The 72,089-nt window shown below is 39.2% G+C and overlaps 2 long non-coding RNA genes across 2 annotated transcripts; both read left to right on the top strand.

Annotated features, from left to right (window-relative positions):
• The first annotated feature begins 42,563 nt into the window (after nucleotides 1-42,563).
• LOC124254569 lies at nucleotides 42,564-45,812 on the top strand. Its single transcript, XR_006892488.1, has 3 exons — nucleotides 42,564-42,638; nucleotides 42,812-42,911; nucleotides 45,652-45,812. It is a non-coding gene; the product is annotated as an uncharacterized LOC124254569 (long non-coding RNA).
• A 4,292-nt stretch (nucleotides 45,813-50,104) lies between these two features.
• Nucleotides 50,105-52,763, top strand: LOC124254577. The gene is made up of 3 exons (XR_006892490.1): nucleotides 50,105-50,234; nucleotides 51,265-51,343; nucleotides 52,603-52,763. It is a non-coding gene; the product is annotated as an uncharacterized LOC124254577 (long non-coding RNA).
• Nucleotides 52,764-72,089: the final 19,326 nt, after the last annotated feature.

The following is a 72,089-nucleotide window of genomic DNA, read 5'->3' as shown; positions in this document are numbered from 1 at the left end:
AACGATGCATACAACCTCATTCGGTAAAAAAGTACAGAGAAGACTGATGAGTATTCGTATAAATGTAACTTTAATAAATCGTTCTGGTAAGGTTAAACCAAAATATACCAAATTTAAATAAATGAAGCCAAATCCAAAAGCTTAATGAAGCGCACACTGGTAGGTGGTACTGAAGCTCCTCAATCTGGTCAGTCATCGCGAAGACGTCTTAAATATTTCAATTATGGACTACTTATTAAAGCATACTGAGATTGGTTAGACATTAGAAAGTTGAAAGGATTTTCTGCATGATGTCTGATTTCCAATTATAATTACGATTCCATGCCGTCCAATTTCAACCCTTGCATCTAGAAATAGTATCTAATTCCTCCATTACACAGGAATGTAAATATATCCAGCAACTATTGACGACAACAAAGAAGTTAATATTTCGGTCATTTCTACATCTGATGGTGGCGTCATGTCTATTTCTTCTTAATAAACCGTATGACGTTATACTGACTGAGTTTGGTTTTACGCCGCTTTTAGCAATATTCCAGCAACATCACGGCAGGGGACACCAGAAATGGGCTTCACACATTGTGCCCATGTGGGGATTCGAACCCGGGCCTTCGGCGTGACGAGCCAACGCTTTAACCATTAGGCTACCCCACCGCCCCGTATGACGTTATAATAGTAACGTGAAACGGTGCAGGACTAAACTTTGGGAATCTGGCTTCATTACCGTCACAGTTGCCCTCTTCAGAAAGGCTTACGAAGAAGGTATGTTCACTTGTTCACTGTCTGTGAAAAGGGAGAGATGTATTTTTGAACAGGTCATACTCTGATCAAAGGATAGTTTGGGTGTTTCCACAATTACGTTCACAACCCACCCAAGCAATGTTAATTACAGGGGTGGAAATAACTTTAAAATTGCTAGTGTACTCCGGTACAGTGGCACATGTAAAATCACTTGCCCAGATAATTTTCCCACTATACCAACCGTTTTCTTGTTGATTTTTTAAATAAACAACATAATTAACATTGGAATATCAACTGGACACCGGTACAGTGTGATACACAAATTTGCTTGCCCGACAGAAAAAAACACTGGACTTGGGCGTCGGGCGTTGGGTTAATTCCCCAATAGCGAGAATACCAAGTTTATGCCAAAGCTCTCGTTTATCCCATGACATGAACACGCTGTTCTGCAAATCAGTGAACTCGTAGACTGAATATATTTGGACTGTGCTACGGGAATTCCATTGTATATAATCCACTGTGAAACACACTAGTTGGTTGGTTTGTATGTTTGTTTTTAACGCCACACTCAGCAATATTCCAGCAATATAGAGGCGGTCTGTAAATGATCGAGTCTGGACCAGGCAATCGAGTGACCGACATCCTGAGCATCGATCTACGTAATTGTTATGTGGAAACCATGTCAGTGACCCCTTTAGTCGCCTCTTACGTCAGGCATGGGTTACTGAAGACCAATTCTAATCCGGATCTTCACGGGTCAGGTCGCGTGTACAAAGGTACGTAGGTATATAGGTGCAATACAAGTCGTCACTGTCAGTCCGGAACTTCACAGTGCAAAATCATTTGCAGCACAACTGAAATAACACTCAAAGAGATGTAGAGAATCCAGTATTCCATAAATCTGGTTCAGTCAGATACATCAATATGTATCTTTCGCAAGAACACTTTCATTCTAATTGTGACTGCAGCTCTCTCATACATTATACATTGTTGGTAGTCTTTTCTGTAATTGCTCATATGTGTTCTTATTAGAACTTGAGATGGTACGTAAGTCCCAGAACTTCCAAAGGAAATTTAAATTTACCAGCTGTTTTAAATGTAGCATTTCTATTATTTAAATTTTAGCTAAATTTGACTTCAATCGCCAGCGGCTGATGGGATGATATAAATCCAGCTAGGGTCCATGCAGGTAGCAAAAGTACTGTAAGTCCCCATGGTCCCTAGTATGGTGATCTACCTTCAGTTGTTGGCGATATATAGCCAGTTTTTATATTGTTTTGTCCAGATAGTGCTATTTTTTTTACTTTCTATACTAGCTTTAATTCAAATTGTGTCATTCTAGTTGTTTTACTGTCCTTCGATGACAGGTTTTTATAATATACATATATTCCATTTCAATGTCAAATATGTTCTCGTCACGATATGGCTGAAATATTGCCGATGTGACGTTAAATATTAACTCACTCACTCTTATAAGAAATACAAGTTTCAATACTGATTGCATTTTGGAGTAGTATATTGACCTATGAGAACACTAGACTTAATGAAGGCTTCAGAAGCAACAAGATAATGTATACCTTGGCAGAAAAAAAGTATAGCAATCTTTTGTTGCGGTAAAACAATTTCTTAATATTCTCGTACAAGGATTTATGACGAAAAGAGCAACATCCCTACTTTGATTTCTACCATGTTCTGCAGGTGAACATATTACGTGCCCTTGCATGTGTTTGTGACGTGTGCCACCAATGGAGCAGGATACACTCACTCACTCACCGTTCTGAGAACGCATAGTGTCATCGGTATTGACACTGATCCATAAACACATTCTTATGATATAGTCGAGTCGAATGGTATAACAGTAATTTAACCACCTCTGGCTATATATACATTTTGTATCGGACATGTGTGCAGATTCTTTGATGTATTTATACCTGTATTAACAAATATCTTCCAAATACAGAGTCCACTTGACGATTCCGTCCATAGCATGCTCCCAGGACTCACCACGAAACGGTATCGACACCAGGTGCTCGGAAACGTCGAGCTTACATGCGGCTGCAGCTGTCACAATCACATGTAAACTAAAGGGCGTCAACTGTTCACCTAGTCTTTTTTAGCGTCGGACACAATTGGCTCTGTTACTTGAAAAGGCTGATTACCTTGTTCATTGTAATTATGCTTTGGGTTGAATTATATGATAAATAAGACCAGTGTATAGCATACAAATGCATAAAGGGCCTTTTTGATCACCATTTACCCAGCAGTACTTCATTTGGCGATTAAGAACAGTTTTGTCTTGCAATCCTGGCAATCACGACATCCATGACTATTATTTATCAGTGATCATAAAATTGTGTGGCTTACTTAGATTTTCACAATCATAGTCTACACATAAACAACCCCGTTTCTATGTTATAATACTACCTTACCAGAAATCCTGTCAGATTGTGCCAACGCTGGTGTCCGTCTTCGGACATATATAGCTGAGGGGCAAAGAAAGTATGCAAGATTTTTTCTTTGTTTCGTAATTGAAAACTTAAAGAACTGTTGTTAACTTTGATTATTTCCAAGTAACCATCACTCATTCAGTCCTCTACAGTTTGTAAAAAATAATCTGTTGCTGGGCACCTTTGTGTAAATATAAATTGGTTCAACGAAGACGGGTATAGGATATGAATTTGTATCCACGTGACTTTCTACTGAAAAAGCAAATTTATTGATTATCAAAGATAAAAAGCCTAAAAGATCCCTTATGCGATTACTATTCACCAGTTTTTAGAAGTTTGTTTAACAAACAATATAGTTTATAATACAGTACAATGTGTGTTGAGTGCTTATATTAAGCGGTGGAATAGTTCATTTTCGGAACATAATATCGCTAGATATTTTCAGTTAAATATAACATGTTTAAAAACAAACAAAGTTCAGTTATGATAAGATCAGATCAGATAGGATAAAATATTTATTGCATAGCATTCCATGAAGAAACAGTGGCAATATTCTATAAACTACAAATACACAGTAGGTACAATAAATATAGATACATTTCACACATAAATGATGAATCCATTATAACAATTATTTAGAAATCATGTGTTATAATGACATTGAAATAATATGTGAGGAGACTATGGTAATATACAGAATTCATTTAAAGTTGTAAAGATGGTGACATATTTGGGGAATTGTTTCAGGAAATTATTAGGAATTGTTGTTTTTTAGAGAGTGTAGCAAATTCATGGTCACAATAAAGCATTGTTTGTAGAAGTGATTCCCTTTCTTAGCTATACTTGGTACATTATATTATATGGTGTTGCTCATCGTCTAAGACATTGCATATTTCACAGAGACGTTGTTCTAGTGGGGTTGCAGGTTTTGTATATCTTCCAGTTTCAATTTTGAGTTTATGATTACTTAACCGTAGTTTTGAAAATGTTGGGTTCGAAACTGAGAGTGTGGGTTTGAATCCAGGATGGGACTCAGCTTAACAAAAGTACTAGAATCTGTACTTCACTTAGAAAGTGTGAACCCAAATGTAACATATAGGTAACATTGTCTGACAAATGACTTGGACAACATTGTCTGATGATGTCAAACAAATAGCATTTTCCTTTCAGTGATCATATTCGAATCCAAAGTGCGAGTCTACCCTCTCCAACTCCCCTGGTTATCCTACACGTTCACAACCAGCTGTGCCCTTACCGTAGCAGCCACAACGATGTCTGATGCTGCTGTTGATCTGCGAGGAAATATGACTGTCACTGGCCACGGTAATGAGCAATCCTCCTTACGTTGCATAACAACACCATCTGTTGGTTAACGCTGGGCATTTAGCCCCAGATACAGCCGCGGTTACTCTTCTTGCCACATATTTTCTCCACATCTTCATAATTTCACATTAGGTGATCTCGACAAAAGCCTTCCATCTGCGTCCGTTTTGAGTTAATATAAGTAGATCACATACCTCTGACTGTTTCGTTCATTAGTTACTTACCCGTGATGGTCAGGGTTAGAATTGGTCTTCAGCAAACCATGCTGGTCGAAGGAGGCGATTAACGGGATCGGGTGATGAGGCTCGCTGACTTCGTTGACACATGCCATCGTATCCCATTTGCGTAGAGAAATGCTCATGATGTCGATCACTGGATTGCCTGGTCCAGACTCGATTATTTACACACCGCAGCCATACATCTGGAACATTGCTGAGTGCGGCGTTAAACAACAAACAAACAGACATTAGTAACTTATTTTCAAGAGCGTTGTCACAGATAGTCTATGGAATGTGAGGCCAGAAAAGAATCCTGGAGTGTTCATCATCAGGGTCATTCACAAGATTCTCGTCACAATATGGCTGAAATGTTGCCGATGTGACGATAAATATTAACTCACTCACTCATTCATAAGATCAGTCATGACACGTTTAGTTTCATCAGTGGCGTTCTTCCAAGAGACACTATTTAAGTCACAGCGTATCACCTCAATGTGGGAGGAACACAGCGTAAACACACATATAGTGCTGAACACAGCGTAAACACACATATACTGCTGAACACGGCGTAAACACACATGTAGTGCTGAATACAGCGTAAACACACATATAGTGCTGAACACAGCATAAACACACATATACTGCTGAACACAGCGTAAACACACATATAGTGCTGAACACAGCGTAAGCACACATATAGTGCTGAACACGGCGTAAAACACGGCGCATAAACACACTGAACACGGCATAAACACACATATAGTGCTGAACACAACACGGCGTAAACACACATATAGTGCTGAATACAGCGTAAACACACATATAGTGCTGAACACAGCGTAAACACACATATAGTGCTGAACACAGCGTAAACACACATATAGTGCTGAACACAGCGTAAACACACATGTAGTGCTGAACACAGCGTAAACACACATATAGTGCTGAACACAGCATAAACACACATATAGTGCTGAACACAGCGTAAACACACATATAGTGCTGAATGACAGCGTAAACACACATAGAGTGCTGAACACGGCATAAACACATATACAGTGCTGAACACAGCGTAAACACACATATACCGCTAGTGCTGAACACAGCGTAAACACACATATAGTGCTGAACACAGCGTAAACACACATATAGTGCTGAACACGGCGCACACATTGCTGACTGAAACACACACATATAGTGCTGAACACAGCATAAACACACATATAGTGCTGAACACGACGTAAACACACATATACTGCTGAACACAGCGTAAACACACATATAGTGCTGAATACAGCTGTAAACACACATATAGTGCTGAACACCGCGTAAACACACATATATACTGCTGAACACAGCATAAACACACATATACCGCTGAATACACAGGCGTAAACACACATATACTGCTGAACACAGCATAAACACACATATAGTGCTGAACACAGCGTAAACACACATATACTGCTGAACACGGCATAAACACACAGGTAGTGCTGAATACAGCGTAAACACACATATAGTGCTGAACACAGCGTAAACACACATATACTGCTGAACACAGCGTAAACACACATATACTGCTGAACACAGCGTAAACACACATATAGTGCTGAACACAGCGTAAACACACATATACTGCTGAACACGGCGTAAACACACAGGTAGTGCTGAATACAGCGTAAACACACATAGAGTGCTGACAAATTAGGACACATGATGCGACACATGATTCGAACTCGGCTGATACTATTATGGCTAACTGCGGTCCCCTGTCAAATTGAAAACTAAATGTAACTGTGTCTGCAATCGACCGTTGCAACAGGCAGGCTAAAGTTTACAAATATGAACAGTCAAATATGTAACCAGACATTACTTAGCTTGGGAGATATATCCGATTGCTTAGTGCATAAAGTATAGTCCAGATTGGATGGATGCTTGAGATGGCCGAGCTCTGAATGACTGAGCTGCGCCACGCCTCCACGGATTTTCTCAAAATGATCTTGAAAACGATTTTGAAAACGAACGTTATTGATATTCCAAGACGCTTCTCGTGTCGTGAAAGTAACTGTCCAAGAAAATCCATGAGAGCAATTTTAAAAAAATAAGTCAGAAATAAAACTATCGTCGTGCAGATGACACAGGTTGCTCGCGACAGAGGTCAGCATGCCGTGATCTACCGGAATCACCAGTCGGGCTTCAAGATAAAAATAACTCTCCTGGAGCATTTTTTAGGGCAAGAGCTCAATAAATGGCAAGGTGCTAATGCCTTCAGATTCGTTCACGTTTTTGACTCTCTGCCATTAAATGCAACCTTTAAGCCTTCAGCAGTCACAAGATGGACACACTCCTGACTATGCTGGACGCATTCTCCTGCATATCCATTATTTCCAAAGGTGAAAGTCCTTACGGTCGACCATTCAGTTATTTATCAGGTTGTACACTGGAGCTTCGTGTTTTGTGACTGGCTTAAAAGTTGAAACTGGAAACGAGTCGCACTTCTTTGCCATGGTAATGAATTAATCATTAAGTCTCATCACACTAACACAGCTCGAAAATGCATGAACGTGGGTCGGGACATGCTCACAAAGCTGCGCACTCATTGTCAGTTGCATATTTGTAGCTTGCATGTATTTCAAAGCAAAATTGGACTTGTGATGACATTACAAAGAAGTTTCAAACTTGGACATATTGTTGGGTTACATTTTGTTATGCGTAAAGGGAAATGTATTTCCACAAACCATAGGAACATAGACGTACGCGTCCCTCTGAAACCACCACTTTGAAGTTAAGTCACTGACAGTCTTTAGCAACCCATGCTTGTCGTAGAAGACCACCAACGGGGCCGAGTGTTCCGTCACGCTAACTTGTTTGAGGCATTTTATTCTAGTTCGATGCCAATGATGTAAATCACAGGAATGTGTGATCCAAACTCGATTATTTACAGACGGTCATCATATAACTACAACAGTGCGGCGTTGAGCAGCAACACACAAACAAATATAATCTTGCACACATATATACTGTGTCTCTGTTATGTGATACTGACGTCTGTAAATTGGGAACACAGTAAACATTGTCATTTTCACTAACTTCTCTCACGTGTTTCGAAAGATCATGCAATAACAGAATAAAAATCTTTTGATATGCCTTATAAAATATGCAAACAGGAACTCCGTAATGAACTCTGCGGATAGCATATATAAAATGCATTTTACGTGTACACCTCACGCATATTTCAAACTTTTCTTGCAATGCTTACATTCCTTGTAACTTTTGGCATCAAATTACCAATCAGTAACAAACCAATTACGAATTACACTTGTTGGCGATTTTGGCTTCTTATATGAATTGGGCGTTGGGGTAGCCTTGTGGTTAAAGCGTTGGCTCGTCACGCCGATGACCCGGGTTCGATTCCCCACATGGGCACAATGTGTGAAGCTCATTTCTGGTATCCCCCGCCGTGATGTTGCTGGAATATTGCTAAAAGCGGCGTAAAACTAAACTCAGTCAGTCATCCTTATATGAATTTGTTCTCCTGATCCATTGCAAATTTTCGACAGTGGAGTAAAGAGGCCTAGGGTCAAGCACGGCGGAGTGACACACAGTTCTCAGAAGAGGAAATCCGATTTTTGACCCGGTATTCGAATGGAGAACGTTATACATATTAAGCATCAAAGTCCATTCTGTGTATCATGTGACATTCGTATAAAAGGCAGTATGCCCGTTGCACTGTCTGCCTGAAGTCGCTGTTATAAAAGAACACAACTTTATATGTGCAGTAAAACAGTGGCGAAATATGTTGTATTTTTTTGCACATAACTAAAACACTTCACACGACGTGTTTTTCAAAACAGTCTGTGACTCCAATTACCGTTACACCTTCAAATTGAATAATTGAATTCTTTGTATCCCTGTGTCATTTTATGCTGCATTAAGTGCCGCAACCTTACTTCTCATACAAACTTCACTTTTTATCTTTAGAATAAAATGAAACAAGAAAATAGCTCGGCATCCAGAAAGTTAAACCAGACCGGCAATTTAGAACAAGGTTTTTAAATATAATGAAACATAAAACCATGAAAGTATTTGAGCCTCTCTTTCATTACATTCCAAAAGTCACATCAATATCAGAAAGAAAATGGATCAAACACCAGTTGATCTGGTCAATCCAATCCACCATGAACACTTTGCTCACAAATGCACAGAACAGAAGAGGATAGAGATTGTGAACAATACTTGTATATCGCACATTTGCAAAACAGTAGTCCTACACTACAAAACATATCCACAATCATATGCAACATATATCATCTGTGGTCATGAAATTTGTAGTCATTAGTTAATTGTTATTGCCAGAATAAAAACATATACAGTCGAAGACAAATATAAACATAAGCTACAAAACACATTTCCAGTAATAAAGGACAAATGTTCAAAAACAGATTGTGTCATATGCATGTGGTTATGAAAAGCTATCAAAAGGAGAAAGTTCAGTTTTCAAGCCTGGTAACGTTTCTCACTCTCCTGCCATTCGACATCTCGCACACGAACACACACTCCCTCCCTCCCTCCTCTCTCTGTGTGTTTCTCTCTCCTGTGATCTAGAGATACATGTATGTCTGACACATACACACATAGGTTGCATATAATTTCATCTATTGTTGGCCTTCGTTGTCAGACAGAAAGATTAACTGATTAAGATGCTTGTTACGACTGTGTCCTTCTATGCATTGGTCTGTTTTCAGTAGCCATCGTACAATGGCCTCTCTAGTCTTTAACACAGATATAGACCTGATTTCCGAGACAAGCTTTAGCCATCGGATCAAACCGTCAAAATAATTAGTATTCAGTGTCAATGTCCTCATTTGTTTGCATCTAATGTATGAGAAGAGTTAACATATCAAATGGATTCGACCTGATCACTACCGCAGCAAGTGTCGATACAAGCTCTTCAGAACGGTAAAAGATTTTCCTTGTCACGTATCGGCACAAAGTAGAAAAAATCCTTTTCGTTCAGCTTGGAAATCGAGTTTTCTGTTGAGACTCTGTCGAAGCGAGGTTGACCATAAACCGTAGGACATGCGTTTCTCTCCGGAACGAGGTATAACATACGGCTTGCTCGTGTTGGCAAATATTGAAAGAAGTGGTGTATGGTTAGACTAAATGTGTTATATTTGACACGACGTTGAATGGACTTGCGGGGCATGTGAACTTTACAGAATCATGTCATTTGCGGGGATACATTGCTGTGGGATTTACAGGATTACTTGGTGAAATGAAGAGTTGTGTGTCGACACCTTCAAATACAAGACTTTTTCTAATATCAATATGGAGATGATATTTTCTTTTCTAGAGCAGTTGCTACCCAAATGGCAGTGCATCAGCTGGATACAATAATAGTTTTGATATTGCAGTTGGTAGTACTCAGGTCCCTACCGATTGACTGCCCACCTCGGCCAGCAGAATGGTGGCATTACATAATTTCACATTACTCCTTGAACCATCAGAGCCTGACACAAATTCTTATAACCTGACAGTCAATTTGAAAAAAAATTGTATTGTATTCCTTAACAAAAATAGGTATGCACTGCAACGCGGATATATAAAGCAAATAAAACACTTTGAATGTAACCAACAGGGCTAAAAGTGCTTGAAGACGCTTGAGTTATTATATATAGGGAAGTTGAAATGGAACTCCATTGACGAGGCTTAATATCTTTCAGCTAACACTGGTAGGAGAAATGTTAACAGGGGTCGTCGCTAGAACTACGTACGTACGTAATCACCTCTCCATAAATTGATGAATTGGATTCGTCTTCGTCTAGGACTTAATTGTAATATGTCAAAATCATCCTTAAGAGCCCCGAAGTTGCAATAACCACTGATACTTAACCTTACCCTTCATCACTGGCTAGTAGATATTCAAAAAGCCTTTGGTCAGCTGTAGCAGCCGTGGGCATTTAAGTACATGGATCTCCTGTCAGAACCGTCTGACCACTTGACGTCATGATAATTGAGTGTCTTCCTTGATGAGCCACTCATTGAGGTAATAGGGGTCCTTAGTAGTTAACTGGTTGACTACTGTATTTATATACGGTCATACTGTCAACAGTTGCTTGAATTTGGGCAGATCAGATCAAGGGGGTTGTGCATTCCAGAACACTATTTACAGTGGCTTTTGATTAATCCTTTCACGGAGAAACGGTTGTGACGCCATGGAATTTAAACTAAAGCGATATTTATTAGATTACCTGTTCCTAGAGGAATGACTTAAATAATAAGCCCTGTCTGTTGAATAAAACCTCATGTATGATACGAAATAAGGATACGTTTTTCTTTAATATTTACAACCGTTGGTGAACGGACAGCTCCCTGGGGCATTGGTTGTGTAAGCTACACATCCAGCTTACGTCAGTTTTCACTCTAACAAGACAACGAACATTTCTTCTGAGACCTACTTCCTGATTGAAAGACACTGGCAGGAGTGCAAATAGTGTCAGGCGTTTCCTACTAAATGACTATCCATTTCAAGTTTGACAACATAATTTAGTTCTTTATCACAACTAAGTATAACGTGTAAAAGGGTTTTATCGTACAAAACCGATCATCCATAATCTCAGCTGCTTTATTCCATGGGGGAAGATTTATGTCACTGCTGTATTGGTTTGACTTCCACGTTATTGTGATTATCATAAAGTACTATTTTTCTGTTATTGCCCCCAGAACAGGAGATAAAGTTCTAAGATACTAAGGACTGTGAGGTAGCTTAATGGTTAAAGCGTCCGCTCGTTACGCTGAAGATCCAGCTTTGATTCCCCACATGGATACAACCATGGGTACGCCGTAATATTGCTGGAATATTGCTAAAAGCGGAGTAAAAGCTTACGTTCTCACTCTAAGATACTAAACGTTAGATACATATCTCGACTCATGACAGTGGTATCGGGGAACAAAAATAGGAATTGATTTTATAAACACAATGTTACAAGAACCCAACAACTTTATGAAATTTAAGGAAACATTTTTTTTTATACCGATGACACCGGAAAAGATAGTCATATACACGGTATCGTGCATTCAAATACCAGTCCGGGAAAAAGTTTGCTTGTACATAGATAGTAAGCTGCGTGATTGAGTTTAGCTTTACGTCGCACTCAGCAATATTCTAGCTATATGGCGGCGGTCTGTATATAATCGAGTCTGGACCAGACAATCCAGTGATCAACAACATGAGCATCGATCTGCGCAATTGGGAACCGATGACATATGTCAACCAAACCAGCGAGCCTGACCACCCGATCCCGTTAGTCGCCTCTTACGACAAGCATGGGTTACTGAAGGTTCATTCTAACCCGGACTTTCATGGGTGATAGTAAGCTGAAAGTTGATGAGATGTTATCAACATAGATTAAGTTTTGAGATGACACACGGCCTCAACACATCTATCAAGAACAAAACATAAATTTCACTTTCCATGAAGTCTTTAAATGTATTGTATAATATTATCTTTACCATGTGATAAGAAGTCAAAACTGTTGATTACGTTCAGAACTAAAAAAGTACAAATACTATAAGAGTAAATGTATACAAAAAGTGCATTCTGCAAAGCAATAGTGAAAGCAAGCTAGATCAATGAAACCAGAAACAAGGGAACTTCAATGGTACAATCAAAATGTGTAAATAAGGAACAAACATCTTTCTGAACACAGTTTTTCACTTAGAAAACCATAACGATCCATCAACGCCAGAGATTAACCCGTCCCGATTTTCCATCGAAACAGATTTCAATGGGTCTGAAACTCAACATGACATGAATAGGTCACTCACACCAATTTTTTTCGAAAAAGGTCAGCATCACTGCATCAATTTGTATTAAAAAATATGTAAACATATTGGTGAAACACAACACTATCTTGGTATCAACACCATGCCGCTTAGGTTTCACCAATGTGGTCAACGTATAATATACTACACTCCTTCGGGCGTTCCTACCACAATAAGCTGACGCCAGTGACATAACTGGAGTACTGGGACGTTAGAACTCATTAAAACAACATTCACTCTCCAAAAGGACAATATGTTCAGTAATATTGTTCGTCGATACTGTTCTACTCGTATATGCAGTTTTGCTTCCAAATAGACCAGGAACAATTCATTTCCGCTCATGCAGAGCAGAAAGTTATATTAGATTCTCCATGTCTTTTTACAGACGAACGTAATTCAATTTGTTCTATGTTGTGCGTACAGTCAGAATCGATAAAAGAGGAAAAGGCAGATCTGTTTGATCACCAGATGAACAATTTACTGTCCAATCCATCATGAAATGTGTTTTCGTCAGACTAGGTCACTTTTACCATCTGTTGATGTATTTCTTGTAATTTAATTGTCGGACGTTGTTTTGTAAAATGAAAAATCTAAAATTGTTCTGTTCTTAATTATGGCAAGCAGATATGATCAATTTTATAAGCTCTCTGGATCCAGTGTTGTTTAATGTTTATTTTTATCTGAGACTATCGTGGGTTTTTGGAGATATTGATACAGTTGGTAATTAGGGTTTGCTTAAAGCCAATATTTCATTTATTTGAAATGTGTCGCTCAATGTGCAAGGGAAGCCAAAGCCATGGTTTAGTAGGATTTACCACATTGGTGGAACTGACGACCCTTAATCTTAAGCTGCCAGAACATCGGGCACATGTGAAATGGAAACAGTGCATCGTTTTGCGAATTGATCGAAGCTCTAGCACTGTCGTGACGCCTAAAAGTTAGCATAGACAATCGTAGCGTTACGATCTTCGCCTAGCTTATTAGCTTTGAGAAAAGATGCAAAGCAACTGTTTAGTCGAAACTGAATTTCCTTCTAGGGTATTGGTGAGACGGCACACAACTAAGAGCTAGTTTTGTTTTTAAGTAAACGTATCATTTATCGTGTAACAACATGTCTGATTTGTTTCCTTCTTGCCAAAACGCATATAAGTCTGTCTGCCCATCCGATCTCTCTGTTCTCTGTGCTTATGAACACGTTATAAAACTCACGGTACATGTGCCACCGGGTGTATGTTCTGGGCTGTGCGGGCTGAATGGGCTTGTACACCACGAGACAAATAAAGGGCTGATACGAATTCCTTTTCACGCACAGCTCACTGTGTACTCTTTTGGTATACCTGGAAAACACGGTTCTGTAAACAAATTCAGTATTAATATATTTTAAGGGAGGGACTAGTCGCGAGTGTTATCGGCAGGGTGACTCTTGCATGCAAAAACCCAGTGTCAGCATATTTTCAGTGATCCTTTCATAATCTTATCATTGCCTCTTCGCATTTCATGCCTGATTATCGAGACTGCCCATTCTCTGGCGTTGACATTGTATATATGTGCGACAATGGCTAATGAAGGGGTTAAATCTATTTGTCACATCGATGTCGTGCAAGACACGGCATTGGGTCACAAAGCGTTTAGAGTTTGTCGATCAAAGCGGACTTTACAAAAATTGTCATTCACCGGTTGTAGTCAGTGCTGTTTAGCAAAGTCCATTTGGTTCCTTTTTATAAGAACAATTATTGTAATTCACGGATGAATGGTAATCAACTTGTGTCAATGAGAGTAACAGTGATTAATTGGTGTGGGTTAAAGTCATTCTGTCTATATGTGTTTGTGTTTTGTGTCTCGATGTCGAGAATCTGTCACCTCTTCACCTCTTCGTCAGGTCAGTATATATAACCCGTCTCTTAGATATTGGTAGACATTGGAGGAATTACCGGCCTTAAAACGAAGCGTGAGTGCAATGTACGCTTTCAATACGAAATAGAAGTTATATATACTATGCCAAAAAGAAACGCATATGCGTATTGTATTTTTCAACATGTATTAATTACCTATTGTGTTAAAATACGTCACAAAAGTGTTTAAACATTATTTTACTTTTACACAAGTAAAAAATCGACTTTACCTGAAAATGTTGATTATGATGAGATTTCTTACAAGGATTAAAAAGACATCGCCACAACGCAACAGAAATCACCTTCAAGTTGAAATTGTGTAGCAAAGAGCATGCACTGTCTGGCTATAAAAATCCAGATTACTTTCGGAAATCTGCATTCGTTTTGAAGGAGTTTCAAGGTCAAGTCACAACGCCACGTGATTGAAAGAATGCACGCTGGAGATTATCAATCTTGTGTTGCCAGGCGTCTGAAGGTAAGGGGTGTTCCTCTTTTGCCAGTCGGACAAGCTGTTTATTTTAAGGAGTAAGAGGATCACCAGACAATGTTAATTAGCAAGACGATGGTGGGGAGAGGTGGGGGAGGAGATAACCAAGCCAAGAAAGACACAAGTGGACATATCATTTCTGCTTAAAGATGGTCTCACATGCAAATTTTGTAACAGTAACTGTGTCGAGGACTAGGTTCATTTTCTTGAATGTAATTTTATAATGAAATTGGACATGAGCTCTTAAATAAACTAGGCATAAATGATAGGTCCTTCAATCCCTTATCCTCAGTTGATAAAGCTATTTGCATATTATCTAACGAGTGCCATATAAAATCCATAGCCGCAACAGGGTTTTTTCCATGTTTTCCTATAGGAAAGTCCACAAATGAGCCACTTAATATCATCTTACTGGGTTGTACTGTATTGTATGTATCTTTTACCTTTTATGATATTTTACAATATTATCCTTTTAATATATTACTTTTATATACAACATGTCTCTTATGTATTTAGTGTCTCGTAGGTCAGTGTTGGACGGACACTTTAATGAAGTGTGTGACACTCTAATAAAATATTTTTCTTCTTTCTTCTTCTTCTGTAATGTAATAACTGAACTCGAAACAACTTGCCCGACTGGCAAAAGAATATGAAGGCCGCGTGGGATTAGTTAAACAAATAAACCCAGTCGACCATGCCTCATAATCCTCGTACTCCTTAAATAAACAACTTGCCCGACTGGCAAAAGAGGATACCATCATCGTACTGCCACGGGTGTGAGCACAGGAGCCAGGGTGCCTGGACTTCGGGCGATATCCGGTCAAACTGTACGGAACAGGTTGAGAGAGATTGGACTGAGAGCCAGGAGACCCGACGTCGGGACCGTGAAACGTCGTCACCATCGCGCTCAACGTCTCCGTTATCTAAAATGATCCACTTGGTTGTATAGACATTTCCTCTTCTGAACTGATGTGAAAACCATGTATTTAAAGTCTATTTGTGGTCGAGTTATACATGTTTGAAAATACAGCATTTTTGCAACAGATTTCTGGGTTATGCGTTTCTTTTTTAATAGTATATATCATTTATAGTGGTGAATATGTGGGTGAAATACTCTTAACTCACTCTGTTACAGTCTGTAATGAAAAACGTATATATTTGCAGTTGAATATTTCTTAACACATCCATGCTTTAGCAGTCAACAAATTGTTTTATGTCTCCATTTTTGGGTCAATCATCTAGAGGTTAAAATACCTCCTTTCGTATATAATACATTACTTGACTACATGTTTTTCTGTGAATCTGACATTGTTTGCGGGAGGGTAAGACCTCAATAAACTATTCTCAACAGTCCCATGAGCTGTCTGTTGAGTAATAATAATGGGTATCAGGCTAACGGCCCCGCGACAACTGCCCCCTGGCTATCTGCCCCCTGTCCATTGTGCCGGGGGGCAGTTGTCCGGGGGGCAGTTAGCCTAGACCCATAATAATGAATGCATCCTTAAACTCAGGTATTCTGTTTCGAGCACGTGTTAACAGTTACAAAGATGTTTTTGCCTCGCATTCATATTTCTCATTCATTTGTATTTATGTAAGGCTAGTATAAGGTAATTGGCTTTTCCTGGCGGCATTAAAATGAGAGTACAGTTTCAATTAAGTAGGTGGTTCTGTTCAAAGATATACCAATTGATTGATTTCCAGTTTGAAACACCCCGCATAATTTCATTTTGGCATTGCGAATGAGTGAGTTGGGTTTAATGCCGATGTTAACAGAATGTCAGTTATATTACGGTGTGTCCGTTTGAAATTGAAATAAAGCCTGCAGACTCAGACCCTTACCACTTTGGCTCCGACAAACATAGAGGAACCAAATCAGGGTGAAGTGGGCTTCGAACCAACATTATTAGGTTTCTGATGTGCCAAAGGGACGCAACTCTGCACAGCGTTTTGCGACGCCTATAGTGACTGGACCGCCATTGCTCCTACAGATACTATCAAGATAATTATACATCTGATCAAATATGCGTACAATCTTGGAAAAGCTGGTATGACTTCACTTGTAATTAAAATAAATGCTTGACAAAAGACAGCGTGCTCTTATGCTTGATGGTTAAACATATTTGAAATGCAAAATGTCAACAGGTTGACATTCAAAACTTATTTCTATGAGAGGCTTTTCAGTTTATGACATTTTGGTATACTGCAGTGACGACATATATTAGTTCCGTAGTCCCCGTGACAATCTCCCGAAGGCGTCACATTCAATCGGCTCCAACACGTCTGTAAATGCATGATGAAAATATCTGATTATTCTTTCATCTTCCAGTAACAGAAATTATATTTGATGATGGATTGTTGTGGTGAGGTCAAGCCAAGTTACGTAAATAAGTATGGCGAGTTTGCACTATCGTCATATCTACTTTCTTCAGTCTGGTCAGACATTGTGAAGGTTGCTTAGTATTTCGATAATTGACTGTACTTGTTATAACTGGAAATATTGGAAATGTATACCGAAAGTGGCTAGACATGAGAATTGATGTTCAGGGTTCAGCACGGTGACGGCCAATTTCCAATTGTACTTAAGATTCCTTTTAGGCAGTATTGTGTTTAATCAAAACCACTGAGGATTTTGGGACATAGATTTAACTTGACATTAACTCCAGTAAGAATTCGATTAAGGTTATAAGAAGAGAATGCATGGTGTTTTACGTTTCAGCGAATTGACACCTATAGCACGGTGAAGACGATTAACTAAAACTTAGAAGATAAGGATTAGTTTGGAGCAAACAATATCGGTACTGTATGATATTATTATAGTGACTAATTCAGCCAAATATTCGTAAAGACCAAAAAACTAAGTAGCCAAGCCACGTGTGACTTAATTGTAATTCTTCTGCAATCCTAATCCTTATCACTACCGCAGTGTACATTGTCACGTCATCGCCTGTCCATTGTTGTCAAAAACTGTATATATATATGCTCACATCTATATTGTCAGGGGAGTCCGGTATTCCGACTGTCTGTTTAGGGACGACCACGAGCAGGATAATGTCGCTCGTAGGAAACGCCCTGGGGTTGAGCTCGAACTCCGCTCACCTCATTCATGTATACTTGTTTGTCATGTCTTGTGTAAGTAACTAAAGAAGTTTGAACTCAAGTATGCCTTCGTCTTCGTCAACGTACACTTCATCTTAATTATGAGCTAGATCCCCAGTCGACCATAGGTACGCGTTGACAATATTGTAATCCATGTGTCCATTCTACATAGAACCGTAATATTTCAAATTCAGTAGTAAAGCAATTTGATGTCTCCTTGTTGCGTCTGTCTTTTCGTAGACAAGAAATACTTCATCCTACTTTACTTTTAAACAGAATACTCCAAACAGACATTCATTCGCACGTCACAGTCGTTATATCACACAACGACGAGAAAGAGGTACAATAATTTTTTATAATAAATAATACAATAACATTTATGCAATCATTAGAAATATCTGCCCAACGCAGGGTTCGTGGTACGATTCCGACTATATCATAAGCATGTGTATTTTGCTTTTTTGCACCCAATCAAATATGTTTCAGTGGATAATCAAGACTAGTTATTCTCTTGTGTTGACGTATTATATTAATGATTCACTGTCAATTTGGGATCATCGGCATGATCGAAGTAATGGGTGTTGGGTGTCCGAGTCTGCAATCAGAAAACTCAAAGACGCCATTGATATGAAAGGACGTCAACCACCATTTAAAAGAAATCAAGCTTAATTCTCCCGACCAGACTTCCAGGAACTAATTAGATTATTAATTAGACGCCTTTGTCCTTAATGGTACCAATCCCACTTCACGCATGTGCAGTCAGCTTCAGTCCCCTTAACTTCCTTAAGTGGCATTTAGAAGCTGGTATGATGAAGAGGAACATTTTAAATGGATAGACAACTTCTTTTTTGCAGTGGATGCGACTCTTCGGTGTAGATCTTAACACCGTTATCAAGCCAATCATACATAACATATGCACAAGGAGAGAGAGTGAGTTAAAATTTATCTTCTTTGAGTGGCATTTTAGAAGTTGGGAAGTACAATATAGAACAAACTTTATGGATAACAATAAAAAGAATAAAAAGAAGTTGTTATCCATAAAGTTTGTTCTATATTAAAATTTGTCGTCACATCGGCAATATTTCAGCCATATCGTGACGAGAGAACCTTGTACAGCAATAAAAAAGTTTGAATATATCTAAAGGTTATAAAATCTTGTCGCCAAAGGACAGCACAACAACTAGTACATCACGTTTTATTTAAAACTAGTTAGGGAGCATATAAAATAGTAAACTGTTAAGTGACAACGTACTATAAAAATGGGCTAGAGATCGCCAACAACTGAAGGGAGGTCACCATACTAGGGACCATGGGGACTTACAGTGCCCTTCAGGAGCAATATATACATGGCGGGTATTTGAGTTTATGTATACAATTGAAAAGGTTGATATATAGTGTTCACATGAGGCTTGTTACAGAAATGATTAAAGCCAGATAGACAAAGGGTGGGTTATTCTTGATTAGGCTTGATTAGTTGATCGTAAGCTGCGGGGATGTAATAACCTTGATCTCTGTTGATTGTCGGGTGAATCGTTTGATGTTGATTGCCTCTAAGAGTGTTCTTATCTTGTAATCTGACCGGTTGGCTGCTAAGATGCTGATGGAATCCTCTTCATTCAATCACCTAATTCACGTCAAATGAATACTCTGTGCATACTCTAGATTTGTTGTCGTATTCTGTGACCAGTTTCATTACTTACTGCGTATATCATAACTGTTAATGATACCGGGGTCAGGTACGTTAACCATATGAAATGAGCAATAAAAGCAGAAAATGACAGGTAAATACAGCTCCTGTATTTCCAATTTACATGCATATGGCATATAAGCGCCACACATATTTATTACAGAATGTGGGGTGAGGTAGCCCAAATCCTGGCTTCGAGCAACCACATTGGTACAATATGCAAGGAAAAATTACTATTATCCCCGCATTCAATTTGTGGGAATATTGCAAAAAGAATGTAGAAAAGGCATTGCTGAATAAACCACTCCCAAATTAAAATAGAGAATGATATTGCGGGAAAAGGCTAGATTAGCATGTTTACAGGACAAAATATTTCTAGTGGCAATATATATCCCTATCAAACCAACTTGGTTGCAATGACGAGATACTGCATAGTTGTAATGTTGTATTATTTTGTATAAATGGACATTGTCATATTCTAAGTAAATAGGTTAGATATATAACATTAATACCGGAGTATATTTAGTCTCGATTATCTGCTGAAACAGAATTCAATTGCCAAAATAGCGGTGAAAATCAGTAGAATGGATCACTGAAGATCAGTCATGACACCGGTATTGGTGACGGAAGCTTTGTATAATGTGAACGAGGCCTTGTTTATGAGGATCAGAGGCGGCTTGTTAACGCATTTCATCCCAAAATATCATAAGGTATTATCCATCTGTCATTGTCACTTTTGTCGAATTCTAAAACTGCAGTATGTGTTCTAATCGTAACAGACCAGATATACGACTAATTGCATTTTGAGACCATGTATTATTAGGTTTCTTGATATCGTTAATTAGTCGCAGGTTCCAGGCCTGTTAAATGTATAGATGTATTATGTTTTAAATACGTCAAAAACATACAGCTAAAACTACTGTAATTCAGAACGGCACTATCCTTGACTCCACTGGTCAGTAACCTCCATTGTGGTGACTTCCTCTTTAATCTCTAACACAGACACAGCCGGATTCAGCCGCCAGATCGAACCCACCGTCAATAGTCATCAGTATTCAACGCCAATGCACATATTTGTTTGCAGTTTAAATATGCGGGAGGGAACACGGCAAATAAATCGGATCAATTGACTATCGTAACAAGTGCGACTGTGGTCTTTTCACTTGGGTAAAAGATTTTCCGTGTCCTTAGTCGGCTGAAAGTAGAAAAAAAGTCTAAATGTTTCAGAGCAAATCGAGTTTTCTGTGAGTACCGTGTCGGAGCGAGGTTGAACACAAACGTAACGACATGTATTTTCTGCTTCTTGATTGAAATAGAACTGCTGTCCATATAGACAGATATAATAGAACATGATGTGTTATAAGACTAATTGTGTTTGTGGATCCATGTCTTCCCCATGAACAAACATGTGTCTCACTGGACAACATTTTCGAAAGCTAAACGTGGAATTATTGTGACTGGTGCCATCGGTGGGGCAGGATGTTCTCAACGTTTCGCAAACACCTGGCATAGTCACTATATGACAATGACTTACTTATGTCTGATAAATCAACTTTTGAAGTCTTTTGTTTGACTTGTACAACGCGCTCCAGTACAACATTCCCATCTTGCACAGAACTGCTGCCATTCATACTAGTGATACTGACCCATGAATAGCTTCGCTGTGTATATATTGACCAATACATGGTAATAGAGACCAAACGGTACCATTTCTATCTCACATCCACCTCCGCAAATTTCTTTTATCATATTCCATCACAGAAGCTCATATGTCATATTTCCACCATCGAGCAAATTTCATAGCAAATTTCTTTTCAGAATCATATTCCAGATTAACAACGCAATTCCTATTTGAGGTATTTGCTGAATGTTTTGTGGCTGAATTTCAATGTCGAATACTTCCATCTTGGATGTAACGGTTCAATATTGGACATGAAACCTTGAAGGGCTACCTTAATATTGTAATCGTGGGCGTTCCTCAGCCCGACTGATTTGGAGTGTTACTGGATATTGTTGCAGTCTACAACAGCCTTGTGACAAACCGATACAGTACACGTCCAATCAACTGTGCCTTAATAGCGTGTAACTGCAGGATGTTCCCTCTTGTTTGGTAGATGTCCTCTTGGTGATGTATAGGCAGCTGCGCGTTGTATCAGAAATGGATGATAGATACCAGTTCAACGGTGAATGAACACGAATCTGTGTTGTCTTACTCATAATTCAGAATTCTACCTATTTTCATGTATTAAAACAAATACTGCACGTAAGAACGTACTATTTGTGTGGAGATGATCACAATGTATTTGATTGATAGAATACTCTACACAACTCTGCACACACGCTGACCGTGTGAAATGGGGTTAAACATCGTGTACATGGTTATTGTAATTATAAAGAGACTTGTATATGTGCCTAGTGTGCGTACGTGCATTTGTGCTTTCTCTTTCACAGTGGGTGCACGCAACCCACATGTTAATTCAGGTGTAATAGATCACGGAATTGTTGAATCATTGCTTAAAAGGTGAAACGTCTTGAACCTGACCCAATAGCGACGATTGCAATAACATGTATTGTTGGGGCTTTTTGGTCCATGACCAATTCTCTGTCATACTTCCTTTGACACAGTTCCGGTTATTCCGAACACAATCCCATTCTGGTTTCTAATGTGCAGGAATGATTTAATCTGTCACTGACCATTAGTGAATGAATGAATAAATGAATATATGCTGGTTAACGTGGGCTTCATCCTTGATTTCTGGTCACTATCATACAAAAACCTCCTCTTTGGTCTCCAATTGAGACATAGAGCTGATATCAGCGACTGGCTAACACATAAAGATGATGATTGACAAAAACACCTATTGTAGATGCAACTTGATCCACCGAAATATGAAACGCTATTGGACATGGACCAGACTGATTTATATACCGAAACCGATGTCATTGGGTGGAACCAGGCGAACAAAGGTAGCAGCCGCAATTCACACAATTTCCATACTCAATTACGAAGACATCTTCGTGTCCAACACAATTTCCAACAAGAATAACAAGACTATTATTTCATAACCCAGACAGTTTTTTCACGAATCGTACTCTCGTTTTAAACAATTCTGACTTCAAGGGTCCAAATATTGAATACAACATTTGTCCATCATCAAGTAGCATACCAGTGTTAAGTAGTCTAATGACAACATATGGTGCAATGAAATGCATAATGACAAAATTGAAAAAATTCTATTCTATAGCCCATGTGTCATGAAGAACGGATTGGATACATCACTACCTGATGACCGAGGATCAACATTACATCAATCGGCCTTTTGCAGTAAATAACATGAATGTCCACCTGACAGTACTTTAATGTAGACGTAAATCTGACTTAACAGTAGTCAGGATATTTTGTCCACCAGGTCGACGTGCATGGATCCTGGCTTCTTTCCTGGCTAATCATTATCTGATTGGACATGCTAGGTATGTAATGGTAATTATCATCTAATGGAGGGAGTTATCGGTGCAATTAAGCAATCTGATAAACTAGGTATACAAATCTGTTAACTGTGCAAATTACGTCAATCCACGAACTACTTTCACAAAACTCCATACACGACATGCGAATCCTAAAACGTTAAAACATTTCATTGATGACGTCGTCGCGAGTTTGCATTGCGTGGACAAGTTTGTAAACAAAAACATGGCTGCCCCCATTCTCAAACTTTGCGATTCTGTCAGAATTGATGACAGAGGTTCTGGAGTCGTTACTGCAGTAACTGACTTTGGAAAACATGAAACGGAGTACTTCGTTTAAGTTCTAGGTACGCATTATGAGGCACTAATGAAAGGCGATCGTCTATGAAAGGAACCAACCAAGGATTTCGATCTATCAATCACAATACAGACGACGAATCGATTCCATCAGGTATCAGAAACTGATTTTGATGAGGTGATTACACGCAATGAAAATAGAGACACTGCCAAGAAAACTCTGCCCGATTTTGTTGTTCTTTTTAGACAGAAAGATCTTATTTTAAGCATGAGTTATGTTTGCACTTTATTAGCGACTAGTCACAACCATATGCCGCCGTCATGAACGACCTTCACCTTGGTGTACCGCTAAGTATTCTTACGCGAATGCTCGATTCTCTTTATATAAATTCTTTTTATAGAATACTTTTAAGAATGACAGTATATGATAAAGAGATTATTAACCTTGTGTGTTTCCGTATTATTAATATCACATATTGATATTACATCCAGCGCCTTGAGCATGCACTAGTTGCGTGTATATGTGCGCTATATAAATATCCTATAATAATAATAAAAATAAAACGACTTCAATGTTTCTGAATGTAATGCAGCGGTCTTGTACATCAGTTACAGCTCTTGCAGCTCCTGCTGGGCTGGTACTTCCACTAGCCCGTCCATGACAGTGTATTGTTGATTCCTGCCAGTTCTGTTTAGTTGACAGATGTCGGAAACGTCGGGATATAGAATCTGCGAACGTCGGGATAGATCCTGTAATTGTATGGTGGACGTCAGACTTCAGACTAGCTGACGATTACCATCTTCTGGAGCGAGTGTTGTTTAATGTATATTTTTATCTGAAACTATTCGAGAATACAGTCGATGATTTCATTTATTTGAAATGTGTCGCTCAGTGTGCAAGGAAAGTGCAAGTCCTGGTTTATCAGAATTTACCTCGTTGAAGGATCTGTTGAGCTTCACCTGATAATTATCCTGTTTTACTTGGGATATTGTTGAAAGAGCAAACAACAAGGAGGTTATTTTAATGGTGAATTAGAAATTGTAATTCGCAACAATAGCAAGTCTTCTATCTGATTAGTCTCAGTCAAGCATAAAGGTCTATGTGTCCACCTGAATTGACATCATTCTACTTTCGTACACTTGTCTCGTCACAACTGGCCTTGATCACGTAAGAGTACAAACGAGTTTCACCAGAATTTAGTCTCTGAAGTTGTTCTGAACATCTTCTGTTGCATTCGATACATATGTCACCAGTGATGTGTACGGGATTGTACGAGGTGAATGGCCTGGTGCCGAGATCGAAGGTCATAGCTCATGCTATAGTCTCTTCTAATAATATGGCCCCATTAACAACATCAGTATGTAAACATACAGTAAAGAGCGAAAAGGAAGGCGTAACGTATCTGAGACATTTTCTGTGTTACATGTTTGGGTTACTGTGTCGTTCTTAAGTTTCAACAAAACCAGTAAATGCTCTGTCTTGTCATTGGATTTTCTGGTCTATTACAGTCCGTTTGGCTCAAAAGCGGACCGATGAATTGCAATCTAACTCGAAAACTAATAAACATAAAATACTCAATGAAACGCTGATCATAATCAAAACATCATACCCACTCTGTGAGTTTTTTTGCGGAGTTTCTTGTCCTAAAAATAATAAAGTTGTTTAACAAACTATCATTAAAATATTGACACATTCACTGTTTGTTACGAGGGAGGAGTGCAGAGAAAGGGACAGCCAGGTGTTCGAGAAGCACGTTCACAGACAAAGTTATTTATTCATTAACCTGTGCTGTGCGTCTCCATCCGTTCTCGAACACCTATCCTAGTTGCTTAGCTATGAACAGGTACAGTTACAGTGATTACTTCATGTGGTTTAGGGGCGGTGGGGTAGCCTAGTAGTTAAAGCTTTGGCTCGTCACGCCGAAGACCTGGGTTCGATTCCCCACATGGGTACAATGTGTGAAGGCCATTTCTGGTGTCCCCCGCCGTGATATTGCTGGAATATTGCTAAAAGCGGCTTTAATGTCTTTGGTATTTGGGTATTGTGTCTCGAAATGTCATGAATTTGAAAGCCCATAGCCCGATGACGTCAAGACGTTATCGGCGGCATCAGTATGGCGACATCAGTTACCTCAACGTTTTTCGTCAGAAGTTGGTGGAAATACGAATGTGACAGTAAATCGCAACTCACCCTTTTATAGCCCATGTTGAAAAAATATGTTTGCACTTGAATATTTCTTAAGATAGCAGTGCTAACAAATTGTGTTGTGTAGTATGGTTGCAGTTGGTACAGTTAATTGTCCATCGAACTGCAGATATGTTCCATCTTAGTGTCAATATTCCTGCAACTTTGATTTGATATTTCTTTGTCAAATTGACCATCACGTCATATTCCATCCAGCATTGCTAGAAATGATAGAAAACAGTCACACTGTACAACCAACTACGCCAAGGTAATTTTACGACATGTAACAGTCGAGCAGATGTCTCTTCTGCAATTTATTAGTACCACAAGTACTCATAATGTGAGATCCTTTGTGTTATTTGAATCTACGGCTGATGTAAGAGAAAATTGGCCCTACATGGAGGCAGGACCTTTGTGTCCCCATTCAAATGAAGTACACTTGCAATTGAGCAACAGGTGATGTTCAAAGATATTTCCACGATACATTTTGATTTCCATTTGGAAAAATATGTATCATTTGTTATTATTATTGTAAGTGAGTGCGTAGCTTTTTATACAATGGTTTCTTGTATTACAATTATATTACGATGAGTTAGCTGGATGTGTGACAAAAGCATGCAGCGTTACAGGGCTCATACTTTTACCACTTTGACCTAATCGGGGTGAAGTGGGCTTCGAACCAACATAGGTTTCTGATGTGCCAAAGGGACGCAACTCCACACAGCCTTTCTCAGCGCCTACAGCGGATGGACCACCCTTTCCCTAGAGATAATGTAGAACTGAACATCTGATGCGTACAATCTTGGAAAAGCTTATATGAATTCTCCGAGTTTTAACTAAACTACTGGACATAAACTTTTGCTTGAAGGTTGCAAAACTTTGTTATGCAAAATGTCCACATACTGACATTCAAAACTAATTTAGGAAATGTCTATGAGAGACTTTTCATTTCATGACATTTTGGTATACTGCAGTAACGACATGTATAAGTTCTGTAGTCACTGTGACAATCCCCCAAAGGCGTCACATTCAATCGGCACCAACACGTCTGTAAATGCATAATGAATATTCTGATTATTCTTCCATCTACACAAGTAACAGAAATTAAAATCGATGAGGAATGAATGGTTGTGGTGGGTTCAAGTGAATTTAGATAATGAGCATGGCGAGCTTGCACTATCGTGATATCTACTTTCTTCAGTCTGGTCAGACACCATGAAGGATGGTTAAATATTTCGATAATGGACTGTACTTGTTATAAGTGGAAATATTGGCAACTTATACCTAAAGTGGCTAGACTTGAGAAGAAATGTTCGTGGTTCAACACGGTGTTAGTTGATTCCCAAAATTACCTGGTTTTAGATTGATTCAAGTTTTATGTTTAAGCAAGACCACTGAATAATATTTGGGACATAAGATTAACTCCAGTCACAGTTTTATTAAAGTGTATAACAAGCAAGCGTGTGTTGTTTTACGTCAAAGAAAATATATAACTATATCACAATGAAGACTAATAAGTTGAATATAAGGATATGTTTGGTTGAAACAATGGCGGCAGGTTCCGTTGTATGTATTTTGCCATTTTTCACGCAGTCAAATCTGTTTCCATGGATAATCGAGGCAAATTAGATGACGTTTTATATTAATGAATCAGTACCAGTGCAGTGTGTGATGATAGGAATGATCAAAATTATTGGCTTTGGCTTCGATTTGACCAGTATACTTTCAGACTGTACAATCAGAATCAAAAGACGCAATTAACATCAAAGGAGATCAAGCATATTCCCTCGACCAGACTTCCAGGGACTAATAAGACTACTAGTTGTCTGGCATTAATTGTACCAATCCCGTTGTCTAATTCTGTCAAAAGTCCATTGTTTACAGGGTAAATTATAAATGTTGTTACCTTTCATGATCCCCGGGGTAAAGTACATTACCAGTATGACATGAGCCTGAAAACTGCAGATGGCAACTAAATACGGCCCAGTGTTTTGATGTTTGGTCCCATTTCAGACGGGACGTGAAATTTGTTCATTTGTAGCTCCACATTAGGCAACATTCCAGCTATATAACGACGGTCTGTAAACAAATCGTGGCTGGACCAGACAATCTCTCGTCACATGTCATTGTTTAATCTAATACCTGTACATACCTGCTTACTTACTGTGCATGTCACTTGCTCGACAATGATGATGGAACCTTCACAGTCTTATGCAATTGTGATACCGCTTTTGAGCACCATATACTTTTGTCATCAGCCACAAAAAGACGATGTTGACATTACAATGATGAAAACTTGCGATGTGAGCTCCGAACACATAGCAGTGATTGTGTCCATTCAGAAGGGTAATCACGATCTCAGAGCCATATCTGTAACACATAAAGAATGAGTATAGCAGCCTGGGCTCCCGACTTCGATGAACCTCACAGGTACAGAGTGTAAGGCAAAACATCGGGTTCTACCCCCGTCAAATTGATGGAATATTGCTGCTATCTGTGTCAAGACATTACTGAATAAATCACTCCCCAATTAAAATACAGAATGCCAATGAAGGAATAGGTCATATCAGCATGTTCATAGTACATTATATTTCTAATGGGTATGTATCTATATCAAGGCCAACTTTGCGATGACAACATATTGCATTGTGAGAACACGGAAATGGAGAAATGGACTGATAACACCGGTCATTGACGACGTAAATAGGTGAGATATATACAATACCGGGGTATATTTAATCTCGATTACCTGCTGAAACAGAATTTTGGGGATAAAACAGGGAGAACATTAATACTGACTGACTGACTGACTGAGTTCGGTTTTACGCCGCTTTTAGCAATATTCCAGCAACATCATGGCGGGGGACACCAGAAATGGGCTTCACACATTGTACCCATGTGGGGATTCGAACCCGGGTCTTCGTCGAGAACATTAATACAATGGACATCAGTGATGACACCGGCATAGGTAGACAACAACGCAGTACAATATGAAAGAGACCTTGTATCAGGAGCTTGTGAACACCTTTCATCCCATAATATCATATGGCAGTATCCACCTGTCACTGGCACTTTTGTTTAACCGCCTCCCTGGTGTAGTGGTTAGAGCATCCGCTCGGAGAGCGGAAGGTCGCGGGTTCGATCCCCGACCGCGTCATACCAAAAGACGTTAAAATATGGTACTTGTTGGTCCCTGCCTGGCGCTCGGCATAAATGGGTGCAACAAGGACTGGTCGGCTCGGAGTCAGTATAATGTGTCTGAGTGGGGTATTCATGCTTCACTGCAGCATGGTATCTCAGTGGGCTAGCACTATAAAACCAGCTTAAGTCTGGGCTAGTACAAGCAGCCGCACATACACACGCATGCACGTCGTCATATGAGCGAAATATTCTCAAGCATGACGTTAAACCCAATCTTACCTCACCTTTGTATATTTGATCTATAAGTTATGTGTGCTGCTCGAAACAGACCAGATAGATGTGGTGGTGAACTGTCTTGTGCATAGAGCGCAGGTCACAATTCAGGTGAAGTTAGGAAACGTTCGTCCTTGCACTTGGATGGTTGACCGTGTTTGGCAGTTTGAGTTTCTAGGACCACTGTCCTTCCCCACAACGAAGCGCACATGGTCTAACATTAGGCATGTGAGTTTGTTCAAAACTGCCTCTGTAGAAAATGGGATAAATCATATGACTATTAACCTTCTAGCGCCACTCAAGCAGCTTGGGTTATCCGGGGTCATAGTGTCCATCATATTGTTTGCGCTTAGAGCATCTCCCTGCGGCGTGGAGTTCGACGCTATATAAGTGGCCATATTATATCACTAATTGCATTTTGAAACCATTTTGATCTCGTTGATACGGATAATTATTGGGTGGTTTCTTGGCTGTTAAATGTATAGATGTATTATGTTGTAAATACATCATAAAGTTATCATAAAAAACTGTGTTCCACAGGAGTAATCGCTTGTGTGAGATCATATGATATCTCCTAGGAGATATCGTTTTGACAGTAGATTTTGTACAATGCCCTGACAATGCTATGATGACGTCACAATGCTATGACATCGATGTGCTGCAGGTCTAATGATAGTACAGTGTTGAGAGATGTACATTTGTCATTGAAAACTAATGAAGAATGATTTTTGATGATAAATAGAATCTCACCCTCGTGTCTACTTATATCAATTATATATACACTCGTTGATAAAGGCAAAATTAAATTTGTAAGTTTATCAACTCGTGTTCATATAATTGATATCAGTAGATACTTGGGTGAGATTCTCTATTTCTTACACACCGGTGGGTGAGAAACCCATGTGGGAAAACTGGTATCACACATATGTTTGAAATCGATTTCTAATCCCGTGATTGGCTACTGCATGGTGATGACCTAGGGTCAGGTTATGACGGACTACTTTCCTGATCAAAATTCATAGATAAGTTGCTTGGGCTTCAATCGAACAGAAACCTGTTACTCGTGCAAAAGATTACCCCTTTACACCTACCTGTTATTTTACATAAACAGGTATGTATACAATGTATGTATACAATGTATATAGAGATTACTAAACGAGTGTCTGTCAGATACCATTTATCTTACAACGAGTTGTTTCAAAACGTATTTAACTCGCTTTCGCTCCTTAAATACGTTTAGAAACAACTCGTTGTAAGATAAATGGTATCTGACAGACACTCGTATAGTAATCTCTATATACAGCTAAAACTATTGTAATTCAGAACGGCACTATCCTTGACTCCACTGGTCAGTAACCTCCATTGTGGCGACTTCCTCTTTAATCTCTAACACAGACACAGCCGGATTCAGCCGCCAGATCGAACCCACCGTCAATAGTCATCAGTATTCAACGCCAATGCACATATTTGTTTGCAGTTTAAATATGCGGGAGGGAACACGGCAAATAAATCGGATCAATTGACTATCGTAACAAGTGCGACTGTGGTCTTTTCACTTGGATAAAAGATTTTCCGTGTCCTTAGTCGGCTGAAAGTAGAAAAAAAGTCAAAATGTTTCAGAGCAAATCGAGTTTTCTGTGAGTACCGTGTCGGAGCGAGGTTGAACACAAACGTAGCGACGTGTATTTTCTGCTTCTTGATTGAAACAGAACTACTGTCCATATAGACAGATATAATAGAACATGATGTGTTATAAGACTAATTGTGTTTGTGGATCCATGTCTTCCCCATGAACAAACATGTGTCTCACGGGACAACATTTTCGAAATCTAAACGTGGAATTATTGTGACTGGTGCCATCGGTGGGGCAGGATATGCTCAACGTTTCGCGAACACCTGGCAATATGACTGTTTGATTGTGATTGGTTTGTTATCGTGATGTCTGGTGCAAGCCCAATTTTTAGTGTGTGAGTGAGTTTAGTTTTACGCCGCACTCAGCAATATTCCAGCTATATGGCGGCGGTCTGTAAATAAATCGATTCTGGACCAGACAATCCAGTTATCAACAGCATGAACATCGATCTGCGCAATTGGGAATCGGTGACATGTGTCAACCAAGTCAGCGAGCCTGACCACCCGATCCCGTTAGTCGCCTCTTACATGGGCTACTGAAGATTCATTCTAACCCGGACCTTCACGGGTCTCCTTTTTAACTTGTACAACACGTTCCAGTGTCATCGTATCGCATGGTGACAATCACTGGATTGTCTGGCCCAGTTCAAACAACATCGTACAGCTGTAATACTGATGAAACAAGTATATGCTCATAATATAGCAAAAATTGTACAATCGACCTTAGCAGAGATTTCTTATGAATGTGGAAGGGGTTTTGTCGCGTCTATTTCTTTAGGTGAACAATTGACTAGCCCTTGCATGTTGTTATCGTGGGTGGCACCGGTGAGGCATGATGTGCTTACCTGTCATCTTCACTGTTGGATGCTGATTTATTTACACATGCTCACGATACAGGCGGAATTGTACGGTCGACTGTGCTCTTGGTAGAAGTTTTAGTTTTGGAGATGATTTTATTTCACTAAATAGAAGCGAGATAACCATTTCCACACACCTAAGATATTTCTGCTAAAAGCATAGTCGATTATCCAATACTGACTATGTAATGAGAATGTATTTGTGTCAGCAGTATTGCAACTGTACAATCGAGTCTGGACCAGACAGTCCAGTGATTGTCACCATGCGGTACGATGACAGAGCATGTGTTTATGAACCACTATCGAATGGTGATGATACCAATTGTTCGTCTGAACGAGAGCGTATCCTGCGATACCAGTGTCATTCGTCATAAACATATGCAAAGTCTTGTCAATATTTCACCTGAAATAATTCGGGAACGTATGGAACACGTCACAATAGTGAATCGCATCTGACGCATGCTTCTGATATAGTTAAAATCTGATTTGGGAACTGCGTTTCGTTCCTATAATAAAGTGTAAGTGGCTAGAAAATACAAAATAGTAAACGTCCCATCGTTGAGCGTCCAATTGACTGTTAAGGTTTCATAACAGGACGAAAGTCAAATTCCGACCATAACACAGGAATGCTGACTAAACCTGAATAGTATTTCCATCTTGAACAGGATGACGTCAACACTGCCATTCATACCATACTACTGACCCATGAATAGCTGTGTATATATTGATCAATACATGGTACCAGAGACCAAACGATACCATTTATATTTCACATCCACCTCCACGAATTTCTTTTCACCATATTCCACATTAACATGAATCTTATTTCGAGATACTTGTTTCATATCACTTTCCGACCATTTCATCTTTGGTATAATTGTACATATTGTCCGCAGATTGTTGCCAACCGTGTTCCCCAAAAAGACAACGGAATTTATTATTTACTGGATCATGTGGAATAGTTTGTTCTTGTATGTAACGGCTTAATATAAGACATTATACCCTTGAGGGCTCAATTACTACCGTGTTCATGGACGCTCCCGTCCTTACAGAATTGGAGTGTTACTGGATACTGTTATACTCTAGTGCAGCCTTGAGACAAACCGATACAATACACTTCAATTGTGCCTTAATGGCGTGTAACAGCACGGTGTTCCCTCTTGTTTGGTAGGAGTCCTCTCGTTGATCGTTAGGCAGCTGCGGGTTATATCAGAAGTGGAAGATAGATGTATTGTTCAGGGATAGATAGAAGATAGATATATTGTTCAGGAAAAACTGTTTCAGCTGTCCTACCTGTGTATCAGCCCAAACATGCATCATCAGCCATTTTATAAACATGTATCATCACCCATAACAATAAACCCAATTGCCTAGATCGATACGCCCAATGTCCATCCCTAGATGTCTGGTCCAGACTCGATTATTTAGAGATGACATAGCTGGAATATTGCTAACTGCGACTTAAAACAAGCAAAACAAATTAAAAGAATGTGTTCGCACGCCCTGCAATAGATGAAAGGCAGTAATACAATGAGGTTTGAGATGCATGTGGTAATGTCTATACTATACATCTCTGGAGTGTTGTGAAGTGTACATTGCTCATCTGATGATACCCAAACAGTCCCGTCCGCACGTGGTGTTTTTTCGCTTTGCCCAATACAGATGTATACTTATTAAACAATGGTATATCTGTCGGGTGAGTTATGTTTACATGTATGTTTTTACAGATTTGTTGAAGTATCGACTCTGCTTTTAGCAGAGATTTCTTATGAATGTGGGAAGGGTTTTGTTGCTCTTATTTTGTAAGACTGAAGTGATTGATGGACTGGCTGAATGTTGTTTTACGAATCATCAGTACTCCAGCAATTTGACAATCGCAAGGAAATTTGTCAAGTCTTGGTAAAGACTACGTAAGTAACGATAGGTCAACGGCAGATCACATGTAACGCGTGTGAGTAATTCACCAAGGTCGAGTAGTTATTCTTGAAGTCACATAACCTCCTTCTTTAATGGGGGCGGTGGAGTAGCCTAGTGGTTAAAGCGTTGGCTCGTCACGCCGAAGACCCGGGTTCGATTCCCCACATGGGCACAATGTGTAAAGCCCATTTCTGGTGTCCCCCGCCGTGATATTGCTGGAATATTGCTAAAAGCGGCGGAAAGTTCTTCCTGAATGACTCGTCACAGCAAACTCTCTGTAGGTTTGCTCAACTGACTTTGAGGTGCTGCGGTAGCCTAGTGGTTACAGCGTTCGTTCGTCGTGATGAAGACCAAGGTTCGACTCTCCACATGGGTATAATGTGTATAACCCATTTCTGTTGTCCCCCGTTGTGATATTGCTGGAATATTGCTAAAAGCTACTCATCAACTGAAATATGGTTTTTATTGATATTCCTCTGTGTGATCATGTAATGTCCAACAAGAAAAATTGCACTACTATACAATGAGTGAGTTGAGTTTTAAGACGTTTTAGCAATATTCCAACAGTATCACGCTGAGGGACATCAGAATGGGCTTCGGTCGAACCCCGGTCTTCGGCGTGACGAGCGAATGTGTTAACCACTAGGCTACCCCACCACCCCACAATGGTATGCAGTGCCATCTCTATGAGATATCACTATTCGGCACGATAAGGCAGCTGTTTCCTTCCTTCTAACTGACTGACTGAGTTTGGTTTTACGCCGCTTTTAGCAATATTCCAGCAACATCACAGCGGGGGACACCAAAAATGGGCTTCACACATTGTACCCATGTGGGGATTCGAACCCGGGTCTTCGGCGTGACGAGCCAACGCTTTAACCATTAGGCTACCCCACCGCCCCTCCTTCTAACTATTCATTAGGGGTGACCATTGAGGGTGAAACAACTATTGCGATAGCGATAGTCTATTGCGACCAATTTTTCTCCTTGAACCTCAGTTGAAGTCATTTCCCAAATGCACGTATAGTTATATGAAATAAAAACAAGTCAAAGTGGTTTCAGTCAATTTAATAACTGACAAGAAACTTGAAACCCAGATCAGGTAAACAGTTAAAACATAAACTCAGTGAAGCTGCAGGTCTGCACTCTAAATCAAAGTGAACGAATCTGATACTTCAAGTCAATTACTAAACTATCGACAGTCACTCATACTATCGATGCATCGATAGTTTTTCGTTTCCACCATCGACTAATTGCTATCTTAGACTCATCGATAGTTCGACGCATCTTTACAGCCCTACTAATCATATAATCATGTAACTAATTACTAGAACAGAAGAATGTTCTTTATACAATCAACATAGAAAGATCATGCTTAAAGCTATTCAAGATGAATGTGGTAGTAATTCTGTGATTACATTATCTGCTATTTTAAAAGGCATTGCAGATCTGACAAATCATACAAATGAAATTATATTAAAAAATGTACATCAATATATATGCAAATCTAAACGATTCCAGTAGTCTTCTCTCTATACACGTTTTGTAATATAACATTTCCCCCTGTTATCTTTCAGTTCTCTGTCTCTGTTTCTAATAATTGTGAATATCGTTGGAGAGGGGTTTAATAAGTTGAAAAAACTTGTCCCCGATTCTTTTCACATTGTGAATAAAATATATTTAAACTAAAACTAATTATTATAAAATTATTTACTGAATCGCGTTAATCTGTTATAGATCAGGCCAGCTCATGAAGTTAAGTCCCGTGAAGATCCAGGTTAGAATTGTTCTCCAGGAACCCATGCTTGTCGTAAGAGGCGACTAACGGGATGGGGTGGGCAGGATCGCTGACTTGGTTGACACAGTCATGTCATTGTATATCAACTGTGTAGATCGATGCTCATGCTGTTGATCACTGGATTGGCTGGTCCAGATTCGATAATTTACAGACCGCCTTCATAGAGCTGGGAAATTGCTGAGTTCGGAGTTAAACAGCCAACCAACAAAACCAACCAGCCATGAAGTTGAGCTGTCAGCATTTTGGAATCTGATTAATATCGTGTGTATTTAATGATTCTGTTACATTTCCGGAAGAAGGAAAGAGCATCTTAAAGAGGACACCACGACATCAACGTCTTGTGACGTTTCTCACGGTGTACCCGACGGCGTGGACTATTTATCCCGTTAACAACTATTGATTCGTCTGGACAACGCCACCGTTAAAGCTGATTACGGCGAAAATGTGTCCCCGAGTCGCCAAACCAGCCTAGTCACGTTCTAGTGACCGCACCGTTTCACTTTCCCTCAATTGTCCGTCTTCCGTCGCCATTTGGCAAAGTCCGGCGGCTGTCGTCTAGTCTTCACTTTCATTATTTAAGAAATTGTGATCTGTACATTGTTTTCTCAAGCACAAATATTCCAAACCTCCTCGATCATTGCTACAAATGTGGTCCGTCCCGGTTGAAAGAATTTTGGTTCTTTGAACCAATACATGACCTCGTGAATATTCCATAGCACTGGGTTTTGATGTTTCGTTCAGATAACTGGAGTACTGCTAAAAGAGTTGCTATTTTCATATGGACAAACCGTGGAAGGCTAGACTTTTGTTAAATATTAAATAGATACCACACACACACACACACACACACACACACACACACGAACGCACGCACGCACGAACCCCCCCCCACACACGCGACGCATATGGCAGAGACGCAGCAATTTCACAAGCCTCCCTTCACAAACAGAAATAATTTCTATTTTGGAAACATTGCCGAGTTATTTAAAGAGGACTAGCCACAAAACGGAATCAAATTAATGCATTAGCAGGACTACCTGCAACTATTCATAGCCGTTCATTCACCAGGCAGGGCTATCTTTATGCAAAGTCAATAACGACCTCTCAGCAGCGACAATCGTTGACTCCGAGCGTTACTCGAGGAGATGACGTGGGCGACGACAACTCTAACTACAACACATAAAATACTAATACATCAAAGCGACAACAAGAGCCTATTGACGGCGCGATGTCAACAGTCTCAACACCTCCACGTCTTCTCCCAGCACTAACGGTGAACATGAGGCCTGAATGATGTTCACGGTAACGTCAAGCCATCGCTACCAATTACTCCAGCAGTCTAATGAGCCTCACAGATTAACGTCTGTACTCTTGTTCGATCGATGTAAGTTAACGGGATCGATATGGAATGAGTCGAAAAGTCTAAAGTGCTAAAGTGTAAGCCTATTTTAAACCAAAAAGCCTTTTCCAACACTTTCTTATGTATATACAGGTGACGTGTCTAATTTAGGATTTTCTTTTAATTACGTTTTTCATTTTCCGTTGCATTTTGACATATGCAGCATGAAATGGTTTTGATAATCAACACCTCATGTGGTATTTTAAAAGTGTTTCTCGGAGAGCAGAAGGTCGCGGGTTCCATTCCCAGCCGCGTCATACCAAAAGACGGTACAATGTGGTACTTGTTGGTCCCTGCCGGGCGCTCGGCAGTAATGGGTACAACAAGGACTGGTCGGCTCGGAGTGAGCTAGCACTATAAAACCAACTTAAGTCTGGGCTAGTACAAGCAACCACACATACACATACACACGCATACATGAGCGAAAAAGTCTTAAGTACGACGTTAAACCCTATTTCACCTCACCTCACCTCAAACGTGTTTCTGTACACGGAGTAAACATTGTATTTTTGGATTATGCTTTTCGGTGAAATCCATTATCCAAGCATAATCATCACAGGAGACACAGTGGCTGGTTCGCATGTTTACTAGTATTTATCGCATGTTGTGCTCCCTGTTTTCTGTTGTTCAGCGCTATTTTGCGCTGTTCTTTACAGTTGTATTGAATTGAGCGTTCCGTCAGGCAGACTATAGTCAATGGTACTGGAGACGGATTCTAATTAACTTTTGTCTCTTTAGTCATTTGGCGTATCAACTATCTAAAATTAAATTTTAGTCAAGATCGTGTAGGCGGCATGAGACACCAACAAAGTTTGAACTTTGTGGCTTCTAACTCTTAGTGCGTTCTGCTTCGAGACTGCAAGGACAGAGTTGAACAGTGGACTTCGTTGGAAGTATCACTGGAATTAGATAAATGCTGGTCAAATATTATGTTGACCTTGTTAAGTCTGTTGGGTGTCAACATGAGGACATAATGACTTGTTTAAATGTCATATGTCATGTATGGCAGACATAGGTTGCGGTCATTTAGGTGATCGGTTGATGGCTTGTGGTTGCAGAAATGTCATTACCTTTCATATATGGATGCATTACTGAGTGTGATTGAATTATCAGCTGATGGGCTCAGAATTTTGTGTTAATATTTACACAAGGAAGAAGGCTGTACAGTCATTAATATCAGCGTGTGAGTTTAGTTTTACGCCGCTTTTAGCAATATTCCATCACATTGTACCCATTGTGAGTTTAGTTTTACGCCGCTTTTAGCAATACTCTAACACACTGTACCCACTGTGGGGACTCGAACCCGGGTGTTCGGCGTGAGTAGCCAACGCTTTAACCACTAGGCTACCCAACCGCCCCTCATTAATATGAATATACGGTTACAAGACATCTTATATAAATAACATTGTTGATATGTTCCCCGAAATATGACACCTTTTCGTCAACACCTGTGTCCTCACTATTTGGTAGTGGTTATAAATAGGTACCTTTGATCGAATCGTAAAATCTTCTCTCCCCCGGCAGCGATTTCCTACGAATGTGAAAGGGTTTTGTCGCTTGTATGCCAACGTATACAGCGCGAGCCGTTATTCACTCAGTGATAAATACAGTTGTGCTATAAATAGTTCAAATTGTTGATAACGGCATAACGATAATGAAACAACCTCTTATCATTCTTAGTGTTGACATTTGTTTGTGTGAGTCCTCCCATATTGATCATAATGTTGTATAAAACGCCTCTCACCCAAGACATGGTCAAGGGCAGGCCATTTGTACACCTGACAAAAATACCTTTGAAACATATAGCAAAACATATAGCACAAGTCTATATGGTCAGCTGAAACGGGTATCATGCTCGTCACTGATATGACTACTTGAGAAAACGTGGACCAGCCCGAATCTGAAACTGTGGTGAAATTTTGACGATGTGATAATTCATTTATTTGTTAATTTAGATGTAAACCTACGCCAATGGGAACACCTGGTGTCATCACTGATTTGGAGTCATCCATTTATAACTTTCATCGCTGTGCGTCTTTATGTACTATATAATGCTTCCTATGTACATCGAGACTATTCTCTGGTGCTGACATTCTATATTCACTGCGTTTCCTGTAGTTGAAGGCCCTTCGATTAAAAACATTTAATTTATTATTTCTTTATAATATCTACCCATGTACATATATTTCCATACGTGTATGTATAAAGCATACGCGTAGGAAAAAGAGCAAAAAGCAGCGCATGTAATTAAATGCACAAGACATGCATATAGCATCGACTGGCAACTGTATCTCAAAATCAATTTTAAGATGACACGTTTGATGCCGTGCTGCCTTTGTTTCACTTTGTATTAGGATTTTACGAACGATTGAGAAATTTTATCAAACAAACATTGCATGCTCGCCCAAGGTTGTACATCTTCATACTCCTTATGAAGGCTTATTTGCCAGATGTGTAGCACTTAAGCGAATTCTGTTTCAGGATAATTGTTTAGTCATGAGTTTGATAGGCAATGAATTGTACTCTGTGCACATCCATTAAGATCATATTCTGTGAAGCACAAAATGCCTCAATGATATCGCACCATCTAATGATGAACATTATCTGGATGAAACGCATTTTTGCTTAGTCAATTGCTTCCACCAATTATGACTCAATGCAAACTTGTTAAATGCTGCACCAGAAAAAAAGACAAATATTGCCTCCTTCATTTTATAAATGGTTTGTTTGTTGTTTAACGCGGCACGCAAATAAATCGCTTGTGACGACGGTCTGACATCACGTTCATCAACCAAGCATGACCATCCAATCCCCTTCGTCGCCTCGAGATTACGATGACCATTGGCTGTTGAAGTTGAATTCTAAACCGGACCTTCACTGGTAGTTCAGCACAGCGAAGGATGTATGACTGACTGACTGAGTTTGGTTTTACGCCGCTTTTAGCAATATTCCAGCAACATCACGGCGGGGACACCAGAAATGGGCTTCACACATTGTACCCATGTGGGGATTCGAACCCGGGTCTTCGGCGAAGGTTGTACGAGATGAATGAAGGTGTTCCATTGTATATCGTGGGGTTTGTGTATGAAGTATACATATTGTACTTTTCTCATGTCACCGTTGGTGGGTTCTTTTGAGAATAATACAAAATGTAACTATATAAGGAGTAGGATCAGCTTGAATCGTTATATATATTGATTGCAAAACTCGATATTCGTAATCAATGAGTTGCAGAAAATGATTAATAGCAAAGGAGAGTGCACTGTAACTAAACCTTTTCCTGCTCATCACGACTTTAAATGAATAAATGAACTCAACCAACTAGCATGTAATCTGTGGAGCTAACGGTCCTTCATAGCATATCATTACATAATTATAGGTCTTGCACTATAACGATCGAAAACCATCAGCGGAACAGTGAAGCCATTAGGAGAAATGAATGAGACCAAAATGACACGCCCTCCTCATCACGGATCGTATAACTTAGAATTAGGTTTTCATCATTTCCCCATAAGGATGTACGCTCTGCTGATCACAGGAAAGGACTGTCGGTGAGATGAAAACGTTTCCCAAAAAATAATAAGGAATGTTTGTGAGGATGTTAAGTTTATCTAAATTCAATATTTTTTCATTGCTATAAAGTTAACCAAGCGAAAGTTTTCTTCCTAGGAGTATAATCAGAGACAATGTGAAAACATTTTTCTGCATAACGATAATCCTTAAACCAATACGTAATTTGAAAGGCAGCCTATTTCGTTTCCATGGCTCGATCTACTTTTTTTATGCGAGACCATCATGGCGGAACTTCATTACAAAACGAAACACATCAAATTTATTTCTTCTGCAGTAATGACACTGCTGTACAAAAATAGCAAACCCAAACACAAAATTGTCACTTTAATCATTATGTGCGTTGTGGTGTACAGAAAACTGTCAAGTCAATATTCGTTTTATTGTGTAATACCGTGCTGTTTTTTTCTGCAAGAAAATAGTATGTGTCGCGCTGTATCAGACAAGCTCCTACAACGTCTGACGTAGACAGAACGAAGTGTCTCCTGCAATTTCTTCCCTTCAAAGCATTTTCATTAAATCGATACGTGTACATTCATAGCTATAAACAACCTCAAACTAGCCAAGACATTTAACCTTCAAATTCAGCGAGATTAAAGTTATTTTTTATGCGACAGTCTCCAGAGAGGGTCTACCACTCTTAATTATCCTACGAAAAAGATTCCTTTGGAAATAAATGGAAATGGTGAAAATTATATATTATTTTTATTTCCATCTTTTGAAGTAACATTTTAATGATTAATTTAATTATATGAATGGGCCACTGATATTCAGTGTTGGCCAAAAGGCGTCGCCTGTCCTGTCGGTAGAACCCACCAATTACAATTGGTATAAGAAAGTAAAAATACATCATATAAGTCCTGACGATGCTCAGCAAACTCCTGCTAAGTGTAGTTATTTACAATTTCAAATACGTCCTAGGTATACCAGTGCAGATTTAGCTGCTTTTGATTTGAAATTGCGATTAGCATTCAATTTTCGTCGTTTTGGAGGAAGTTGCATATGCAATCGCCAAAACTGTTTCTGGATTCATAAAGTAGAAACAGCAGAGTCGACTGTATATCCGGAGCACTTACTACTACTATATACTGTTTACATACTGCAAGTCAACATAGGGAATTGCTTTATTTTGATCCCAATCAGCAGCATGGATCATTGCTCAAAATATCAATCATTGGCCTGTCCCACACTATTATATATCGTTGAATAGCTGTGATAGAGCCTCTACGTCCTTACACCCAGATCAATGGCATTATGACATCTACCTTAGCGTATTCAAGTGTCTGAAACTGTCCAGTACCTACATCTCGTGATTGAGAAAATACTCAGATTATTGGATCAAAGGTCTGGAACTGAACTGTTTGATTTAGAAACTCCATAAAGTTGAAACTCATAACTCCAGGGCCATTGTTGAATTATCACGTCCTCTAAATTCTTCAGCTACAAAACTGAAAATATACTGCTGTTGGGGGTGTTATCTTCCGTGTTTCTTCTTGATGCACTGTGTGTAAGCAAAACGCACGATGTACTTATCGTTGCTGGTTCCCAGGGCGCTTAACAATGTCGATATTCTCAGTTCCACTTTGAAAATGATCTTGTTACATCAGTACACAGGCACATCAACATACCTAGCCAATGAGTGGTTATATTAACAGCTCATGCATCTGTGGTTGTGTATGCTCAATTAAATGCCCGATGATTGATCGAATAACAAAATACTGAACTCAGATAAGACGGGAGATGGGTATTGACCCATATACACATGTACATGGAAATACCAAGTCAGAGCTACCTCGTCACTGGTGGGTTATACACCTTCAGAAAAATGAGGACTGATACAAAAGGGCCTTAAAAATGTTGGATCTGGTGTTCATGATCATTTTCACGTAAGTTTTGTGACACAAAACTTTTAAGCATTTACACAAGACTTGAAGTAGTAAAATTATGAAGGACATTAATTGTTCTGCCGGCACTCAAAAAGTACTTATTGCAGGTCAATGTCATTTATAGTGACCACAAAGTATAAGGCTTCGTAATAAAAACATCTCAAGTGAATCCGATTAAAATTATGTCCAAAATGTAAACAGTATATCAAAGAATAAGCACGCAATACTTGACAGTCATCGATAGCTGAGATAGGCGCGGCTGGCACAACACACTTGTACATTTAAACGACTTTTTATCTTGGTTTAAACATATTTTTATTCAATAGAATGAATTGGGATTGGTGAACAAGGTTTACAGCTCATCTTAATACCGCTCTTTATCTTTATAACCTCTTCAGAAGTAAGGTATATATACCGTATTGTATTCAGCATCTATGTCTGTTTTCAACAGTGTGCTGTCAGCAATATGAAAGGGCTTTTTCTTTGTCTCGTCATTGCTTGTAAGTATCCAAATTTTCTCATCTAAGTATTGATGAATTATTCATCATTTAACATACAGTGACAAAGGGACCAGATCGAAAGTAATGTCAAAAGTATGTGAACTGCCTTAATAAATGGTTTAGTAAGGATAAATATTGACACATTTATATGGTTTGTTTTCTGTTTTTCGCAGGCGTGTTGGGCATTGCCCTAACACTAGAGCCGGTGGTCACAACCAGATCCGCTTGTGACCCAGACTCCATCTGCCAGCTTCATACCAACGCCGTTTGCAGGTAACCCTTTACAATCACCTCGCCTCCAGCCATTTGCTAGATCACTATTATGGCCTTCCCCCTTCCATATATCTACACCATCCCCTTCTATATCAGCTGAGTGTCACTTGAAGGCAATACAGCTGAATATATCCACGTTGTTCGAATCGTTAGGTTGATTGTCAGGAACAATTAATGTTGTGTTATTCGTGTTATTGTCTTCTGGTAGCAACTGTTCCATGAAAAAACGATTATGTTTTTTTTGCAAAAATGACATAGAGGATGAATATCATGTTATCATGGTTTGTCCTAAGTACTTGACATTTAGACGTCGCTACCTACCTCTGGACGTATACAAGTCTCCAAACATGATGAAGTTTATAAGTCTTTTACAAACTAAAGTTGAAATATTAACCTTCAACTTAGCCAAATTTGTTTATCATATATTTTAGGTAAAGCAAAACTATAATCTAAATTATCCATGAATGTTTATTTCCTTGTTAGTGTTATCTTCTGTCACGAAAGGTCTTTGCAAGTGGGTTGGGTTGGGTTGGGAGGGGAGGCAAATGTTGGCAATGCGCATTTGAAAGTATGTATGATGTATTTGTCATGTTGGCCGTTGGCCTATTAAAGAAATAAACATGAAAATACTTCCGATAGAAAAAGCACAGACAAAATTTGTCTTGGTAGTTGTTCATAATATTAACAACTGTCGTATTTTTAACAAATAGGCATAGTATCCCTACACTTTTGAACTGCTCTTTGATCAAACAGATAGAATGAATTATTGGAAAGCAAGTAACAGTCGCCATTTTAACCTCCTCCTCCCATATTAAGGTTTTATCGTTTCGAGATTCTGTTCAGCGGAGATTTCAAATAGCCTTCCTCAAAACTAAAGGTAGGAGTAGTAAAAGGAAATGATGCAACAACGTGCAATAATTACAAGGAATATTGGTAAAAGTGCTACTTAATAGTTGACGACATTTAGGTTTATCATTTGACTTTCATGTAAAAGGAAGAGGATGTCAAAAGGCCTAACGGGTAGAGCGAAGGCTCCCCTAGTCGAACATTTTACACGAGCATGCAAGAATTTGAATCTGTGGGATGGTTCAATGATGTATTATTCATTATTTGACATTAACACTTATCGTCTACTGGTTTCACGAGGGCCTCGTGGGGATAGTATACAGTCACTGATATAAATATTGTTACGCCATACCGCGACTGAGCGGAAGTGTAGAAGAAAACCAAATTTGTATGCATGCTGACAATGTTTTACCTCAATGCAGAACATAACGTGTTTTCCTGGGTGAATCACATGATGACACCAGGACAGAACTAATGCCAAACTTGGTCCGTACTTTTCGTTTAAACCAACTAAATAGAAGCGACAAAACCCTTTCCACATTCATAAGAAATCTCTGCCAAAAGCAGATTCGATTGTACAATTGTGACTATATCATGGACAGATATTTGTTTCAGCAGTATTACAGCTGTATGATGTTGTTTGTAAATAAATCGGGTCTGAACCAAACAATCCAGTGATTGTCACCATGCCGTACAAAGGCAGAGCATGTGTTTATGAATCACTATGAAAGAGTGATAATGCCAATGTGAGCGCATCCTGCCCCATCGGTGGCACCCGTCATAAACATTTGTTAAGTTTAGTCATTTGCTCACCTGAGATACTTCGGGAACATATGGTATAAGTCAAAAATAGGGAATTGCTTCGGACATCATTTTTGTCACTGATGCAACGAATATAGAAATTTCTTGAAAGCTTTTCTGAGGCCTTGAATGTTGTAACCTTGATCAAACAACTTCTGAGCAAGAGGAGGTGAGGGTCTGATGACGGTATGTCAACGTGCCCTGTTGTCCCAGGTCGTTGCGCACCTGCTACCAATGTTATACCTTAATACACAGCATAAAGTAGCTTCATTGTTGAATTCCCGGTGGAGATACCGGATCTGAATGAATCCCAAGTATTTCATTTCTGTACTATGCATCAACTAATATCTGTAAATTGCAGTGTTAATCAACATTTATTCACAGCTATTGAGTATAATTATTGCCCATATTGAGCATACAGCTGAGTATCCTATGCTTCTAATTTGTTATACCTCTTTGCACTTCCCTCAGTTCCATGTGCTTCCGTTACACAGATCAAAGCAAATTGAACGTCCTATATGAAATGATGTAACCAATGGTTTTATTTCAATTTCGTTTTTCACACAGCGTTGATTTCACGAAGTATTTATGTGTAGAAATGTCAGTCAGCTTGCCGAAAATCCTGAACTTATGCCAAGTTTTCCATTTTAATCGACTAAAGTAAGGAGGGTCTGGTGACTGCTCTGGGCGTTGGGAGTCAAGGTGGTAGTGTGTTGACTGTCGCATGTTTACCTCTCTTGCTCGTCTCTAGCTCTTCGGCAGACATAGTCTTGTTATTTCATGTAAGGTCAATAATTATAACGGTGCAATCATGTTCAAATAGCAGTGTTTGCGCTGTTGCTGAAATGATATTTTGCTTTCTAATTTAATACGTGTTACTTATTATATGTATATGTTTTTGTGAAGATTTATACACTAAGTATTACCTTATCACGCAAGTGAAACGGTTGTTCTCTCATACAAGACCTGGGAACTGAAGGGACGTAATTCAGGCTTTTCATGTCGTCAACATAGCATACGTTGTGTAAATGTTATTTGAATCAGGTACTTGATAATTAAATCAAAGGTTACTGATGAAAATTTCCTTCAACAGCCTGGAATGCTGGGATGATGGCAATGGCGGCTCTGAATGTCTTGAGAGATGGTATGAAGATGAACAAAGGGTCTTCTGCGCATTGAAATAAATACACTTAAGAAACTAACATGACACATTGCAAGGTGATTACAAAGTTGAATAAAAGTCCTTCCCGCAAAGCAGTTTTTTCAGTAATGTTTGTTTGCCGTGAATCAGTGTTTGTCAACATACATGCAACGACGGTCAGGGTTCCATTCCCAATATTGGTAACGTAATAAGGTCATTTTTGTGATATCAGTAGAACATTACTCAAGGCGACGTAAAAGTAAGGGAGTGAGTTACACAGACAATAGAGAAATACACGTTTTGGTTTGTTTGGTTTGTTGTTTTACGCCGCACTCAGCAATATTTCAGCTAAATAATCGAATCTGGGCCAGACAATCCGGTTATCAACAGCATGAGCATCGATCTGCGTAACTGGGATACGATGACACGTGTCAACCAGGTCAGCGAGCCTGACCACCCGATACCGTTAGTCGCCAAGCATGGGTTACTGAAGATCAATTCTAACCCTGGATCATCAGACAATTCACTCACTATATAGCTTGCTACCTATGAACACATAAACTATCTTTCATTTCAAGAGACCTTTCAGTTAGTAGTATGTTTTACATCAATGTATCAATGTATTACATAAATGTCAAGCAAAGCATGACATATACAAATTTCATACTAAAAAGCTAAAAAAGCTATACTTTAAACGTTAATAATAATGGCACTTATATTGCGCTATATCCACGCCATGAAGGTATGCTCAAAGCGCATTGCCTCAAACGATTGAAACAGAGGCAGTTGAATTCTACACAATGGTATGATTTGTGTGGGGATTCTTTTAGGCATAGTGCTTGAAAAGGTGGGTTTTAAGACTGGATTTAAAAGATCCTAGAGATGGAATCAACTTCAGGTATTCGGGTAGAGAGTTCCACAGAGTAGCGGCTGAGACAGAGAAGGATCTGGAGCCGAACGTTTTAAGTTTGGTGACAGGCACCCGAAGGAGCTGTTGTTGACTAGAGCGCAGAGTTCTTGAAGGGAGGTATGGGACAGTCAGATCACTCAAATAGGCAGGTCCAGTACCATGGACAGCTTGGTAAGTGAGTGAGAGTATTTTGAAAATGATTTGCTTAGGAATGCGGAACCAGTGAAGTGAGTTTAGCACTGGTGTGATGTGTGCCTTTATGCTCGTCCGAGTGACTAATCTGGCAGCATAGTTTTGGATGTGCTGCAGACGTCTGATCTGTTGATTGGTGATTCCATAGAGCAAACTGTTGCAATAGTCTAATCGAGAGAATATCAGAGATCTCTGATAATAAGTACATGTGTCCCTTACTGTACCCCTTTTTGGACTTGTCAATATTTACAACACAAGTGTTAGTTCTACCAGTGCCATTCGCAGTTTCTAACAGACTTTTAGTTCACATCAGAATATTCTCAATCTAATACAAGCAGCTGACTAATAATATTAGAGGTATTTTAACATTAAGAGCTCTAACTATTTGTGCAAAATGTATCTACACACACATACACACACACACACACACACACACACACACACACACACACATTCACGGTTTTAACAGCGTGCCATTATTATATCTGTATATATATTAAGCTATAATAACGGTATGCTGTTAAAACCCAAGTCTCATAAAGATCTGGACTAAGAGACTCTTAGAGTATGTTTTAAGATGTAGCGATCATCCCAAAGTCAGGCTTATGACACTAAACTTTCAAATGTACATTTTAACCACACTCGAGCATTATTTTATTGTGGGTGTATGCCATATAGTGTGACCACAAATTTAAGTAGCGAATCTGTATAAAAACGTGCAAACAATATATTTGAATATAAGCACGCTTCATGGACAGTCATCGCTGCCAGTGATAAGCACAGCCTAGCAAAACACACTAGAATGTTTAAAAGCCTCTTTCCAGGCAGTAGATGTCTATACTGTGTTATGCTCTGCTACAATGTCCGTTATCGACAGTGTGTTATGAAGACATGCAATGATTTTGTCTGTGCCTCTGTAATTGCAAGTAAGTAATATTTGCACAATTCTAAATCACAATGAGTTCACCACACCGGTTAGCATGTATTCAATACGCAGGGAAGTTGGGTTTGTGTCTTGACGCACTCAGCATTTTCCTCTCTATCTGATCGGGTCTGGGCCAGATAAGCCAGTGATTGAGATCGTTAGCATCTATCTAAGAAATTACGATACGACGATATGCATCAACCACGTCAGCGTTGGTCGCCTCTTAATACAGTCATGGGTTGCTGAAGACCAATTCTCAGCCGGATCTTCACGCGTATAGTATAGCGCACAAGTGAATCACAAATGCGTCATATTTCAAAGCAAATTTGTATATGTGCATATTCTAGTATAGCAATATTATTTACAACAGTCTGAAACATGGGCGCTAAGCCACCAGGAACCAGCACTGGTCTCGCTGGGGATCATGCTGATTTCTACATGATATGCAAACAGCATTTACCTTAACTGGATACAATAGTACCAAATGTAAAAACATCCTCAGCAACACGTTAGTTTAAAGCACAGGTTGATGATAGTAACATTGATTATAATCTTGATGCCATTAACTACATAACATATGTTATAATACACGTTTTCAGTAAAATACAGATTATAATACTTTTGTTAGGTTTAATCCCAACCGGGATTCGAACCCACACTCTCAGGCTCCCAATCGCCAACACACAAAGTCAACAATCTAACCCACGGTTTCCATAAACTACTCCGACGATTCACACAGGGGTAATGCTGAACAATACACACAACGGCATGGTTTCCATGGTGACCTCACTGAGCATTGTAATGTGGGATCATAATCCAGTGGGACACAATATGAGCATTTAACACCTCCCTTACGATAAACCCAAGATTGTAATTAGGTTGATATAATTATTTTGGTCAGAGCATTACTTTTATTATAACGAGGAAAGCAGATGGCACAACGTAGCAGATGTCTGTACATATGTGAAAACTTGCGTCCCTTGTTTGTACCAGGATCTAATGATAGTGGGTTTGGTGCTAATTTTGCCCAGATATTAGTTTTAAGTTAATCAGCAACGTAAATTGATAGATGTAGACGCTCTTGGATTTCCACTTGCAATAACGTGGGACGATACTATAGTACTTTAATGCATGTACATAAAGCGGGTGAAAATTCAAGGCCTAAACGACCACGAAAATACGACAAATAAACTCAAGAAAGCCTTAATCTGATACCGCTATAGACCGATAGTGAATGGACGGATCGAAGGCTTGGGAAACACAGCCGTTTCCGTAATTTAGAAACGCACACAAGGCAAAAGGAATTTGTTAGGTCACTTTCACACTTTGCCAAGCCTTGACGCTGAAGGATGAGATATTTGAAATACCTGTCCGCTCCTCAAGACAAACTCATTGTACGTGTAAACAACTCATGTCAACAAGTACATTGTATTGACACGGCTCCTTCATTATGTGGGTTTGCGATACAAATATTTGACATTCTTCCTGGACAAGGACTTCATATGTAATTCAAGGTAGAGTTTGAGCATTTCTTGGAGGTAACACGAAAATAAGAAATAATTTCATTTTTTGTCAAATGGTATTGTTTTCATTTGTAAATTGTTTTGTTGTATAATGCATTTGAGGCAAATTCATTATGAGAACACCAAAGAAAATGGGATATTCTAAAAAGTATTCTAAACTTACCAATGCCAATAGAGCCGTTGTTGTTTATCCCTGGATTCTCTGGTCCAGATTTAATAATTGACAGACAGACGCCATATAGCTTGAATATTACTGAGTGTGGCGTTAAGCAACGTACAAAAAAACAAACAAATCAAACAACTGCTTTGTACTTTGAAGTAGTTTCACAGAGGAAACCAATAATTTCGGCTTTGAGTAGATGTTATAAACATTTATTGACATCGTTTATCGTATTTATTTCGTGATATATGTTTCATTGTATCGAATTATATGATACTCCACCAATCCTTAAAATACAATTTATAACGTAAATTATTGTTTAAATAAAGACTCCTGCGATGACTGCAATTAGTGTGTCATATGCTGCCAAAATCGGTCGTATATCCATGACCTAATGTGAGTATACGATAATGACAGTGAAACACACACCATGACCAACTTGACATTCGCAGGGGGTGGTATCAAAAGCCAGAAAGTTTAAATTTCAAGCAAACACTAAAATTAACACACATATATTAAATGCTAAGTTCCACGAAACAGGATCTACATACCTTCGAAAAATGATATGTATCGCAAGGTGCTGACCCGTAATAAAGAATACAATAAAATTGCAAACGTTTATCAAGAAAAACACTATACGCCGTTTTGAGAAGACCTTGGAAGACACATATCCGATAACATCCTTGACACTGAGGCTGAAGTTTACATATGAACATCCGGTTGTGTATATAAGCATCACAGAGGCCGAACTATCTTACAACTTGTCTGTTTCAACTTATGACACTTACGAAATGAAGGCTGCAGTTTTGTGTCTCCTCGTTGTCTGTAAGTATGAAATTTTTATTGTTTTCATGGTGTATTATTTTCTTTTTCATGACACGCTAAGTCTCTAGAATCCTTTATACTATGAGAACGTCCTCGTTGTTTGAGACGTGTTCACCACGAGTGTATGACATGGGTGAGAAGAAATGTGTTTATCTGACGATGTAAATGCCCGCTGCACGACTCCTTGTCGAGAAAGTCAACTTTGGGTCTGGCTGTCATAAACATGTTTTGAATATTGACATTTCTGGGATCGACGAGGTTTACGTGATCTTATCAATGCCCGGTGAACATTTCCTAGACATGTATGGACCAAATATATGGAAAATGTCGTGATATGACAGAATGTTTAGACCGGCGAAGTTTACATGCGGGGCTCGTCCATGTTTCAGAGAGATCAGTGTGAGCTATTGTGGACAAGAAGCTTGACAAAATCTGTTTTAAGACATAATTGAGCTTCTCTGCCTGTCTGGGTGTAGTGTCAACTTGTGACGATGAAAACTCACGGAATATTAGAATAACGGGGAAAATAACACCAAAGTTTCCCCCTTCTCTCCCCTTGCTCACTTGTAACTTATTCTTTACCTTTCCTCCCTTCTCCAACCCCTTCTCTCTTAGTCTCTCTTCTCTATTCCAGTACCAGATTATGGTCGTAGTGAGTGAGTGAGTGAGTATGGTTTTACGCCGCCTTTAACAGGAGACCAGAAATGGGCTTCAAGCATTGTATCCATGTTGGGAATCGAACCCGAGCCTTCGGCGTGACGAGCGAATGCTTTAACCACTAGGCTACCCCATCGCCCAAGATTATGGTAGTAACATTTCAGAACTGAAATCCTAACCTTGTCCGCATAATCGACACATATCTTTCTTCTAAAAGGTTTCCTGGCTGTAGGTCAGGCTGACATGGAGTGCCACGAAGGTGCGAATGCTTTAACCACTAGGCTACCCCACCGCCCAAGATTATGGTAGTAACATTTCAGAACTGAAATCCTAACCTTGTCCGCATAATCGACACATATCTTTCTTCTAAAAGGTTTCCTGGCTGTAGGTCAAGCTGACATGGAGTGCCACGAAGGTGCCGTCTGTCCTATGAACAACCGTGCGACCTGCAGGTAGGGCACACCGCCACATGTCATACTGTAGTCAGTTGTGCCGATCCGTTTATTAACAGTTGTCAAAGTGTTAGTCAGTTTAGTGTGTCAGTGGTTATTAAGGGCAGAAAATAATCGAGCGGCTAGATAGTGGATGTCTACATTGGGGGATTATGGCTTAATTTATGCAGACACCAGTGGCCTGCAGAAATTAAGACAATGCAAGCTTAAATGCTTAGATCTAAGTATTTGTTTGATCTGTCACTTGAAAGAAAATAGACGAAAAATCGAAATAATGGTATCCGTGCCACATTTGCTGCGTCCGGCATCTTAAATACCGGCGTCCTGAGTCTCGGCGTCCTGATTCTCTAATGGGAGTTGGAACCCTCGTTCCTAGAAAGCTGAATGTACACGTATCATGAAAGAGTAATAAGAGGGCATGGGAGGCTTTTCATAATCATACAATTTTTTTTTAAACATATCCGAGTGTTCTTAAAAACTCCCTATTAGCAAATATATGGTTTATAGTGGTCATTACACAATATTATTCAGGGTCCACATGCACAAAGCGAGCTTAGCGTTAAGTAGCCCAAACTTCGGTTTGTGAAAGTAGTCACAGCTTCTCAATTGGTAGGGAGGTGTGGTAGTGAAATGGTTAAAGTGTTTCCTCGTCTCGGCGAAAACAAGACTTCGATTCACGGATTGGGTACAACGTGTGATGTCAAATACCGTCTTCCCTCGACTTGATATTGTGGGAATATTGCCAACTCTCTCATTTACGATCGTAAATATTCACAGAAATTTTTCGCACACAAGGATTGTCTTTGTTTTTTAATATTTCTTTTTATTCCATTGCAAACAAGAAAACCCAGAATATAACCTTGAAGTGCGCAATGTATCTAAATGATAACGGACAGATCTTTACTGTTAAAGAGATACAGTGTCAAAAACATTCGTCCGAACTCAACCTGAAGTCAGCTCTGTACAAAATAAGAACTATTACTCATTTTTGTTGTCTTGGCGGAACAGTTGTTTTTAGAAAGAAAGATGGATTTTTAAAGTCCAGCTATCCAAATGTATGCGTATGCGTCTGCGTGTGTGAGTGCGTGTGCCTGTGCGGGTGCGTAAATAAACAACTGTTGCAGCTAGGCATCCCTCAATGACAAACGTTATGAGTCATATTCCTCGCATCGCCATTTTCCACCACAATTAAGAACAGGATACATACTAGCATCAGGTCCTTTGATGATGATATACTTAGCTTATTTTCGTTCTTATAGGTTCGAATGCTGGAAAAACAACAAGAACGAAGAGGAATGCCTTGAGCGATGGTATGAGGGAGGTGTCCGCGCTGTTTGTGTTGTGTAATGACAACACTTGAAGTGGGTTCTTGTTAGCGTGTTTGTTGTAAACAACATTAAAGCATTATTCAGTACACAAATCCAGTCTTGGTTGCCTTTTCACTAAACGCGTGAGGATTCAATTTCCGTTACACAGGGTCATATAGCGCATTTTGAAATTGATTTCTGTTTAAAAATTTCCCGGTTGAAATTGATTAAGTGTGTGATAAAAGAGCGAAAAAGAGTTTTTGATAGCATTAGAATGTCAGACCTTTAGAAAATAGTAAAATATGATTTATTTAATTTCTAAAATGAAATTTTAGTATAAATAAAACTGGATACATTCCTCAACGATGTCCATGGTACAATCGCAGAGTTTATAGTATCAAATCTACTGCATGTATTTAAATACCAGCAACATTTCCTTTTACCACATCCCCAAGAAATCTCTGCCAAAAGCAGAGTAGATGGTAAAATGTCGACTTCATCGTTAGCATGTGTTTATGAATTGCTATCAAATAGTGAGATCAGGTATTCGCAAAAAAATCTGAGTGTATTCTGTTCACCAGTGATTGGAATGACATCGAACAGACGTGTTGCCATTGATAGTAAAAAGTAATCTGTCGTCTACGTATGCTTATAACGGGTACCATCGGAGGGACAGGACACCCAAACTCTCTTTTAGTTTCAAATTAAACCACTCTTGGTGGTCCGCTCACCTGTTATCATTACTGTTTGATAACTCATGGTGCCAATCACTGGATTGTTTTGGTCCAGACTTGTTTCCAGACCGCATCGTAAAAATGTAATATTGGTGAATTCAGTGTCAAACAAACACATACTCATGATATAGTCAGAATTCTACAGGGGCGGTGGGGTAGCCTAGTGGTTAAAGCGTTCGCTCGTCACGCCGAAGACACGGGTTCGATTCCCCACATGGGTACAATGTGTGAAGCCCATTTCTGGTGTCTCCCGCCGTGATATTGCTGGAATATTGCTAAAAGCGGCGTAAAATCATACTCACTCACTCACAGAATTCTACAATTGCCTCTGCTTTTAGAACAGATTTCGTACGGCAGTGGAAAGAGTTTTGTTGTTTCCTTTTCAACATATTCTAACAAATGATAATTGCTGTTGGATGTCAAATGTTTAGTACAAAATAATATTTTTATGAAAATTCTATATGATAAATCACCAAGTGGACACACGTTGTATGCGTAGGTAAATATTCGATAAAAAGTGTAACTGATAGCTATGGATTTAATGAAAGGAAAAAGTCTTTCACGTTTTGGAATAAGCAGGAAATGTGTGTGCAACTTCCTCATGACTACCTAATTATACGTGGTTAATGGAGGATTGTGTTGGATTGCACTGGATTACATTTCATCGTATGTGATCGAGTCACTACCATGCCTCCACATAACTGTACAAAACACGAGTGCATGCGATTTTAGAAATAGGATTAGTGACCTCATCAGCTCCTAAGTAACACCTACATTGTCGCGGACAGAGCATACGAAGGTTCACAAAGCGAGATGGCTATAACCTCCTTCAACGATGAACCCGTAGACATCCGGGTTAGAGTCGGTCTTCAGCAACCCATGCTTGTCGTAAAAGACGACTAACGAGTTCGGGTGATCATGCTTGGTTGACACTTGCCATCGTATCCCAAATGCGTAGATCGATGCTCATGCTGTTGATCACTGGAGTATTTACAGACCGCCGCCATATAGCTGGAATATTGCTGAGTGCAGCGTTAAACAACAAACAAGTCAAGCAAACCAATTTTCAACACTGTGTTAGCTATATCCATCAGTGTGCTGTCATGGTATGCAGACATGGGAGGAAACAAAGAACAGTTCGTTATATCCGCCATTTTGTTACAACGACCGCCTCCGTGGTATAGTGGTTAGAGCGTCCGCCCGGAGAGAAGAAGGTCGCGGGTTCGATTCCCGACCGCGTCATACCAAAGGACGTTAAAATATGGTACTTGTTGGTCCCTGCCTAGCGCTCGTCATTAATGGGTACATCAAGGACTGGTCGGTTCTGAGTCAGTATAATGTGTCTGAGTGGGGTATTCATGCTTCACTGCGGCGTGGTATCTCAGTGGGCAAGCACTATAGGTCCAGCTTAGGCCTGGGTTAGTACAAGCAGCCGCACATACACATACACATGCATGCAAGTCGTCATATGAGCGAAATATTCTCAAGCACGACGTTAAACCCAAATTGGCCTGACCTCACCTCATTTCGTTACAAACGCAATTTAACCTTCACTATTCACAAGTTTAAGTCGGTAAGTGGTCGGGTGAAGTCGACACTATTGAAACTATTTTTACACTTTTCACTGCGTGTGGTTTTGATTTGAAAATTTAAAGGTATCAAACGTACAATGGAAGCGTCTGAATTGAAACTACTGTTTTCTTTTCTCAACCATGCCAATAGGGCAAAACCAATACAATCATCAAGCACACACATCAACTTTGTGTCCTAATATATATTCCATATTATAAAGCACCAATCAGATTGCAGGATTCCTAGATGGCATTGTGGCATAGCGTTTGGAGCCAAGTGATAGCAGCATGACATGACACTCTCTATCAGCTTTGCCCGGACTGCTGTGCACATGGCGTCGACTGTCGGAGATAATGAAGTGAAGTGAGTTTAGTTTTACGCCGCTTTCAGCAGTATTCCAGCAATATCACGGCAGGGAACACCAGAAATGTGCTTCACACATTGTGTTCATGTGGAGAATCGAACCCAGGTCTTAACCGCTAGGCTACCCCACCGCCCCTGAATGAATTGGAATATTGTGATAATGGGACATGGCTTCTACAACATTGTAACAATTGGTTTAATAAACGCGGGTTAATCTTTAGATACCCTTTGTAGTTCGTTATTTCCCTAACGTTAACTTGCATTTTGGGTGCTACTCGATCGCTGACAAACCTGGACACATAATAGGTTTATTCGTACCTATGATCTGGGTTTTCTGGTGTGGGAAAGGTATGCAACTCTGTACCGCGAATCAGAGCGCTTCAGAGAAATTGAACAGAACAGTCCCAACGTATAATTTCCCCCAATTTATTATTATTTGTATCAAATAACGAAGCAAGCCTGTACTGAGAGTATACACCTTCTCAATCACTTCCAAAATTCTGGAAATAATTATACATACAACTTTCCCGGCGTAGCTATAGAAAAGAATTGAGCATCATGATACATTGGTCTGTTGAATTCTGTCATCTTTCCGCAGGCGAGGCGTCCAAAGTCATTCCAAAGATCACCTCTGGTTCGAGGCTTTTTCGAATTCTGATTATCTGTGTTCTGATTATCGAAATCAGGGCTTCCAGCAAGGAATTCGAGAGCCCTCCTGTAATTGTCTGGTTGATTATAAAAGCTTCACGACTGACGGGCTAAGAGGCAGCTTGTATTTGAAGGAATGATTGTTTATTGTGCCCTTCATCATGACCTTGAGGTTGCAAATCCCACTCTACCATTGGTGAATCATCACAGACTATCATGTCGCTCTATTTTTACTGATATTATGTCGTTCGTTTCCGCATACTGTGTCTATATTGTGAGGTCACCAAGTCCGAAGTGCCCTGAACGCAATTTATTTGTGATTTGGGAGAGACAATTCTGTTTGTTCTATTGGCACTCCACTGTAAAGAATACTTCATTTTGTATAGTTCTGAAAATACACAAATCGAGTGTATGAATTTATGTGATTATCTTTATGGTTTAAATAAATATCTACACATACTTTCATTCACAACAAATGCTTTCTTTCGTTATTCAAAGATAAAACGGAATACTGTACTAAATAAATTGTATATAGAGAAAGAAAATAGAATTTCTGACTATGCAACCTAATTTTGAGATTGCTGTTATCAGAACCATAACATATATCTTTAGGGAATGTAGAAAATAGGATCGACATGCACAACTAGTGGCACTTACTGTCAAACGCTTAAGCTCCCAATATATCGCAATACGTATCGCAATATATTACAATACAATTTATTTGCCAATACACAGCCCTATATAAAAATGAACTGGACATAACCCCACACAACGTAAGTGCAGACAACATAAAGGAAAAAGGACTTTTGTTTCGTGAGTGAGTGAGTTTATATTTAACGTCACATCGGCCATATCGTGACGAAAAAAATTTATACAATAAAAAGTGAAAACATTTTGAAGATTAAAACCTGTCGACGATGGACTGTAAAAATACTAGAAAATCACAGATATAATATAAAACCAGCGATCAAAGCTAAAACATTCCAATTAAAGAAGACAATACAATGTAAAACACGGGCTATAGATCGCCAAAAACTGAAGGTGGATCACCATACTAGGAACCATGGGCTATATTGTTTCGTAATTATATTTGAAAGTAAGAAGGATAATACATTAACCCTATAAACATGTCATATACTTTGGGATGAATATTGCAATGAAATGTTAAATTTGGAAAGAAATCTTACACACATCAATAATTGAAATACAGGGTCCTGATCCACGAAACCTTCCTTGTGCTACGACATTCTAATGCATATGTTTAACTACGGCTTTTTATAGCACAATAATATGTTAGCCTTAAAAATTCTGGAAAGATGCAAATTACGATAACACGTTTTAAATACATGCTTCTTCGAAATTAAATGCTAATATCATGTCAATACTCAACAGATGTTGATCTACCGACTATTAATGTTGCAATACATACAAACATCGCTGTGTCAAGCTTAAAGTGACCGACGTTAACTAAGTCTAGTTATCAGAGCTTCAACACCAACGCAAAATGTGACTAAAGAAGGAATACGCATGGACGATGCTTTAAATTCGGGACAACCATGAGTTCGACACACGAAAAGTTCCACACAACAGGCGACAAGAGAACATAGCAACCAAAGTGCACATATATTGAAACACCTGAATGCAATTGCGTCAGAAACCCAGGATGCAAGACCTAGTTTCATTTAGAACAAATCTCTGTTGAACATGCCGCAATATTGCTGGAATATTGCTGAGTGCGACGTTGAACAACAAACAACCTGTTGAGACCCTTGTTCAACTTCTGATGAAAAATGTCACTACCATATTTAATGATTTATTCGATTTTGAAAAGAGCTTCTATAAACTATATACATTTTACCTTGTTTCAAACTAAAACAAGTACTAGTATTTTATTAATTTAAAAAATGGCATCGAATAAACACGTGGTACTTCAGAAAAATAATTTGGTCTACGTTTTGTGTATGTGTATTTGTTATATGGTAAGAATAGTGGTAAACATGCCCTCAAAGATTGTCCTACAGATGCCTTGTTTCTTATGGAAACATTATCCTGAAGTGTGAGTGATTGAGTTCAGTTTGACGCCGATTTTATCAATATTCAATCAGTATCACAGAAATGGACTTCATACATCGTGTCCATGTGGGGAATCAAACCCGGGTCTTCGGCGTGACGAGCGAACGCCTTAACCACTAGGCTACCCCACTGGCTCCATTATCCTGAGGAATGGTTGAGCGAAAACCCAATGTAAATTTTGACCAACCGAACTTCATTTGGTTCTAGTAGAAAGAGGTCACAAGGACTTAATATGACTTGTAATCACAAGAACATGCCGTGCCAATCGACCCGTGATGATCTTCAACAACCCATGCATGTCGTAGCAGGCGACTAACGGATCGGTTGGTCCGGTGACTCGATTATTTACAGACCGTCGTAATATAGATGGAATATTGCTGAGTGTTGGCGTTAAACAACAGCAAAAGTCATGCCAAAGTTACAATTCACAATTGGTACCGATCCATGCCATTCTAGGACCAGTATCGAATTACATTTACTGAGCAAACCAACAGCATGCTCTTTCGTCTGTACCCCTTAGAATACAAGCAGTTCCACCATTCAATCTTTCGCACACCGTCGAATGTTCTCATTAAAATCTTCCTTAATCCATTGAATTTGGTGATCTACGCAGGGAAAGAGATATTTGTAACAAGAAAGTAGTCTAGTCATCTGGATTGTCTCCCATTACCAGTGCAATAAGAGTGTGTTGTACATCGTGTTAAAGACACATCCCATTGAACAAACCAAACAATGCACTATGCCGGATCGGCACCTAGATTGTTTCCGTGAGGCTTAACATTCCAGCTATATAGCGGCAGTCCGAGACTTGATATTGGGAGCAATGATCCCAAAATCGTCGGAGAGCAAGACACGGATTCCACCCAATCACCGACACAGACCATCGGATAAAATCAAGTTTGCCAAGTACGAAAACATTGACTGCTGGGGACTAAGTTTAAACTGAGGTCCAGTAAGCCCAACAGTGAACATCTGTCTGTGGTCATGAAGGAATTCACTCCAGGGGCATTAAACACACCTATATCAACACATTAAATGATCCCCAATTCAGCAAATGATGATTAAGGGCTAATCACAACACGTCCGCCAACAGCACTTTTGGAGCCTTCAACGTCACGTTGCTCTTGCCGGCCATTTTGACGTCGTCCACAGACATATTAATTGGGCGTGAAACACTGCACGAGCGTCCTAGGAAACTATTGACGAAGCATAAGTGCCATTACATGATAGGAAGAAGTCTATACTGCTGGTAATAGTCGCTCAAGTGACACACCACAGTGTATGTTAAATGTTAAAGGTTAAAGGCTGTGGTGAGGATGACATTTTATAATGACCCTGAAGCGGCACGGGAGAGTTTAGTTTTACGCCGCACTTTTTTTCCAGCTTTATAGCGAGGGCACGGGAGAACATGCTTGCTCTCTTCGCGAACGTCTCGTGTCATCACTAATGACCCCTTCATAAAATTTTCACTGCCATATTGCCTGTAATGCGCCAGGGAATCTGCGGCAGATAATCGAGTATGATTGAGTTTGTATTGGTTCACACAAAGGTTAACACATTTCGTGGATTGTAAATAAATGTTGTCACATTGTCTGGATTTTTGAGTGAGTGAGTGAGTGAGTGAGTTTAGTTTTACGCCGATTTTAGCAATATTCCAGAAATATCACCAGAAATGGGTTTCACACACTGTACCCATGTGGGGAACCGAACCCGGGTCTTCGGCGTGATGAGCGAACGCTTTAACCACTAGATTACCCCACCGCCCATGGCTGGATTGTAATAAAGGTCAGCACATATTGTCAACGTTGTTCATAGTGATAAGGTACAAGTGAACACATAACGTGTTGTTGTAGATAAAATAAAGGTCACAGCCTGTTGTAAATAATAATCAGGGTTAGCCTAAGATGCGAATGTTATTTGTGAATCTCTTTGTAAACGTCACCACACGTTAGACACTTTTCTGAACTTTGACAGCTCAAACCGCAAATGGCCGTTTGGAAATTTTACTAATAAAATACAATATTCAAAGCAGAATACTGTTAAGGCAAAATGCAGACCGCATTAAGCTTAATGAAATTGATTGATTTTAGCTTAATCGTGGGTTTGAGTAAATGAGTGAGTGAGTATAGTGTTTCGCCGCTTTTAGCACTATTCCAGCAATATCACCGCGGGGTACACCAGAAATGGGCTGCAAAAATTGTAACCATGTGGGGAATCGAACCCGGGTCTTCGGCGTGACGAGCGAACGCTTAGGCCTCAAGGCTACCCCACCGCCCCCTCGCGAGTTTGAAGTAATGTAGTGACGCCAAGAGCTGTGTTGCGGCTCAAGGCCAGTGCTTGTCCCCAGGTCCACTTTGTCTGCCTCAACAACGGATGACTATCATAACAATTCTCCTGACATTCACCCTGGGAACCAGGTAATTTTTAAATTCTTAACTATTCGTGACGAATCCCATTTGCACTCATCCCTCGTAATATCTTGAAACGTTGAAATGCAATTCAAGCACTACAGCTCCCAAAATGACATTCGAGGTGCTAAGATTGATTTAAGAAACGGCAGTCTGATTTTATTCACATTCAAGAAAATACGATGTAGACAGAGTATATATGAAGACGTTCGAAAATGAACAGCATCAGATGGATATCCTATAATCTGAGACATTGAACGTTGGTTTTGTAACAGATTTATATCCGTATGGGAAACAGAGTACGCATTCACGTCTGTGCCTCAATGATATGTGCATGTACATAAAAGTGACAAAACTCTTTTCACACCCAAAGGAGTGAGTGAGTGAGTTTAGTTTTACGCCGCACTCAGCAATATTCAAGCTATATGGCGGCGGTCTGTAAATAATCGAGTCTGGACAAGACAATCCAGTGATCAACAGCATGAGCATCGATCTGCGCAATTGGGAACCGATGACATGTATCAACCAAGTCAGCGAGCCTGACCACCCGATCCCGTTAGTCGCCTTTTACGACAAGCATGGGTTACTGAAGACCTATTCTACCCCGGATCTTCACGGGTCCCACATCCAAAGGAAATCTCTGCTAGAAGCATAGTCGATTGTAAAGTTTCGATGTTCTCATGAGCATAATTATGTTCATGAATCATTATCAAATATAAATAATGTAGCGATGATAGGTGTTCGTGAAAAGGTGAGCATATCTATCTGTTAAACTTCTGTGACCTATCATACCATCTGTTATCCATACATGGGTTATCCACCTGTTACATTGCTGTGAGTAATCTATCTGTTCCAGCTTACAGTTGTGTAACAGATGGATCGCATGCAGTATTGTAACAGATTGATAGCTCAAACTAGTAAAACAGATACATTACCACAGCAGCGTAACAGGTGGACAACCAACAGAAGTGCAATAGATGGACATACTTTAGTAGCGTTGCAGATGTACATCTTACAGTAGTGATCTCGAGGTAGATGGACATCTGAAAGAGTGATAGATGGATATGTAACAGGAAGTTATGTAACAGACATATATATGTCAGTGTGACAGATGGATAATTTTACACCGATAATACACATTCGCAGTCACTTCGTTAACGAGTTATACTTAAGCCAGTAAGAAATGATAGGCCAGTTCACTAAGGTATTAACTGAAAAAGACGAGCAACTTTATAGCGTTATATCACGGTATTCGATTTCAAACGTTTCTGTAGGCGAGGCGGACAGTCATTAGGAAAGGTCACGAAGGTTTTTTCGCCGACTGAAGATAGCGTGGCAATAAAATGCCAGTCTTTCCTTCTCATATTATTCCATTAATTTACTGATTCCGTGCAGAAATACAATTTAATATTTATTATCTAACCGAATTATTTTGCAGTTAAAAGTAAAACTGAATTACAATGATGTATGAGACCCAAACGATTAGCAATAAAAGACCTGCTAATTTTGAATAAGCGAATTCACGCTGGCTATTTTTATCGTTCGTATATGATTTGGGAAACGTATGAATTATCATTCAACCATGTCAAATGGCTTTGAGCAGCCAAGTGTTGGAAGGGTTGCACATCACATCTAATAGACGATTAATGCTTGGCATTTTCAGGCTCAAATTTAAATCAATTAAAAAAATAATACAGGGTCGTTTGAGACCAGGTTCTAGGCCTAAGCTAAGGTTACTCTCCATTAACACTTGCTGAAAACACTTGCGCAAGGGTCGAACTACTCCCCGTTGAGCTCAAACAAGTCCCATACATTATTAATTATTAGCAAATCAAATCCTATATATATTTTGGCATACGGTTCTACAGGTTTCAGATATCGATTCTTACACTTACCCGAAAGGTGCGGTCAGGTAGCCTATTGGTTAACGCTTCAGCTCGAAGACACGGGTTCGATTCCCCACATCAGCGCAATTCGTGAATCCCAATTCTGACGCCCCCTGTCATAATATTGCTGGAATAATGTTAAATGCTCGTGAACCTTACTCATTCACTCTTATCTAAAAAGGCAGAAGCTGACAAACATTATCCTTTATGTAAAGACGGCACATGCCCTTGAAATGATCGAAGTACTTTACTGTGACATTAACACGTGGTATCAGTCATCCGTTACAGTCCTCAAAGTCTTTTTAATTATGAAAAGTAAACGTCAGATCTCTCAACATGTTACGTTAAAAGTACCGTTGATTTCATTTTAGGTTTTGTTTCTAATCACAAGCATCGTATCATCTGTACATGAAAAACATAAATTAAATGCAAGCAAAACTGTGAACATCAATTTGTGTTTTTTAAACATGTTTGTGCTGTTAAACAGATCTCATTTTAAAGAGAAATATACATATTTACTTGTCTGTTCGGGTAACTAGTTTTAACTGCCGATTGTTAAAATATATGAAACCGTCAGTTCTTAGAATTCATGGGTGCAATTGGGACATTCTCCGTATCCCATGTGTACAATAAATGTAAGTGTTGAACACATTAACAGGGAATATCGATATCTAGAACGATTTCTGCCCACGAAGCAGACAATTGGGATCACACTTATATATATATAAAGTTGTTTGATGGGTTTTTTAAAAATTGTCAGTGATTTTTTCAGGGGAACATGCACTTTCATCAACCCAATTACTTTCATCAACTTTCATCATCATGTCCTTTTACGAAAGGAATCGTATAGCATTTCATCAATATATGAAATAATCTAAAAACAGTTAATCACACACAACAATGCACGTGTTCAACTGTTTATCCAATTTCTTAGATATTAATGACTAAGCCTTTTCCATTATCATAACAAATTTAAACTGCTTTGTTTAGTTTCCATTGTATCACAAAAGCCTCTATGATTCCAGTTGAAATAGGTTTTGTTAGTCCGAATGGAGAGATTTCTATTCTACCGCGGTTGGTATCAGTTTATAAAAGGTCTACGACCAATTACGTATTGTAATCAGAAATCTCAGTCTTCTCTGTATTGTCCATTGAACGATGTTACACAAAACACTACCCTCTGTTGAATCACTACCTCCTCTTGATGACACATGTGTTGATGAATCACTACTTCCTCTTGATGACACATGTGTTGATGAATCACTACCTCCTCTTGATGACACATGTGTTGATGATTCACTACCTCCTCTTGATGACACATGTGTTGATGAATCACTACCTCCTATTGATGATACATGTGTTAATGAATCACTACCTCCTATTGATGATACATGTGTTAATGAATCACTACCTCCTATTGATGACACATGTGTTAATGAATCACTACCTCCTATTGATGATACATGTGTTGATGAATCACTACCTCCTCTTGATGACACATGTGTTGATGAATCACTACCTCCTCTTGATGACACATGTGTTGATGAATCACTACCTCCTATTGATGATACATGTGTTGATGAATCACTACCTCCTCTTGATGACACATGTGTTGATGAATCACTACCTCCTATTGATGATACATGTGTTGATGAATCACTACCTCCTATTGATGATACATGTGTTGATGAATCACTACCTCCTCTTGATGACACATGTGTTGATGAATCACTACCTCCTCTTGATGATACATGTGTTGATGAATCACTACCTCCTCTTGATGACACATGTGTTGATGAATCACTACCTCCTCTTGATGATACACATGTGTTGATGAATCACTACCTCCTATTGATGATACATGTGTTGATGAATCACTACCTCCTCTTGATGACACATGTGTTGATGAATCACTACCTCCTTTGATGACACATGTGTTGATGAATCACTACCTCCTATTGATGATACATGTGTTGATGAATCACTACCTCCTATTGATGATACATGTGTTGATGAATCACTACCTCCTCTTGATGACACATGTGTTGATGAATCACTACCTCCTCTTGATGACACATGTGTTGATGAATCACTACCTCCTATTGATGATACATGTGTTGATGAATCACTACCTCCTATTGATGATACATGTGTTGATGAATCACTACCTCCTCTTGATGACACATGTGTTGATGAATCACTACCTCCTATTGATGATACATGTGTTGATGAATCACTACCTCCTCTTGATGACACATGTGTTAATGATTCACTACCTTCTATTGCTGATACATGTGTTAATGAATCACTACCTCCTATCTATGACACATGTGTTAATGAATCACTACCTCCTATCGATGACACATGTGCTAATGAATCACTACCTCCTATTGAAGATGCATGTGTTGATGAATCACTACCTCCTCTTGATGACACATGTGTTGATGAATCACTACCTCCTATTGATGATACATGTGTTGATGAATCACTACCTCCTATTGATGATACATGTGTTGATGAATCACTACCTCCTCTTGATGACACATGTGTTGATGAATCACTACCTCCTATTGATGATACATGTGTTGATGAATCACTACCTCCTCTTGATGACACATGTGTTAATGATTCACTACCTTCTATTGCTGATACATGTGTTAATGAATCACTACCTCCTATCTATGACACACGTGTTAATGAATCACTACCTCCTATTGAAGATGCATGTGTTGATGAATCACTACCTCCTATCGATGACACGTGTGTTAATGAATCACTACCTCCTATTGATGATGCATGTGTTAATGAATCACTACCTCCTATCTATGACACATGTGTTGATGAATCACTACCTCCTATTGATGATGCATGTGTTAATGAATCACTGCCTCCTATCGATAACACGTGTGCTAATGAATCACTGCCTCCTATTGATGATGCATGTGTTAATGAATCACTACCTCCTATCTATGACACATGTGCTAATGAATCACTACCTCCTAGTGATGATGCAGGTGTTGATGAATCACTACCTCCTATTGCTGATACATGTGTTAATGATTCCCTACCTCCTATTGATGATGCATGTGTTAATGGATCACAACCTCCTATTGATGACACATGTGTTAATGAATCCAACCTCCTATTGATGATGCATGTGTCAAGGGATCACTATACCTCCTCTTGATGACACATGTCTTAATGAATCACAACCTCCTATTGATGATGCATGTGTTAATGAATCACTATATCTCCTACTGATGAGACATGTGTTAATAAATCACTATACCTCCTCTTGATTACACATGTGTAAATGAATCACTACCTCCTACTGATGACACATGTGTTAATGAATCATTACCTCCTATTGGTGAGGGGCGGTGGCGTAGCCTAGTGGTTAAAGCGTTCGCTCGTCACTTCCAAGACCCGAGTTCGATTCCCCACATGGGTACAATATTTGAAGCCCATTTCTGGTGTCCTCCGCCGTTATGCTGTTGGAATATTGCTATAAGCTGCGTAAAACTAGACTCACTCACTCACTCCAATTGATGATGCATGTGTTAACGAATTACCACCTCCTATCGATGACACATGTGTTAATGAATCACTACCTCCTATTGATGATGCATGTGTTAATGAATCACTACCTCCTATCTATGACACATGTGCTAATGAATCACAACCTCCTATCGATGACACATGTGTTAATGAATCACTACCTCCTATTGGTGATGGATGTGTTAATGAATCACTACCTCCTATCTATGACACATGTGCTTATGAATCACAACCTCCTATTGATGATGCATGTGTTAATGAATCACTACCTCCTATTAATGGCACTTATGTAAATAAATCACTCCCTCCTATTGATGACACATGTGTTTATGAATCATTACCTCCTGTTGATAATACATGTTTTAATGAACTACCACCTCATATTGATAATACATGTGTTGATAAATCACAACCTCCTTTTGGTGATACATGGGTGACTATAAATCACCGCAAGGCATTAAAGTTAATTACAATTACAACAATGTCAAAGGAAATTCATATTTTTGCTTTAATCTTTGTTGTTACACGAATTTCAACTAAACTGTACATCATGTGATCAGGACCAAGTAACAGTTTGTTATAAGCGTGTTCTTATAAAGGTAGTTTACTCTATCTAGGATTCCAACCCAAGAGTTCGGTGTTACGAGCTAATGCTTTGATCTCAGGGGCTATAATAAAACACGTTCTTCAGATAGTTCTTAAACACATCTTAAACATGTAGTGTGTTTCTTGATTAAGAAGGAAGCAGTTTTATTGTTCTTCCTATCTGATACGTGAGTCATCACCCATCTTGAAGTAAATGGCACTAGGTTGTTGTTTGAAGACAGACAAAATGCAATTAGTCTTTCAGAAAGGCAGTTCTGGGGTTTTAGTGACATGGATTGAGCCATAATGGCGCCTGGTTGAATTGACATGCCCTTGTGTGTGTAGATGGGTCATGACTTAAAGTATAACACACCATGTTCGCGAGTGTTGTTAGATTTTATTTAAACTCGGGCCCAGTGGGAAATATCCAGCGAGATACTTCATCAAATTGTGTATACGTCCTTGAACACTCAACATCTCGTTAGTTTACACACAATCATGACTGGGTGATTGCCATCGTGCCAATTTGAATCCTCTCCTCTTTTCAACTTGAACTACAAGTATATCCTTGGGCTTGTTTTGCATTCCCAGCAAGTTAAGCACAAGTTTGTTAAGCCGTATTATCCCGCTTCCAGTGTCTTGACACATCCCCTCATAACGCTTGAAAATCCCAATATTGCTAATTGGATCATCGATAATGCCAACGTTTAATCTTGCTTTGGCTATATTGCATGATTTAACCTGCATGAATTAAATTTTTATGGAAATTCGCCGTATGGTTTGGTCAACAGTACCCATTACCATTACATTGTATGTGGTAAGATACAGCTTTATGAAACTGGGACCGTTGGGTAGCCTAATGGTTAAAGCGTCCGCTCGTAACGCTGAAGACGCGGGTTCGATTCCCCCCATGGGTACAATGTGTGTGAAGCCCATTTCTGGTGTCCATCGCCGTGATATGGCTGGAATATTGCAAAAAGTGGTGTAAAACCATACTCACTCATTTTATGAGATAAATGGTCAGACTGTGACTTTTCGAAACAAACTATTTCTTTCAGAAAATGCTGGTACAGTATGTGATATTACAACATTAGCAAGTTGTTTACATGTACTTTATACACAAAATCGGTCTCCAACCGAATAATGTGCCGCTCCTCCGTTTCAAGAGAAAAAAAGAACATACTTGTCTTGAGCAGTGACCTCAGAAACAAAGGTGATGACGTCACTTGTACTTTGATAACATCTTACGGTATCATTTATTTGTTCATTTAAAATAAATCTCATTATCTTATGTATCATAAAACATCCTCCAACAATCATCATTTCCAAAGCATAATTCCTGACACAGTTGATGTAAGGTGAGTGAGTGAGTTAAAATTTAACGTCACATCGGCAATATTTCAGCCATATCGTGACGAGAACAATTTATTTTATGCATAGTAAGTAATGGTAAACTACAAAAACCTGTCAACGAAGGACAGTAAAATAACTAGATTATCACAGATTTGAATTTAAAACTAGTAATTATATCTAAAACAGTTTAACTATAGATGACAATACAAGGTAAAAACAGGCTATATATCGCCAACAACTGAAGGTAGATCACCATACTAGGGACAGTTGATGGAAGGAATCACTGGGATAATTATGTCATTGTACTTCATTTCATCGTTTCCTTGCGCTGGGCGAGTCATTTGGTAAAGGTCATGATGGCTTTTCAGCGCCCCTGAGTTATTGTGGCAATAAAACGCAGACAGTCCTCGCATCATTCAAGGAACTCAGGTTGTCTGCTGAGAGATACTGGTTAATAGTTTCCGTTCAGGTAAAATATGATGTAATTAAAAGTGAAATTAGACTACATTGATGTAGGAGATCAAGCCATTTGGTTATAAAATATAGATAGTTGTCAATAGGGTAAGATTTCCGAGGGCATGTTTGACATTCAAACTGGTTTTCAGCGGAATAGATACCAAACTTAATTTCCCTGTATATAAAATGCCGACGTCCGAAAATGTGGACGCTCGATTCTCCGCTGGATCGAAGAGCGTACGTATAAGCTAGGGAATAATCAGTCTTGTTTATGGCGATGTAATATATTTGAGGTGAGCTGAGGTGAAATTGGGTTTAACGTCGTGCTTGAGAATATTTCGCTCATATGACGACGTGCATGCGTGTGTATGTATATGCGTGGCTGCTTGTACTAGCCCAGACTTAAGCTGGTTTTATAGTGCTAGCCCACTGAGATACCATGCCGCAGTAATATATTTGAAGGGGATAATTGGAAATAGGTGATGACACCAGGTGTGCGAGAACAATGATGACTCACTGACTGTATGTCAATTTTCTAAAGGTTAAATGCTTTAAAGCATGCTTCGAGCATTATAATATAGACCCCTATGTCTATTTGGTTGAATAATCAAAATGCGCATTTTGTATTGTCTTTGGTGCCAGTGTTTAATAGCAATTAAATGTTCATTTATTAATATTAGTATCATGAGGTAGGAATAGTGTTGGAATAGTAGGTCACCCGACTCCCAAGTCAGAAACCTATGCATGTGTACAAATGGGACTTGCAATGTACGTTAAATATACCTTTTTGTTGTTTTCCGTTCTTTAACGCCGACACCAGCTATATTCCAGATATGGGACGGAGGTCTGTAAGTAATAGCATCTAGCCCAGACAATCCACTGACATCCTGGGCATTGATCTACGTAACTGGGAAGTATCTTCTTCGCACATAATGGCAAGAAGCCAGTACACATGTCAACTACCATAATCTAACAATCATCAAGAAACGCAAGAACAGGTTCTGGTCCGTTAGGTTTTCGTAAGAGGTACCGCAATTAGCTGTGCAGAGTTTCGTGTTTGAGACGAGCCAAAGATATATGTATGTGGCTTCGAATCCTGATTAGCTCTAGTTCTGTTTCCAGGTTTGTCAAGTTACAACATTTTCTCGTCACAGACCTGCACCACTTTGGGCCATCTGAATTTCAGCTCACCCGTGACGATCTGGATTAGAATTGGTCTTCAGTAATCCATGCTTGTCGTAAGAGGCGACTAACGGGGTCACTATTGATGAGTGAGGCGTTAAATAACAAACAAACACATCCCATTTAAGCTGACACGACGTGGATAACTGGAATGACGTTCAAAACGATGTTAAACCATACTCACTCACTCAAATATTCATTTTTATATTAATTCAGTATTGTACAGGTTTCATTAAACTAAAGCACCTGGTTTGCTTATTTAAAACATTCACTTTATTTTCAACGACTTCAACCCCTCCTTCCTTAGGTATCTAAGTACAAATATGTCAGGGCAATTACTTCTGTTGTAGCAGGTAGAGACGGGTCGCCCTCATTTTCAAAAGGTGTTGTTACCTTTGTGGTATTTTCCCCAGAACCTTCCACCCTTTTCAAGTGTACATAACATGCTCCATGTCGTTTATTCCAGTCGCATCTTATTACCAAGGTAATGAGAATCCTATGTTTATGAAATATTTTCTCCCGTTTAATTAGCATGAGGTAATATAATATCTTCGTACTCGCAGATCAAACTTGTCAACATGAACGCATACTCTGCTTCAAGGCTTTTTATTCTGAACAATTATGATTTTTCCTTTAAGCCATTGCTCGAAGGAAAACCTCCATTAATGTGTTTCCATTCACACAACCAAGCTTGAAGCTTCCATATTTAATAACTATGTTATCACACAAGCCGGACTCCACGGGGTGTGGATGAGGCATCAGTTGGGACTGCTTTGACACAAAATACATAAGACGTCAATCAGTATTACCGTTCAGGTCAAGAAAGTGTATTTTCAATTTTTAAATCTGTAAGCTTTGTTTTTGTTGCTACCAAAACATTTTGGGTTTATTTTAGCTGGCGGGGTTTTAGTATATTATTGGGTTGTATATTAAACAAGTGTTAATGTGATCAGATCTTCGTTTCACGAGATAGATAACTGTACATGTGTTCGTCGTCTTATGTCAGGTATACTACTGTACGGTGTCAGTCAATAAATGATTACATTCTGTGCTACCTATAGGACAGGATATGCTTACCCACATGCAAACACCTGGTTTCATGACTTATTTTCAGTAATGTCACGTTATTTGCATAGATGTTAAGCAGGTGTCTGTTAATCTGTTTCGGCGGATAATCAATTTACTCTCTAATATTGGGACATATTGACATCTGTAAGACACATCAGGTAGAATGGTCAGAGAGAGACGAATTAACCAGAAAAATGAGTTTGGCTTGTGATAAATATTTTGGTTCGTCACATCTAAAATTCGGCTCATCCAATAATTTCGATTATTCCATTAAATATAGTTCGCCAGGTCTCACTTTCTGCCACTATTTTACTTGGCTTAGACTTGATTATTCAGAGGTACAGTTGCTGAAGGACGGATGTGGTGTTTATGCCGAAATTATGAGATATCTTTAAGAACGGTATGGGATAACAAACGGTGATCCACACTCTCACTTTCACTGAAACACCTCAAGGCACACTTTCAACATTGGTCATCAAAGATATTTTCCTTGTATATCACCTCTATTCTTTATGAGCTTTATTGCCATGACGCGTTTCCTTGTTGGAAACCAGACATACATCAATATGGCATACGCCCACACATTAGACAGACAATTTCAGTCCAAAACTTGCAAATCACGGAGGCGTCAATAAAAGAGCATCTGCATCGGTGAGAGCAGTAGATGTACAGATTGATTATTGGTAATCTCTCCACATTTTCTCATCAGTTGTATTTGCTTGCTTCTCCTCTCAGAGCGCACTCAGTGACCTCGCTCAAGCTGAAACACAAAAACAGCCTGATTACACGTTTTGTCTATTTGTGAACAACCTTGAACAATACCTGGTAAGAACATTGTTGCGTAAATGAAAAGTGAGTTTCTTACTCCAGGGAGATCAACGTTAATAGAATAGATTATACACCTAAAAAGCTGTTTGAAGTAAATGAATCTTTCATTACAATGTGCGATCCTCACAAGTGCATGAAGTTTTCTACATAAATTACTTTCTGTGAATATCAGATTGTACGCTACAAAGCCAAAGCGTCATCGATGTATGTTACCCCGAAGTGAAAACACGGGACGTTTTTTAAAGTAATAAATTATCTTATTGATTTTTTGGTCAACAATGTATGTTTCCAGTTTCTTAATGTTTCTTGGCCATCAGCAGAGTCTATTGAAGGAACTCGCTGCAAAAGCCTGATGTTTGCGCCAGCTCAGGTGTTTATATATAGTGCGCTTAATATACTTAAATGTCCTTAGCTTTTTGCACCCATGATATACGTTGTCACTGAATGTGCTTTTATGAGCAGTTTATCGCACTTACAAATGTTGCTCTGAAATGATGGAAAGACCATCCTAGAAGATAATGAGCACAAAACACGAATATTCGTGAACATCTATGGCTAATATTTCATTGAAAGCATCCATGATTATCCACAATGAATTGAAATACCCTTTCTTTGCGTGAGTTGCCTCGTAATTGAAAACGTTAAAAATATAGGTTAGTCTGACTGATTCAGAGATGCAGGATCAGTTTCATGGCTATTAGTAAGGCGTGTATAAGTTCAATGAT

Source organism: Haliotis rubra, unplaced genomic scaffold (assembly GCF_003918875.1).
Source record: "Haliotis rubra isolate DU_JTF1 unplaced genomic scaffold, ASM391887v1 Scf576, whole genome shotgun sequence".
Taxonomy (NCBI): Eukaryota; Metazoa; Mollusca; class Gastropoda; order Lepetellida; family Haliotidae; genus Haliotis; species Haliotis rubra.
The sequence above is the reverse complement of the archived record's forward strand: the minus strand, read 5'-3'. Positions and strand labels throughout refer to the sequence as shown.